Here is a 69389-nt window from a genome sequence, read left to right as displayed (position 1 = left end):
TAATATTTCTGTATCTCTAGACGGCCACGTGCGTCGCGCACCGTATATTTGTAGTCTGGATCACGGCGTAGCTGCTCCGTAACTTCATCTGCAATCGTTGGGTAGACTGCGTGAGCCTTGGTTAGCATAACCTTAGCGAGTCGCGAGTCTGAGATGGGGTCATTATTTTCTGTTAGTTCGCGCTGCATCTTCAGTAGGTCGGCGATGTAGTCTCGCACGGGCTCGTCTGGGCGAAGCATTCGCCCGTAGATTCGTTTCCAAATCAGCACCGTGTTTACCCCTCGCCCTTGGCCGAAATCCTCAGCTAGCACCCCGCCATAGCTCGACAGGGTCAGCCAGGCTGACCACGTCCTGGTAACGGATAAGGGCTTCATCAGAGATGGCCGAGACAAGAAGGCCATTAGCTTTGCGATATCCGCTATTCCAACAGTCCTTCACGCTAGAAGACCAGTTGTCGCTGAAGGGTTCCTTGCCCAGGACAAGCTGGGCCATGTTTGAGACGTTTAGACCTATAAGCCCTCGTAGGCGACAAGCGGGGTAATCCTCCGGCTTGGAGAGATTTTTGTCCACCTGCAGGGTCACTACGGCTGCTACTCGATTCATTTTGCCCGCAGGTTCAGAGTTAGCTTTTCTGCGGCTCGCGGAGGTATTTCCAAAGGTGTCTTCTCGTCGAACTGGGGGAGAAGGCGATCGTTCTTTCAATGAGCGAGCGGTCAGTTGCCAGTTTGCTGTCTCCTTCTCTTCTGCGGGTTTGGCCAATGAGCGTTGCCCATCTTTTGATTCCGCCAATGGAAATACAGTATTTTTTACTGTCACAGGTACCCGAGAGTAATGGTCACCAATCATCGGATTAGAATTTTCAGTCAAATCTCCTTTTTCTTCAGAGTCGGTGCTATTTGACCCCGACGGCACCGCTCCTGTTGCAGTCTGGTTGTCTCCTTCGCGTCGCTGCTCCGCACCACTTTCGCACCACTGGTACGTTTGTCGTCTTGGCTTTCAGTTGTTGGGCTTATAACCTGAGACGTGCTGTGTGCCTTGTAGTTACCGTCAGCGGGACGTAGCCCCAGCAGCACGTATACTTAAAGGAAGAGCAAGATAGACGAGGTGGAAGGCAGGGAGTTGCCTGGCAGAATGCCGCGGCGGGAACAACAAAGGTGAGAGGCTTGAGTACTCGCTAATACGATTGGAAGTGAGCGCAGAGCTGCGCCGCAGCCCGCTCCTCAACCTTGGGGCCCATGATTTATTTAGCGAGCAGTTGCTAACCACTCTTGTTGTCTTATCTAGTTGCAGGTGCTAGTGCTGAGGACTTGGGCGGTTGCAACCGCCATGAGAGGCTGCGCCTCTCACCATCGCAGGAGGAATATGGAGTACAGTCGCGTACACGACCGTGTGGCCGCTGCTACACGTCGGGGCCAGCACTGCTCGCTGGCAGTCTGGCACTGGTACACTCTGGTACCTCACAGCAGCTTCTACCGAACAAGGGCTAGAGGTGGACGGATAATGCCGCTGTGGGCCTCGACAGCTTTGTTTACAGACCTTTTTATAGTTATTAAGATCTACAAATACGATAATAGTGATAATCTAGCACAACACCTAGCCGTGTAAGAAAAATTGAAAAAAGTAAATTTTCTAAAAAAAAAACATCTCCAAGCATTTGTAAATGTAGGGCTTACTACTACATGTACTTGTAGCACTACCAGGATAAATGCCATATCCGGAGGCCCTGCCGGTACACGTATTATATTTCTAAACTTGGAAAGTGGACAAACCTTGAGTGAGGATGACCCTGGTGTTCTGTTGGTAGTGCGAAGCGTCTTGCCGCCAGCATCAGTCGATCTCATTAGGCTGTGCTCAGTGGCAGGGGCGGATTTAGCACAGCCAAAAATAAGCTGAGAATAATTGGGCTACAACTAGACATTTTAATGACGAAATTTCCCTAAAAAATTGCCGCCCCTACTCAGTGGCTCTAGCGTACCCGGTTGCATCGGCTCTGGTTTATAAGCTTCACCAAGTCCGACATTGAAATAGATGGGTATCGGGCTGCCAATCGCATATGTGACAGCGTAGGTTGGTCCCACGTGCTCAATTGCCCACTTGCATTACCGCTGCGATCGTTCACAGCTTGTCTCTGCTTCTGGTTATTATGGTGGCTGCTGCACGAACAGCATGCAGGATTTACACACGGCAATTTCCGTATCCACCAGCTTCGCACTTCGTTCACTGGGAGTTTTAAGTGTCTTCTTTACGCTGCAGCTCCAACACAATGGCACCAAGCAGAGTGCACACGTGTTGACATTGCTGAGGTGAGTACTGCGTCGTCTCGACAAGACATTTCTCTTCTTCCAACAGTTTTCGCAGGTATTGCACTCATTTTTTGCCCATACTTCCTCCCGCCGCTTGGTGCTTTTATTTTCAATACACCACTGCAACTTCTTCGTCTCCGATAATTGTGGCGAGCTCCAGAAGCCCAAGGCCGATCCCCACATCGCAGCCATAACTAGTTTGTCCATAAGACGGCCTTGAGGCTCGACGTACATCTGGTTATATACGTCCACGACCCCCTTTTCAATCTGTCGGTAAATGGCACCATACATGAGCTTCCCACGTATCATTGGCTTGGGGAGTGCAGGGCATTGTGGCAGGTCGATGGACTGAGCTACCTCGTATCCAATTCGCTCCCCATTCGGACGACTGACAACTCCTGTTGCATGAAGTCGCGTGGACGCACTACCTTGTTGAGTGGCCAACTTTGCTCCCCCACCATCCACGTGACACCCATGAACTGGAACGGATCGGCCTCTGTCAGTCCAGCGATTTGCGCCAATACGACACCGTCTAGAGGCTGTTTACCCAGCGTCTCCGACCGGACTTGGATCGAGAGGAAGTCGGGGGTCTCCAATCCGAACATGACCTCACTAAGATTGCTCTCGATGGTCCCGACAGCCAGCAAAACGCAAGGGTTATCCCAGTTGTCACCTGGAAGGTGGAGGTCTCGAGGGGTGTTCGTGTCGCTCGTACGTTCAGAGTACAGTGAAGCGTTCGTCTGCGTCCTCAGTTGCTTCCAGCGTGTGCTGTCGAGGCTCGCATGGTGTCGTGGGGAGCCCGAGACGGGGTCTCTGCTGGCGTCTCGCTCGTCGAAGCTGCGTAGCGTGCGGTCCAGCAATTGGAATGTTAAGTCTCGACAGTGCTGCTGCTGGCTAAGCGTCAGGTTCAGCGGCGCGAACGGCACCTCTCTTCGGCTATCGAGCGGCATTGACGTGCGCGTCCTAGCTGGTCGATGGGATTGTGAGGCCGCGGAGTTGCTCCATACACTTTTATCTATATCAGCTGCTTCGTCTCCCGCCGTCATCCCTTGAAAGCACTTGTAACTTTACTAAAAAAGTTCCTTCACGTAAACAGGGTCTTCCCTTTCGGATTGCGTCACTTTGTCAGGTGAAGCTGAGCTTCAGCACCCAGCGACTTCAATCTGCGGACACATTAGACCCCAGTTTGGACTCCACATTGGAGGTCTATGACTGTCAGTAGACAGTGTCTACAATGTAGACAACATGTACTACAGTAGACACAGCAGACTCGAAGTCTGCTTGCAGATCAGCAGATGTCGACAGTCGTGCGAAAACCTCGTGCGTGACTCAAAATGAGGCGACTCAATTGGGTCAGCATTGCTCCTTCGTACAAGTCTCGGAGGTGACTGAGAGTGCATAGCAGAAATGCTCTTTTCACGTGTTCAAGCACGGAGGAGATGGAGCACATGTTTGATTCGAAACGGGCATCTGTTTTGATCTATTTTATCAGATCATTTTTAATTCTTCCGCTAGCAAAAAAGGTGAAAAATAAGATATTGGAAAAAATAATTTTGACCTCAAATAATAGAGCTTGGCAATTCATCACGTCGAGATACCGGTATTGGTTGTCGTGAACAATACCGTTGGCTATGTAAGTAAATACGCCGAGAGCACAACCTTCCGCGAAGCCTGACTACAAGTTGTGTTCATTGTTTATAGCTTCAATAAAAGTAATGCTAAGAAAACTGCAATTTTATTTTACAACTTGATTTAAAAATATTTTTTTCAACGAACAAACCGACACAATCTGCAGTGACATTAAGTTGTCCTTGGGTTTTAGGTAAATTCCTTCTACCCAAGGTAGATTCTTTATTACAATCCTTATCTACCTAAGACCTGCTATCAATTACTTACAGGATTTGCGTCTCCGTGGCGTACCTTGTGCACGCTTGCTTCACATCAACTACCGGCTGCGACCTTCCTTGGTTTTTAGGACGTCCTGTTAAACACTTTTTAGATTGGGATTCTTAAAAGGTTATTAGTAAAAGATTAAACAAAAGCTTATTGTTTCACAACTGCGCAAAGTAGCATATTATCAAAATTATTTCTTACTTTCTTGGGGCATTTCTTGAAAATAAAAATCATGACAAGAAATGGTATGCTGAAAACCACAAATAGGCTGCTCTTTATACGATCCACAGATACTGTTTGCTATTGCTCCAAAGTTATCACCAATATGACCAGATGAGATCAGAGATATGTTTTCAGTGTTTTGTATAATCCGAACAATAATTTATTTCTCTACAGTGAGTAAAACAATTCGTTACGACGAGCGGCAAATGTTATTTGCTCAAGGACTTGTTAGGTCGGTGAACCAGCTTCGCTCAATCAAGCATGGTTTTTAAAGCGCTATGATCTTGACTACCTCTTCGCATTGCTATTTTTCTCCTTAAAATCGATTTGCTTTTTTAAATAAAAAGGCCTTCAATTAAACATTTGCAAAAAAGGAGCTTTATTGCACTACCCCAGATGTTTAAGTCCCTACTATTATTGTCTTCAATAAAAAGAAGCAATTTCATTTCACTCTTAATTTGCTTTGCAATCCTTTGAATCGCTCTAAAAGCTCACAGTTCGCTACTACGTGTAGCGCAGAACGTTGTCGAATTGATGGTCGGATAGCTCGAGCTCTTGGAACCCTTTCTTTAGCTCGGCCTCGGTCGACAGGTTTTGAGAGCAATTAGAAGACAGAGCTCAGTCCCTCATTATTTAATAGCGAAGTTCTAACTTAGAGCTTCGCTGGAGCCTCTTAGACCATGTCAAAACAGCAAAGTTATATTATCAAAATCAAATAACGAATCCGTATTAAATTGAAGAGAATCGATATTTTCTTAACCCCTTGAACCCGAAGGGTGTTTGGACCCCCCACCTCCCTAAACCCTAGCTGATTTAACGTATATATGAGGTAAGGGTTTCGATACAAATTTATATACACTTTGCTATCGTGTATAGTGGATAGGCGCAAGCTAAACCCATTCACCAGAGGAGGCACCACTCGCTATCGTGTATGTACATTATTGAATTGGTCAACAATACACGTTTGTACTTCAATCGTGTAGGTCGTTCAATAAAGTTGAGCCTGGTATGTGGTAGAGTCATGGCGTCAAAGTGTAAAGTCGAGTGAGAGAAGTGCATAACACTAACACTAACAACAGCTGCAACAAAGTCGTATTGCGCGGCATTATCAATAGTGAAACTAGATCAAAATAGACGGACGCTATCAGTTACTCAGGCAGTCATCACAGGGCCGGCAGGAAGACGGGGCCGCTTTGACCGGCTGGGACTCGTATTAGACTCATCATTTGGTTCGTCGCTGCCCTCGGCTCCTTCTTCATCATCCCCCTGAACTCCTTCTCCAGCACTCTCCTCACTGGAGTGCTTCTTCGCCGGCGCACGCGCGCAAATCGTTCGCTTTTTTGCCCCAGTAGGTGCAGGTGCCAACGTCTCATTTCGCCACGCACTGTGCCAAATGTCAAAGCAGCTCATCGCCTTCCCATTCAATACATGTCGTGCTTTCTCACAGAGAAAAACACGCCAGACCAGAGGTTTCTTCGACGAGTTTGGAAGCTTGCACTTACTGCAGTACACGGATGAGTCGCCACCGCGAGATCCGTCAGTGCCTTTGAGTATCGAGCAAACTTTGCACGCACGAGTTCGTCGCTTCCTCCCCTTATTGTTGTTGCCAACACGCCACTCGTCATTTAGCTGCGGTCGATGGGCGGGTTGTCGTCGGCCAGTAGCATCGCCACTTCTAGAAGGTGTCGCTGGGAAGCATTCGTTGCTGCGTAGACTATCCCAGTCCTCCTCACGCAGCTGGCACAACTCCAAGTGCAACTTCTTCAGAAATGTGACGTGGCTCACCTTTGGAAGGTTTGCAGCAGCACGAGCAGCGTTGTACACGATGTATGCGTTGATAATTACGAGGTCAATAAGACCAAGAAAGAGAGACTTGTAGTACCTTTTGAATTCGATGAAAAGCTGCAGCGAGTATCTGTAAGATGAACATACATGATTAGATGCTAAGGTAGGTTGTATAGACACGATAAGAACACTTTACATTTGTCGTCTTAGTTGGTCATGCACGTCGACGCCCCCCCCCATGAACGTTTGATAATCTTTGACAACACGAGGGCACACAACTTCTTGTTGCTCTCCAGTTAGCTTGTCGCGACGTACGATGCGGTCCATTGTCACGCTACCACCCGTGCTTAGCATATGCACCGCCCGAGTATCCCACCACCGCAAACATCTCATGTTCGGAACGTGGAGCGCATCTGATGTGATGAACGTCCCTCGTTCAATGTTTGCAGGTCGATTCTTGGGTATTTTAGTAGACTTAGTCCCACGCCTTTTCTTCTTCGGGAAGAGCTCTGCACTGAGCCCCAGTCGGTCGGAGCGCACCGTTCCAAAAGAATAGAAGCCCATCATCAGTAACTCCATTGACAGCGCCACAGACGAGTAATAGTTGTCCATGACAACGAGTCGCATAGTTCCATCTGAAGGTGGTTTCGGTCCAAAAACTTTGCGGAGGTTCCGACCCACAGCAGCTGGCCCTGTCATCTCGTCAGTTGAGCTGGTGTCTCCTGCTCTATCCTTCTTACCACAGTAGACTTCAAAACTGTTGCATACAACATAGAGCTAATGTCAGCTAGGACCATACATGATAAGAGAACTTAGGAGCCAAAAACAATATGGACGTGTCTTTAGACACGCCAAATACTTACCGGATGCAATATGCCGACTTCGCACAGCAGAGCATAAATTTTTTAGTGCCCCACTTATGCGGCTTGTCCTTCATGAAGACACGCATACGGTTGAAAGTAGATCTCGAGGGTAGCATCGCTTCGTCAAAGACCATGACGGCAGGTGCAATGTAGCCAGCAGCAAAACGCGCTTGTAGTGCTATTATCACCGGTCGTAACTTCCAAGCACGATCAGTGAAGGCACGCTCATCGCTGTTACTGCTGAAGTGAAGGTTACGCGACACATGCATGAAGCGATCGTGTTTGCAACCGAAGAATTACATCACTTACCAAAACGAGAGCGACATTGACTGCCCCGCTACCGTCGATTCTCGTGCGCTTTCTTGCGCTTTCACGAGTCACGAATTGCCCGAAGCAACCGTGGGGAATAGCCCCTTCATCAGTCGTTTTTTAGTGGTTTGCCAATTTTTCCTTGTTTGGGGTTATTAATCGAGCGATCAAGAGGCCGATAAATACACACAGATCTCTAGCGGTGATGGGCGCCGCTTTCAGCACGTCTTCTCTGATACGCTCTTGCGACTTGCTCTTGAACTCGGGATGTTTCCGCTCACGCGCCATTTGTTTTGCATGCTGTCCCTTCACCCGTTCGTCAAGTTTCTCTTCTAAGTAGTCATTCGACTCAGCAGCAATTGATTCCCATAGCTCCGGCTGTGCGAAATAAAGGAAAGCTCCAGAAGATGTGGCGCTTCCACGCCTTGGCGTTACTGGACTCTCCTGTAGCTCTTCAGTGTCATGTGCTGGAGGGATACAAGCTAACGCAAAAAGACATGATTAATGTCAAGATAACGTGTATATACAAGCTGCCTCACGTACCTTTAGCTGGAGCTGGATTTTGTGGCGACTCACTTTGCTGGCAGGCTGCGGACGCTGCTGTAAGCTCCGCTACGACATTAAAACGTGTCAATGCAAAGCGAACAAGTAGAAGGGCACAGGTAGTCCTACCCCGATCGATCGCGTATAAGTAGAGCATCAACTCGTTTTCTCCAACAAAAAAGTCGACACCGCGCTTGTCCTTCTTGCTCTTCCCCGGATTCAGGTACGTGAAGTCGACCGAGATACCGGTTGGTCTCTTCGAGGTCCATCCTGCTTTCTTCAGCGAGCGCGGAATGTCATGACTGTGGCTTGAGTCTTGTCCGGCAAATCTTCAAATGAAACCGTTTGAGTGGTGTCGGTCATTTCCCTTCCATTACCTATATGAGATTTGGCACCCGTGTCTATCTCCTCTAACTTCTTATACGGGCGTCCTTTCTGCGCGACTCATCGATGCACTTCCAGCGGGAAGCCTGGATACTTCACCTACCCCGCGTTGACTTGACCTTTGTAAGAGCATATACAAAACACAAGTATAAAATTCCTTAACGTGTATGGTCCACGTTAAGAAAAGGAACGTAACGTGTAAGGTCCAGGCTCTCGGGTTCAAGGGGTTAATCGAAAAAGTTGCATTTTAACCCCTTGGGACCCGTGGCCTGGACCGTACATGTTACGTGAAAAAACTTAACGTGGACCGTACAAGTTAGATAATATTGTACTTAGTTTTTGTATCCGCAAATACAAACTTCATGTCAACAAGGGGTAGGTAATTATCCACACTTCCTGCAGAATCGACATAAATATGCGCTTTAGAAAGGCCAAATTTTCTAAAGAAAGTACACAACAGATCAAACTTGCAACTTGCATATGTATTACGAAAGGAAAAGACTGATCGCCACTCAATTTTCTCTCATTTGAAGATTCGCCGCGAAGCACGCAGAACTCACGCCGTCGCCGGTAATGGCGTTCCAGGCGAGGTGGCGGGAGCTCAAGAAAGCTGGCTGGCACTCGAAGAAACCGGCAGGCCTGTCGGTGGACTTCACTTATCTGAAGCCGAGCAAGACGAAGAAGGATATCCGGGGCGAGGACTATTTCGTCGGAGAGGAGGAGTTAATGACGTACCTGGACAGAATGGACATTGGTAGGCAAATGCAAGTGGTGTACATTTTTGATTTATTCTAACGCTGATGTGAGATTAGCTGCACTAGAGGCAAAGAAGACAGCGAGGCGAGAAGGGTCTGCGAATGCACAGAGAGCTGCAGAGAAGCGCGCAGCAAAAGCCATGACGACCACAAACGACGGTAACTATCATGTATTCGACAAGTTTTGAGATTAACTAATCGTGTATGTTGGTATTATCATGTACAACAGCAGTACTGCGAACACCGCCACCAGAGGTGCAGGAACCACAAGAAGCGTCTGCAGTAGTTCTGGCATCGCCACACATGACCATTTCTGATGCCACAGCTGGTTCGTGCACATCATGTTGCTGCTTGCCTTTGGTTCTGCTGGCCTAACTGTGAATATACTGTTGTAGATCAGTCACCTGAAAGGCAACGTAACCTTGCATCGGAGTTTGACGATATAGACAGCGGTAGTGAGCCATCGCATGACGCAGCAGAAGATGCCCAGGACTCAGAAGGTGATGATTTCACACCTGCAGTAAGCGCGGATGAGGAGTCAAACGGAGGCTCAGGAATTTGTGATGTTTCTACTGGAGGTTGGTCAAAGCTGTACATACACGTTTAAAAATTTATATAACTTGTATATTCAATGCTAGGTGTTCTTGCAGACGCTAATCTCGTCGAAGCTTCCGACGACCCCCGGGTGTTTGTAACCTTCGATTCTGATGCTGAAAAGACGATGGAGATGATGAGAGTGAGGATCATCTTGAGGATATTTCCGGAACTGATATTCAATTACCCGGTCCTCCCCAGCTACGTTTTGACGATGATTTGGTATCTGCTGTCGGTGGTATGGCGAATATCGCATCGGGTTCCATGTCAGACACATTTCTGAAGATGGTGGCGGACACAGGATGGTCCGACGTAGCGACCACAACACCATACGAATACTTGCAGCACCCGTATGAGCCTCGCCCTGCTACCGCTATGTATGATGACTATCCCAACCTGTACAAAGGAGCTTCAGGGCCCACAGACAAGGCAATTCGAGCTGCAGCTACCCCATCGGGTGCCTTCTTCTATTTCATGCAACCAGATCTCTGGGAACCTATCGCTGAGGAGACAAACACGTACTTCAGAGAGCATATTGAAGAAAGAGTGGATGGTCTACATGCGAAACAAGTTGTTCGTGAGCGGAAGAATACTGGCTACAAATCAAAGAGCAAAGAAAAGCTACGGAACGAGTTGGAGAGTTCCGCGGACATTACGCCCCGAGAACTTTGTGTATTTTTGGGTTTATTGATTGCAAGATCAATTGTACCCAACAAAGCGAAATTGGCGCATCACTGGAGGACTACGGACGAGGGGGCAATTCCACGAGGGTGTTTTGGTTTTTTCATGGCTCGAAATCGCTTCATGCATCTCTCGAGGAACCTTCATTTTAGCCGAAACGGGGACGAACGCGCTGCAACAGATAGGGCGTGGAAACTACGGCCGGTTATTGACGCTCTGCAGAACCGCTTCGCAGCAGGATACACGCCTCCATCAATCATGGCCTTCGATGAGGCTATGTTGCCTTTGAGATCAACGTTCAACCGAATGAGAGTGTATATGAAGGATAAGCCACACAAATGGGGAACGAAACTAATCATGCTGTGTTGTTCAGCGACTGCATATTGCATCCGGTATGTAGGACGTGCTCTTTGGCACGTCACTTTTTTTTGGTGGCTAAGTTGGCTTATCATGTACGGTACAAACTAAAATATTTACTTTGATGTACGATACAGGTTTGAAGTTTATTGTGGCAAAAAGGAGAGGGCTGGAGGAACAAGTTCTACGGACTACAAGTCCTGCCCTGCAGCCGTCGTGCGCAACCTCCGCGCGGTATTTGGCCCCACGGCTCCTGCAGACGGTTCCATGCGCCTCGTTGTGACAGACCGGTTCTACACTGCAGTGCCGCTCTCGGTTCAGCTGCTTACCATGGGTTTCTACTCTATCGGCACTGTGCGTACCGACCGCTGGGGGCTCAGCACTAAGTTGATACCAAAGAAGCAGAAGGGTGACAAAAAGAAGCCGCCTCAGATACCGAAGAACCGACCATCAAATATTGAGAGAGGCACGTACTCAGTCGCCAAAGCACTCCAAGTTCCTGACATGAAAGTTGTGCGTTGGTGGGATACACGATCGGTGCACATGCTAAGCACAGGTGGAAGTGTTGCGATTGACCGGATAATACGCCGTGAGAAGCTGACGGGCGAACAGCAAGAAGTGGCCTGCCCCCGTATTGTGAAGGATTACCAGACGTACATGGGAGGTGTCGACGTGCACGACCAGCTGCGTCTGCAAAGGTAAAGTGCATCAATATTGTACATCCAAGTTATGGATATATCTAATCGTGTATGATACATGTTGTAGATACTCGCTGCAGCTATGTATCAAGTACAAGAAATACTATAAGTCTCTATTTCTCGGACTCGTTGATCTTACCATTATCAATGTCTTCATTGTCTACAACGCCAGACAGACTAAGGCAAACAACCCGAAGTTGATTCACGTAAAGTTTTTGAAGCAACTACATCTAGAGTTGTGTCAGCTACGCGAGGAGGACTGGGCGACTTTGCACGACAACGCGTGCTTACAAGTGACATTAACCAAACCGATGCAGCGCACAAATTCTCGCCAAGCCGCACACCAACCTGTGCAAAATGACGAGTGGCGCAGTGGCAACAACCAGCAAGGGCGGAAGCGCCGTACGAGAGCGTGCAAGGTCTGCTCGCTCTTGAAGGGCACCGACAACGCGAGAGGTGGAGATTCGTCGGTATACTGTAGCGAGTGTAAGCTGCCCAACACGTCGAAGAGACCCATGGCTTGGCTAGTTTGTCTCTGTGAGAAGGTTCGTCACACGTACAACGGAGCTGCAATGTCTTGCTTCGACATCGGGCACAAGGCCTGGAGAAACGGAGCGCTGCTCCTAAAGAAGGCAGTGAAGCGCACGATCCGCGCACGTACACCGGGACGTCGCGAATGCTCGAACGAGGAGAAGGATGAGGCTGAGAGTGTCCAGTCGTCCGGAGATGAAACCACGACGAGCGGCTTGCATCAGGCAAAGCGGGCTCGCCGCGCTCCGGATGCTGCGATGACTGACTGATCAAAGGCGTCGATCGTAAATTGTTACTTAGGTTTTGTATGCCCTCAATATTACGATATTGAACTTGACTGCATATGTTCCATTGGTTTAGTTATGTACCAAGCTTGTTCAACCTATGCCCGCCTTACCAGTTCCTGTCACACATGCAGGTACCGGTTTTGTAGTCTACCATACACGTTAATTTGACTAAAGTGTATATCGCTCGTTTTCGGGCCTTCGACAAGATGAAGGTACAAGATAACAGGAGAGACAGTCTTCCAGGTTTAGGGTTTTAGTGCGGCTATGCACTATACATGTTAGCAAAACATAAAGGAATTTATATGAAAGCCCTTCCCCCCACATACACGTTTGAGAGACTAGGGATTCGGTTAAGTTTGCGACGAAACAGCTCGGGTCTCAAGGGGTTAAACGTTTGTAAACGGGGTTTTCAGTCTAAAACCTTTAGGTTTTCTCCAGCCTGCGTCAATGATGTCATGGATGAATATCATCACTTATCGGACCTCACTAAGGCTTATTATCAGTTTTAATGGCCAATCATATATTTATTTGCTTTGGATAACCAATCATATCCAGATAATGTGTCAGTCTTGGCCAATCAATCTGTCAAGGGTTAGGTTGGTCATCTAAACTCCACATCGGACGTATTAGGTCCGAGGGGCACGGAAAATATGTGTATCCCTTTACAAATATTATGATGTCGGCGTATCACACGCATATTTTCATTTTATCCGACCGGTGCAACCATATCGATACATGTACATGCGACTAAATTAGCGCTTTCTAAAAACGGTTAATCAGCTGCAATTTGTAGCAAGTAGTAAAGTCACCACTGGCAACACCAGCTCTACGGCGAGGGTTGACGGCAAAGTGGCGGATCGGCGTTATTTTATTAAGTAATTATTTTAATACGTACTACGTGTATTAATACATGCAACAGCCTCCGCGTATCAGTACCACCGCTAGTAGATACTACGTATTACGGAGCTGTACTTCAGTGCAGACTTCGTACAGGTACCAGTACATGAACATTTTGTTATTACCACAGTATTATCATGTACACATAAGCACCTCCTGTCGCTCCGCCTTGCCTTATACTCATCCTATATGCTGCACTTCCGGCTGGAGCAACGCCACGCTGCTCCGCACGCATCCTTCTTGCCTTTAGTAGTCGCATCCTTCTCCACGTCCCGCTCATTGACGTGCCTATGTCCCAACCGTGAGCTTCCACAACGATGCACCAGAGCTCCGTTCACACCGCATCCCTGCCAAGCAACGCGCCGACCACGTCCATCTTATCATCGTCACAGCGCCGCGTCGCTCTTCCAGCTCTTCATCGCCATCCACTCGCTTCCGCCATCGCTGCTGTCTCGGCTGCTGTTCCATCGCCACCCTTCCACTGTCGTCGCCGTCACCACACTTGGTCACCGCCACCCTTGCACCCGTCTCCACGCTCGCTCGCCGCCGCCTTTGCTGCCGCCGCACCCGCCGCCATCCGTCCACACGCAGGACTCTTTTTATTATAAGTTTTACCTTTGTGACCCACAACATATAAACATTAGATTTTATATATTTGTTTTGAGGGCTTTCATTACTATGTACCATACCTTTGGTACAGGTCCGATAAGGTCATCCGGTCCGATAAATTTTGGTATGGGGAAATAATCAACTACATTATTTTGTGAGCTGATCACGCGAGTGCGTGAGCTCGCGTTGGGTGCGGTAGTGGTGGGTCGGCTCGACGGGAAGACGGAGAATGAGCAAACTATCCTGAGCTATGTCTGCGGTGGTTAGTGGTTTCTCTTTCGAGTACGTCCGTTGGTTTCATTGCTTTGACTTCGAAAATCGCAGCTGTGGCGCGCCAATAACTCTCCATTTTCTCCAGCCTGCGTCAATGATGTCATGGGGAAATAATCAACTGCATTATTTTGTGAGCTGATCACGCGAGTGCGTGAGCTCGCGTTTCCCTATTTGGATCAGTGTGGACAAAGTTGGAGTTGGAGTTGGGTATGAGCGATGACATTCGCCGAGCAAGCTGTAGGGATGCAGCGTCGCGGTGACGAATGTAGATCTGATAAGCGTCCGACGACCACCGCTCATGCATTCGTATCGTATCTGCGTCGACACCAGCTGCATGCAGAGCCGTAGCGCCTCCTACTCGTAGAGAGTGTGTCGAGATATTGCTTGGATTCACGTCGCACGCCTTCGCGGGCCGATCGCAGGACTTTAGACATGGATTATGCTGACAGCACTCGCCCTGGACTGCTTGAGCATATGGGTTCATCGCCATAGATGTTGATTGCATTCGCATTTCGGAGTAGTAGTAGGGCCGCAAACACTAAACATACTGGTGGATGTCCGCTCTTTTCAAACGTTCTTGTAGTCGTGCGTCCATTTTGATCGGTCTCGCTACCGCGTAACGTTAGTGATACAGCACTTGCGCTTGCATATTGAGATGTGCTGTTGCCGTTTGCGTCTTTCACCGATACATCCGATACCTGAAGGCAATATCGATGACGTTTGGAGCTGACGCTCAGGTACTCTGCACCTCGGAGACAAAAGAAGAAGCCCAGCACCGCAGCCCCACAAATAATGCGGTGCTGGGCGATGGAGAGGTCGACAGCCCGGAATATGTGCTTGAGCATTTCTTGCGATACTGGGCTTCGTTCTTGTCGTGGAGGACTGAGCCTGCGCATTCCTTGAAGCACGAGTTCGTGTTGTGGGAGCAATCTGGGGATAAATCCGACTCGGAGTTGATGACACCATCCGATATGGCGGAGTTTAGCCCGAACTGTTTCAAATCGGCGAGGTGTCGAGTCCGCATTTGTTTGCCAGCTATCAACTGCGAACATAGTGAGTCGAATCGATTGGTCGTATGGGTCATGCGAGCTGAGCCAGGGTGACTTTCCTGCTCGAGCGCAGAAGGCACACCATTGGCGCCATGTCCCCAGGCATACGTTTCGTGATGTGTCTGCCAGAGATCGCCACTGGAGTTCGCCAATCCGCCTGTGTAGATTTTCCTGAACTTGCTCGGGATTTTCTGTTTAATCCAGCATAACAGTAAGTTAGTCCACTTCATGAGAGAGTTGCCATTCCAAGCCCGGGAACCAAGATCCGCTAAATAGCTGGTAGCCCCTGGAAGATGTTGGGACGATACGTGAATCTTGTACTGAGTTTCTACGCATGACAGGACACGCATCAATTCTTGACCCAAACTATTGTTGCTGTAGTGGCGGTCGATCCATGCTACGGCGGAGGAGTTATCAATTCAGCAGCGAATGTGCAGTGGTTGCTTCTGCTCCTCTGCAATGTGACTCCAATCCGGGCCCCACGTTATAGCCGCAAAAACGGCGCTCAGTGCTTTTCGTACGTTGATGCTGAATGAGGAGCCTTGGGGTTCAGGAGCTTTTGCTATCGCGGATCGTTCGGCTTTGTCGAATTGAACACGAATGTATTTTTTCGCTGCTGGGAAGAGTACGCATAGCCCCGAATCGCTGGCGTCCATGAAAAGATTAATCGATGGCTCGGAAGTGCCTGCCAGTATACTCGTCGGTATAGAATTCATCGCTCCATGCTGGAAAAGCGATAATATCCAAGTCAAATCATCACGAACAGAATCCGAAAGCAGTATCTTCGCGACTTTGATGCTTGCTTCCACGTAGTATGTAGCCGTTGGATGAAGGCACGAGATTGCTCTACAGCGTAGACCCACATGGCGAAGCGACCCAAGGAGCTTCTCTAGTTTCTTTTTCTGAATGAATTTGGCGTTTAAAGCCTCAGAAATTCTTGCGGCGGCCTTGGTGATCTTTGTAGTGGGCATGGAGACGGTCTTCCTGTCCGTGTTCCATACGAGTCCCAGTGCGCAAAGTTCGCTAGACCACGGCGAGAATTTTTTGTCGTTGATCGCGTATGGGCCGAGCGTGGCCATCATACTCAATTTGAGAGCGGTTAGCATCAGGCGGTTGGCGTCATCGATTTCCACTAGAAGATGATCATCTACCCAAACATACGAAAAGAATGGGTCTGTATCCGGGTCGGTTGGATCCATCAAATTTGGGCTCTCTCTCGATACCATGAAGGAAATTGCACCACCAAATTCCCCGTAATGTGCCGGCGACCCTGTCCAGCCGAAGGGTAGCGACAAATCTACTACGGCGGTATCGGCATTGCAGGAACCTGCGAAGTGGGCTGCCAAACTCGCAGCGACTGGGACGTTTCGGAATGCCCACTTCACATCACCTTTAATAATTTTGATGCGCTTTCCGGGGATAGCGAGTTGCAAGGTCTTCGATGCGTTGGGCAATATGACTAACTGGCGCAAAGTGAAGCGAGGGTAACTCTTCTTGTGTCGAGCGCGCGTTAACCGAGCTATCGTCGGGCCAGGAGAGGTCGTGAATTAGGCGAGCCTCGATGTGGGGATTGACCCCTGACTTTGGTACACATCCAAAGGGGCTAAATCGAAGTCTAGACCAGGCTAAGGCAACGTCCATCGTAACCATCATGTATGTCCCGGCCACTTGTCCTTCGCGAATGCTCCTGATAAACGCTGTTGGGTATTGGGAAGAACTTTTGTGGTTGCTGACTGGCATACTGTCGGCTTCCCGCGGGGATGTAAACGCGTGGGTTACCCCGTGTGTAGCCGTCTTTTAGCCGATAGCGGTAACCATGAAAAAGGATGTCAAGCCACATCGGATCGAGTACCTTGTTAGGACGCGAATCTGACTCAGATTCGTTACGCCATAGAGCTACAGCTTCTTGCAGTGACAGCTTCAGCGCTTTTACTACCTGAGAAAACCCGACAACAATATCGTGCTCCTCGGAAAGCTTTGACGCATCATCTGGACTAACAGTAGATAGCAATGCTTGAATCGAAACGCGGGCCTTTCGGAATTCTGAAGCGAGTCTGCCGATACGGGCAGATGCATGAGATCGCAGTCGGGTCTTCAGGATATTGCGGACATCGATAACGGTTAAAGATGTGATTGATGGCCCTCGGGACTGCGATACGGGAGCTGACGGCGAGACACTGGAGAGAGGATACGGGATAGCCTTTTTTGATGCGATTGTAGAGAGCGTATTCGAGTTGCGGTGACGTTCGGGTTTGACGGGCGGATGAGAGAATTTCGGGTACGACGGGCTCTGAGGTGGTACTGCGGTTCATTCGCACAACTCGGATCGAAGCCCACCCATATTTTTCGTGATATGCTCGCGTACAATCGGATCCAGCGTATCGGGAATGAAGTGTGCGTGGTTCGGGAACACGCACCGGTCATCGGATTTGGAAGCGCAGCCACTTGCCGATAAGTACTTCATGCACACGCTTTGTCGACCTTTACGTGGCAAAGCATCGATGACCTCACGGGGTGTTTTCCGCTTCGCACGAGTTGTATCGGGACGGCGGAACGAATCGCTTGGCTTTGCCGAATCGTTTGGTGGCCGCCGTAGAGCACTTGCCGCAGTCCACAAGGCAGCGAGACGCTCAGATTGGATGATATATAGCACACTTTGCAGATCTGGGTCTTGTAGAGACAGCTTTGATGTAATCGTGTAGCGGGTCGAGCTTCAAGCCGGGCGTCCTGCTCTGAAGCTGCGCGGTATTCTTCCATGATACTATCAAACCAGAATGTAAGCGTGGCAATATCTTGAGCACTCCAGTGACAAAAGGAACGTAATTCTTCAATGAACTCTCGTGCACAGCTAATCAGCCGGCACGTCCCATTGTCGAAGACTTCTTCGGCAAACACGTGAAGTACACTGAGGGCATTGGAGACATCATCCAATGATTGGGGTTTCGAGGCCGTCAGAAGCGAGACCGATGCTGCAAAGTTGTTCAAGTTGACCGACGCGTTTGCGTACCAAGCTCGGCGAGCTGCAAAATCATATCGTACAAAATGCATAACAGACAGACCGCGTCTGCCAAACTCGAAGTCGTACACCCTTGCGATAATTGCGGGATGAGGCTTGAACTTGGTTGCCCGGGAAGAAATCATGGCTTCAGCAAGGGTAGATGGAGACTTACCTGCGTGATTTGGTGATGCCAAGAGACGGTTTATTGCTTGTTGAGGCCTGGACGGGTTGAAGGCGTGCTTTGCAGGTCGTTTAGGCGTTGAGGACAGGTCAAGTAAGTCCAATGGACTTGTCAACCGACGGCGTTGTGAGTCGCGGTCTTCAGCTGGAGGCGCAGGTCGTTTCCCCGTTGTAGACTTGCACATAGTCAGACAAAAACGAACGAGTTCCGGATCATCGGCGATTGCTGCTTGAACCGTGGAGTGGGAAGCTTGTTCAACTTCCTGGTTGATCGTCTCTGGCTGGGCGTTTGGAACCGAATCGTCCATAGCGATCGATCGTGGCCCAGGTGCAGCTGGACAGCTACTATTACTGGGCTGGATAGCTTGTAGGATGGCATCGAGGTCGTCGTTTTCCGCCGAATCATCAACATCATCTCGCGTCAGAGGGAGGGGCGCCTAGGTTGGGTCGCTGTCTAGGCTCGTTCCAATGTTGTTATGTTGATTGTTTGGGAGCCGGCGACCTCCGTCAATGTAGTAGACATAATCGACGGCGTGACGTACTGAAACCAGAATCGCCTTCCCCGAAGTGTTGTTAATCCATCAAGAAGCTGTCGTGGCTTCCGGTTGCTGCCGGGTTCGAACTATTCCTTGAAGAATACGCGGGATAGATCTGGTTGCTCGTTGTCCATTTCTAGCAAGTATACGGTCAAGTATGAGTTCGAGATGCTGCAGCAGAGTTGCCACATCCAGGGTATCGGTAGACGGCCGAAAGTTTGCCATCAGGAAGCATATGACGGGAGCAACTTCGACAAGGTCAGCTATCGAAGACTCCACGATGTCAGAGGAGGTGCGAATGCTGGCCATACCTTCTCCGTACGACACCACCTGGCCATACGCATAAGTTCCGTTACTGATCCACACCACCGGATAACGAAGCCATGCACCCGGAGCTCCATTTGCAAATTCTGTTGGGTCGACCCGACGAGTGGAGAGTAGGGAAGTACGAACTTGGACGGACGTATGGGGGGCTTGCATCAGGCCCACAGTCGCTTGGGGTCCGTTAACTTCAATGACCGTTTTGTACATCGGCCTTGGTCCTGGTGAACTGCCGCTGATATCTTCAGGCATGAGCAGGACGTGCGTGACGGGAGTAGGCATCTTGTGCTGGAGAGAGTGGTCGGAGAAAGACTTGGGAGACTTGTCGGCTCGACGGGAAGACGGAGAATGAGCAAACTATCCTGAGCTATGTCTGCGGTGGTTAGTGGTTTCTCTTTCGAGTACGTCCGTTGGTTTCATTGCTTTGGCTTCGAGAATCGCAGCTTTGGCTCGCCAATAACTCCCCAGAAAATGGTAAAAGTTGAATTTTGTTAATAATGGAGCTTGGGGCGGCCCTTGAACCACTAGAATTCCCATACTGCTTCTCGCTGTCGAGGCATCATTGTTCAGTTCCAAAATGAAGTTTTCTGGTCAAGGCCCAAAAGAAATCGAAGCTGTTAGTCCAAGTTTTTTAACCAACTATATCGTCGTGTTACAACAAATTCTGATAATAACGCTTTTAGAAGCGTTTTTCCACAATCCTTGGGGGTCAAACGAACAAATACATTAATGAGAGCTTATGCAATGACCATCAGCTCGATCCGAAAAGGGACGAGGAGAGGCGGGTATTTCTTGACTGCTTGCTGCTTGTTCTCCAAATACGAAGTGAGAGAGCTCGCCACGAGCAGTGTATACCGATACCGTTTCGGTATACCGGTCCAAAAAAACTGGTGTGGAAAACACAATTCCCTTGCTTCGCTCTGCTTCGCTATGGAATACACCTTTTATTGTGCATTACGCACAAACTTGAATTTAACTGAGCTGTAAAGCAAACCTTTCAAAGCCTCCTCGTACTAAAATCAAGCAGTCATACAAGTGCTTTGCGTGATTGGCGGAGATTTGGCTCGCCAGAGATTGAACGCGACGCTATTTGAAGTAGAACGCAACATATCAGATATTTATAAAGAACGTTTTACTTCGGTAGTATTTATTATACGAGCTCTCTTGAGCTCTCTTGAGATCTCATACCGTAAAAAAAGTTCTAGAGTGATACAGACAAACATTTCTCTACAGAAAACAGGATAACGTTTTAGTGTCCAGCAAAAATTCAAAAACAGGCAACACAACAACTTCAGCAATTTGATGTCTGAAGTAGGAGATCTCGTATACAGTCTGATTAATTTCTCTATGGATATTATATCTAAACAGTGATCACAAGCGGGTGTTAAATCGATCTTTTCGCCATGAACGCACGGTTTACAGAATTATCACCATACGCCGGCGCTCGGTAATCATTAACTCGCATTTAGCAAACACCAGAGCGGTGTTTCCAGACAAACATGGAGTTCCGTGGTGTGTGGGGGATGGGGGGTCGTACAACGTACTAGCGGTACCCGTATTTCGTGTCTGTCGGCAGTGCCAGGTAGTGCCGACTCGGCACTACCTGGCCGATTCGGTTGTGAAACGTCAAAAGCGGGTGGCTCGATGATAGAGAGCCCTTCGCAATTCATGTGCAGCGTGGGCAGTAAACATTTTGTAAACACGGCGACGAGCCAAGTACTCAGACAAAAGCCTTCAACTTGCCGCATGCGCCATTGAGCAACAAAGACAACAAGGCAGTGCGCAGGCCTCTACTGTGATTGTATGTTGCCGTAGTTGCTGTTTGAAGCCTTTTGCGATAGGCTCTGCCAGGCATCCCACCACTGATGCGCTTCCTGACCTCGGGTCATCATCGCCAAATCCCGCGGTATCAAGTAATATTCTAATATTGTATATTCATTTGCTTATGTATTATCACAGCTCACTGTTTGCTCTCTAGAGCGGTCACTTCAACCTCTCTAATATCACCCTTTTTAACTATTGTCGTCAGGTCCACGTCTCGTTCGACGTAGCACATGCGCCATCGCCACCTCCCCCGCCATGCTGCACTCGATGCATTGCCATGTGCCCTCATTGCCAGACCTGAATTCGCTCTTCCAGACCAACAAGACTAACCTCAGCCATGGTGGCGATGCCCGTGCAGCCGCCGCGCCAGGCCGCGGAGCTGTCCGAAGAGGACCAGCTCAAGTTCCAAGAGATGGCCATGCAGCTGCTGGACCGCACACTGCGCGACCTGGACGAACACGACGTAGAACCGCGCTCACACGATAAGCAGGACCCGCGTCTCTGGAAGAAGATCCACCACAAGGATCACTTCACCACCTACACCCGCTGCGACGACGCGCCCGAAGCCGCGTACGTGGCGGCGGACGGTGGACGCAGCACCACGTCGCGCCCGTCCAAAGACGTAGTGCTGGGCATGGGCTACGTACAGTGTCCACTAAGTGAGCTCATGTACGGTGTCTTTATGGGCAACAGCCAAGCTATGGCACTGAAATCCGCCGTCGTGGACAAGAACATCGGCAACGGGGCCGTTCTTAAACAGCTCATGGGTCCGACCGAGGAAGACCCGTTCCGGTTTCTTGCTCTCAAGTGGATTGAGGTGCGTCCACCTCGAGGCGTGTCCGGAAAGCTTGTGGCCCCTAGAGAAGTCATGTTCTTAGGAGGTACGGGTACCTTGAGACGCCGTGACACGGGCGAGTTCATCGGCTACGAGGTGCACCACTCGATCGACCACCCCGCCTTCCTACCCGTCGACGGCCTGCGCCGTACACGCATCGTCATCGGCTCCATCTACCGCGAACGACCCAATGGAACGGTCGACTTGTTCATCAAGAGCTATAGTATGGAAGCCGACATGGGCAGCATCCTGGGGCCCCTAGCTATGGCCCACGCTGCTAAGTGCATCGAGCAGGTCTGGACTGTACCAGACTTCGCGTATGCTAAGAAACTGCGCTGGTGCATCGACCACCGCGTACACAGCAACAGCGTCAAGGCCTTTCACGCCAAACTGGCCAAGCGCTGCGCCTCGTGCGACAAGAGCGTGGCTAATAAGATCTGGCAATACCGAGCCGCGCACCGAGTGTGCAACTTGTGCAAGGCGCCGCTGTGTTCCAACTGCCGCGTCAAGAAAGATCTGTACGAGATCGACCCGTACTTTAGAGCACGCAAGTTCCCGATACGGATCTGCCCTCCGTGTCGCGAGTTCGTCAAGCAACTCGACGCCAAGGAGGTGCAACGACAGGAAATGCTGCGTCCACAACGCCCCGAGGTGCTCAACCCGCTCACACCCAGCACGTTGGACGCGCTGGCACGCAACTTCTCGCTGGACAACAGCTTCTGCACGGCGTCGGTAGAGAGCTTGTGCATGCTGGACTCACCGCGTGCACGCTCCGACAGTGTCATGACCGACTTGTTGAATTGAGAGACAAGAAAGTGAAACGTGCTTGTAAGGTTTTCGTTCCGAATTGTAATGCATTTATCGTTATCTGTGCTTCTTCCTATGCTCATCTGTGGGTCCGTTGTGGGGTATTGAGCGACTCGGAGGTCTCTAAAGTGAGTTGGTAGATGGACTCGGCCACCATGCGCAGCTCCACTATCTGCGACCAGATTTGTTCTCGACGCTCGCGGTCTGACAGCGGTACATTCTCCTTCTCTTCTTGGTGCTCGTCACTTTGTTCATCAATTTCAGGTTGAAGTTCCAAGCCGCGGAACGAGTCGATGGGTTGATCTGTAGTCGGTGACAGCACAGAGAGTGAGTATTCTTCTTCTGTTGGCAGCGTCGTATTGCTCGCACCTGTGTCGGTTGTCACACCTGTGCTGGCGAAGCTCTTGAAGCCGCCTTGGGAGCTTGCACAGCTACCATCCATCGAGAGCCACTTCGCCTCCACTTCCGCTCGCGCGACGTCCACAGCCGCGAGATTGTCGACTTGAAGGACACAGCGTTTGCAGATGAGCACGTCTTCTTGACGCAGCCACAGCTCCCCGTTCACCTCTTTAAGTGTCCGAGACACTCGACAGCGAGAGCAAGTGCTTTGATGACACAGCGCGCAGGAGATCGCACCGCTTAGCTTGGTCAGACGTTTGATACATGTGCCACACGTAGATACGTGTGCGTCCTCAGACTCCTGTCGGCGAGGTGGCCGACGTGTAGTGCTCATACTGTTAGTGTTGTTGCCGATTTGACTTAAGTTTGAGTAGCTAAGACTGTTGCTGGCGTGGGAGTGTTGACTGGGTCGATGCTTGTTGCGACGTCGGCCACATCCCCAGTCAGGCTGCTGGCGGAAGCACCACATGAGTTTCTTGAGGTTCGCACACTCTACAGAGTTCCAGGAGCTCATCAGACCTGTTGAAGCGGCGGTAAGAGCCACTGAGTCCAGCAGCTTCCCGTGCGCCTCTACATATCCCTTGACGTACACGTCGACTTTGGAATGTCTGCTTCCAAGTCCTGCGGGTACTTCCCTGAATATTGAGCAGCTTGAGATTCGACCGCGCGTCACTTCGACCCCAGAACGCGGCTCCATGTCACGATACTGAGGCAGATCCACCGAGTGGAGAAGCTGGTAGCCAATGCGCTCACCATTAGGTCGGGTTGTGATCCCTGTAGCTTCAATAAACACCAAGTCTCGAGGCTTCACGATGCCCTGGAGACCTGTCGGAGGGCCTTTCACGAACCATTTAATGCCAAGAAATCGGAACGGGTCAGCGTCGCAAGGCGCGTCGATGCAGGCTAGTACCGCGCCATTGATTAGTGCGTTCTTGACTACTGTTGCTTTCATTAACATGCTCTGTGCATCGGGCGAGGAGACGCCGTACATGACGTCGTCGAGCGTGCCTTCTACCCAACCTGCGGCCACGAGTAGCTTGGGCTCTGTCCACTCGTTGCTACGGAAGGCCATGGACACGCGGTCTGCTAGACTGGCCCGACTAGTTCGTGACGGCGGACCAGAAAGGTGGTCTGTAGATGCCAGAGAGCTCGGCGTCGGATAGCGCTCCTTATACACGGTGATGTGATCTCTGGTCTTCACGGGTTTCCATCGCCGTCGACTCATGGGCCGTTGTCTCGGATCGGCAGAGTAAATGTCATAATCCCGGAGTGTGTTTGAGAGCAATTGAGTTGCAAGCAGTCGGTATTTCTCCCGTTGATCAGTCGACAGCTCAACGGGAGGTAACGCGTCTGTCGTCCACGTCGTAGGACTGAAGCCCGCAGAAGCAACGTCGCTGGTCCGTCGTGTCATGTGGAATTTCGATGTGTGCTGGGCAGCAAAATGCAGAGTGATGGAGTGCAGCGAGTTTTCATAGCCAGACTAAGGTAGCTGATAGACTAAGGTAGTTGATGGAATAGTCACCTACCTACATGCCAGCATAAGTCCAGTCGTGGAGTGACCGTGAGTTGGCCTGCACAATAAGAGAGACCTGGACGTGCCACTTCCCGACACTCGCTTGTCTGCAATCTGGGATTTTCGTTCGAGAAGGAGTGCCTCACAGTTGTTTCTCCGACTCACTCACGTCAGTGTTGTCAAGTTTGGTAATAAGGTTTCTACATTAATAAGTAAAAAGCTATTAATAACTCGACTTTTTACGTTTCTACAAAATATTTACGTAAGCATTGTAAAAATGGACCTGCTTGAAGTTAGCGAGCTACTTCAAGCTTCGGATCTTTCGAATCCTAGCTCAACATTTAAGCCAGTTCTTCGTTCTCTTCCAACTCCACAAGACTTTCGCCGAAATTCATGATTGTTGTTCGCCCTCCAGCTAAATCCGGTCGCCCCCCAGGCGAACTTAGCGCGCTTTTCACACGTACTGGCGGGAAGGCAAACTCCGCCCTCTACTGGACGGTATGCAACCGGTGCCAGCAGCACCACATCGACCACCGTGGACCTGATCCGGAGCGGATCCGGGGACGGAGAGATTACTGGGAAAAACATCTTAGTCGATGCGTGCACTACGAAGGCGAGTTCGTTGGATTTAAGCGCCCTGGTGACGAGTCATCGACGCCTTCAAATAAGAAGCCAAAACAGGCGTCGAGTTTTACTGTAGCAGAGCGAGATACATTCTGGAGGCTCCTACTGGAGTTCCAGGCCGAAGCGCTTCTGCCTGACTCATTCGTGGGGCTCCGGTCAGCTCGCAACCTGCTTATGTGGCTGAATGCTAAGTGTGAAGGAGCATTTCCCGGTCGACATGTTTTCGGTAAAGATGTACTCGACAAGTACGCAGAAGCTTACGCTGGCGAACAACGTAAAGCGTTAGCATTAATTCAGCGAGTCTCGGGTGGTCGTGTTAATTTTCTCTCGGACGTTTGGCAAAATATTGCCAAGCAACACATTTTGGGGTGTCAACTTTCACTATTTGGCGATGTGATGACTTATGCGCTACGTCCCACCGGATCGGAGCATCATGCATTGGTAATTGCAAAGCAACTTGAAGAGATTTTGGTAGAATTACTTGATGGAGGCTGGAATGTCGGAGCAGTTTTTACTGATAACGCGGGTCAGTGTGGTCGAGCTAGACGGATTCTTGCGTTACGATGGCCTGGCATTACTTTCATGCGATGTTTCGCCCACGACATCAATAATCTGGTAAAAGCAGTGCTAAAACGAGTTTTTAGAGATGTTTCAGAGCAGGCCGCAGCTGCAGTGAGGTTCCTGAATGCTTCATCTGAGAAATGGCTTGTCCGCGCTGATAGGGCAATGATTGCGCGATACGGCAAGTCTCCAGCTCCGGCGCTGTTCTCGCTGTGTCTAACAAGATGGAATTCCATGCAAAAATGTTTTGCATCACTATTACGAGTTAAATCGGCCCTTGAAGATTTCTCGTTTGCATATAGAAACGATACCGAGTTCCCTGACAAACTTCGGGTTCTGGGGAAACAACAGTTTTGGCGGGATCTACAGGATGCGGAAAAAGTTGTGCGCCCCCTCTGTATTGCGTCTTTTCGATTGCAGCGCGATGAAAACACCCTAGCAGACGTTGTGAAATCATTTGGAGACATCTTTAAGGGGTTTGCTGCTAGTGATTACTCAGACAAGCTTGTAGAATGTGTGGAAGAGCGCTGGGCTTCGTGTGAGCAGCCTCTTTTTATCTTGGGATATTTTCTTCATCCTGTTTTTGTGGAAGAAGCTCGTCGTACGCCATCTACAAGACTGACCAGGGAGCATGACGTATGTGAATCTGCGCTGTACTATCACCGTCGCTACATAGATGAGGATGTCACGGGCTTGCGAGGGGAAATGTCTGCGTGGATAATAGGTCAGTACGGCAACACAACCCCGGCGGATTTTAGTGGCTCTATCATGCAATACTGGACGTATCAGCAAAGGAATAACCCGTGTGATAAGCTACCGGTGCTAGCGCTGACTATCTTGTCAATTGCTGTGAACACCGCCACCTGCGAACGGCTCTTCAGTGAGCTTGGTCTTATTCACTCTCCACGGCGCAACCAGACGCGTGTTGAAAAAACACTCAAGCAGCAGATTGTCAGACAACATGTCCGAAGCAAAAACCGAGAGAAAAATACAAAAGGTGTTGCTACAGTCAAAGATAAAGCAACTGCACCACTTGATCCGACCGAGCTTCCCTACCACTTCCTCTCCTGAGCGATGTGATAGTGTTGGTGATCATGCCGACACACAATGTATAGCTCCCAGCCTATTTGAAAACGTCACACCAGGACGAAATTTGGCTAACGAAGCGGTCGAAGTTGATGAGACAGCCGAGATGCAGTCCTCTAACTTGTATACTACGCCACGTCATCGAACTCCATCAAGCGCTGATCGCACACGACGTGGCAGCTCCGTTCGACAGTCTGGTCGAGCAAGAAGAAGTGAAGATGCTAGGCAACGAGGAAGCCATGCAAGCTCACATGCAAGTCGCTTGCTTTACTGCGGAGCTGGAAATCTGCCCGTGCTCCAATCACCACACGAAATAGCATCTTCTCCAACACCTTCAGTAACCCGAGACCTTCACGACACCTTCGCTTTAGCAGGAGATAGCGATGGGGCCAACGACAATTCTGGTGAAGATGGCGGTGACATAGACGGCGACGAGGGTTGCATTGCTGCATGGGAGAACGCCATTCCTGACTCACCCGTCGCAAATGACGCACAAGCCCCTCCCGACTCATTAAGCACAGCAGACCTCGGCACTTTCGAAGATATTATTCCGCTCCCCGATCGCACAGAACTACCGACTGAGAATGTCCCCAACTACCCCCAAGAACGAACACTGCGTGGAATCAGGGCTCGGAAAGTAAAACTGCAGATTCTGTTTCCCATCGTCACTGAAGTTGAGAGAGTACAGCTATAGCAGAGATGCGTAAATCCACTGGTATTCGCTCCATTAACCTGAATCAAATATGGCGTCAATTGATTTTGGTCTTAGTATAAGCTCTCTACTGAGTCTTTTTCTCCAGTGAGATGGATTTCGGTATGCAATGGCGCAGAGATCGCTCACCTTCGACCTCGCGTAACTTGACGCGAGTCTGACGCAGAGATCGCTCACCTTCGACCTCGCATAACTTGACGTGAGTCAGCAACTCGTCCACCGAAGACGCGTCACAAGCGCGGTCCAGCACCTCCAGGTCCACTAGCTGTCCGAATTTCAGTCGCATGAGCTGCTCGCTGCGGTCCTGAGCTCTTGCAATGGCTTCTTGCTGCTGACGCTTCTCCATAGCAAGCACGTTCTGCTGCTTGTGGAGGTCTCGGAACTGTTGACGCAGCTTCTTATTCTCTGCTTGCAGCGACTCATACGCTCAGACAACGCAGAGAAGGCGCGAGTGGTGAACACAAGGCAGCCAGCAGCTTGAGCAGGTAGCGTACAGTTCTGCTGAGTCGGAGACGGGGCTTCAAGACAACATAGTTGCCGCGTACTGAGCGGCACCACGACGTCTAGCGCAACTGCTTTTCACTCTGGAACTGCTGCGTATCCTGCTCCGTCATAGCCAGCTCCTTGTCAATCGCACGTTGCTTGGCTGTCTGACGCTCTCCGGCCTTCCGAAGCTCTTCGATCGCCTTGTTCAGCTCCCCCATGGCGTCGTCTACATCGGCACGCTTCTCACGCAGGGCCAGCACCTTCTCGTACAGAGTCAAGTCGCATCCAGACGGACAGGCATCCTCTTCTTCTTCGGCATCGTCGTCGTCATCTTCGTCATAGTCTTCGGCTTCGTCCTCTTCTTCTTCGTCGTCGTCTTCTTGCTCCTCGCCGTCTCTCGCACTGTCAGGCTCTTTCTCTTCTTCCTTGCCACCGCAGCTGGTTTCTTCTTGGCTCGCTTGATCTTGCTCTTAAACAGCTCCTGCAGCGCCGCAAAGCTCGGGCGAGGTGTAACACTTGACCCCGTGCCGCCGCTCACAAGCGTCAGGAGCTCTGCTTGAGCAGCCTTCTCCTGTCGCGCCCATTCATCCAGATCGCGTTTCTTGATCGTCAGCAGGTCTTGGACATCGCGCAGGTCCGCCACTAGCCGATTGCCGTTGAATCACTAATAGTGATATACTATGGAAGGGGCAAAGCAACTCATTTTACTTAATAAAATGATTTTTACATTATTACCATCCCTTTTTAAGTTAATAAAGTATAAATATGTTAATTAAACAACACTGCTCACGTCAATGCTCGCGACAGGGTGGCCTTTTTCCCGAGGCACTGACCCCTTCTGAAATGCACTCGCCAATTCTTTAGCAGAATGGCTACTTCTGAACTTTGGACGATTACAATCTAGCTTTGAACTTTGCACCCGCACGACCGCGACACTAGATGCAGGGTGCAGCTCACCACCGTCATCGACTCTTGTTCGACAATCGATCAAGTTGCTGTTTTGGCTTCCCGGCTTGGGTGCTCGTCTTGACACATGCAGCTGCAGCACGTGAACACTCTGGGTATGGCAGGTGAGTCTTGAGGATGTCTTAATGCTGAATTTAAACAACGAGCCCCGATATCTGAATTATTATAGAAGTTTTTATTATTTAGCATTATTTTAAATTAATTAACCAGTCGCACATACGAATCGCCTTCAGCAATCAACACTTGCCTTTCCGAGCGGACAGAAGCTCGGGCCACAGCATGAGTCCGTGGTTTGCTTGGCAATCTGGTACGTGCTCTCCACGGCGAGCCGCAGCTCTGTCATTTGGTGCCAGAGCTGTCGGCGCTCTTGTTGGTTTTCCGTAAACTCGGGTGTTTTGGCCCAATCGTCCTCGTCGTCTTCCTCCACCCGGGCGCGGAGATCACTCTCCTTGGCAGACGACGCCCAGCTATACGCCAGCGGGTTGATCGGCGAGCTCGTGCTCAAGGAAGCTACTGTCGTCGAGCGTTGGGAAAGTGCACCCAACTGACAGTCAGTGAGTGTCGAGGACTCGCCAAACAGCACCGGCCTGAACTCAGCGTTGCTCTTTTTGTGGCGTCTAAACCAGCGAGACTTGATCCGGCGCTCGCTTCGAGCGTTCGTGGTAGTCGAGGGCGCGATGCTCTTTGCACTTAGCTCAATATTAAACTGCGAACGTGAAGTTGTAGATCCACTTAAGGGCGTTGTAGGCTTTGTACCTCGAGCTTCAACAGACTGCTTCGGCTGCCAGCGGTAGCGGCCTTCGCGGATCTCGTGCTGTGCGATATGACGCACGGGCTGGAGACGCACTCTGGCCACGCATGAGCGGCAGATGATGCTTTCTCGCCGCTCGAGCGTGAGTTCGCACGTAACAAAGGCTAGCTTCTTGGTAACGCGGCATTTGGAGCACATCGGTACTTGGCAAAGAGAGCACAACCCGACACTAGTTACTCTCTTTATCTTGCGACCGCAGGTGCCTCCGCAACGATCATTGGGGCTGGCCAGACTGAGGTTACGCAAGTGGACACCACTTGGGCCGTCGAAGCTGTGTGAGCGTACCGGTGTTCGAGCGTCAGGGCCCCGAACACGAGCAGCAGCTTCGTGTCTCCAGGTCACGAGGTGCGGGTTCTCGACGAACCACATGAGTTTCTTGACATGGCTACACTCGACAGCGTTCCAGGAACTCAGAAATCCCGTCGACGCAGCTTTGAGCGCCAGCGAGTCCAGCAGTTTGCCGTGCTGCTCCACGTAGCCTCGCACGTACACCTCTACCTGTTTCCCGTCTCGAGTCTCTTTAAAGATTGTGCAACTGGAGATTCGACCACGCGTCAATGAACGCTCCGGTAGAGCTCCGTAGCCATCCAAGTCTACTGAATGCAGTAGTTGGTATCCGATACGTTCGCCATTTGAGCGAGTAAAAGTGCCTGTAGACTCGACGAACACCACGTCTCGAGGCTGTACGAAGCCCCGTAGTGTGGCAGGTGGTCCTTTGACTTTGACGAACCACTTGACTCCTAGAAACCGGTAGGGCTCGTCAGGCGTAGGTCCGTCAATCTGTGCCAGCACGGCGCCGTCAATCAGAGAGCTCCGCACAATAGCAGCCTTAAGGAGCATAGACTCTGCGTCGGGTGTCACGACCCCGTACATGACATCGTCGAGCGAGCCGACGATGGAGCCGACACCGACAAGCAGCTTTGGCAGCTGCCATTCATCCTCGGCCAGGCGCTGGTGCTCAGGTGTGTCAAAACTCGTGCCCGTGAAGATCTTTTGCGGATCTCGCTCTTTGAAGATGGTGAGGTTGTCGCGGGTTTTGACGGTCTTCCAACGCTTGTGCTTGGCTAAGCTCCGCTCGTCCTCGGGCTGGTGGCTTAATGTGTTGAAGTGTGCCAGCGTCTCGCGCACCAAACCGCGTGCCAAGTGAAGGAACTGCGACTCTTGCTCAATTGACGGTGTCAATGGCGGAAATACGCTCTTGCTCCACTTGCTCTTCATGGTGGAAAGTCGTTGCCTTAACGTATTGACGGAATTGCGGACTACGCGCGCAAGTTGCAAAATGAACCAAAGATCCAGGAAAAGTCAAACGTGAGCATGGGCAGACTGGTCGAGACCATTGTGGCAAGTTGCTGCACCACGGTCTTTGCTAATCGCACACTTTGCGTGGGTGGCAATGCCACCCACCTATCTCGAAATGCCACCGTGGCATTGGAATTCAAGGTCTTTCGGTTCAGACAACCGTGCACGGCGATCAGTTTACGTGTTTCGAGCATTAGGCTCGTCTCGCTGAAGCCACCTACACTTCCAACTCCAGCGCGACCCAACTGTTATTTTTTTGCAACCAGAGATGGCATGGGTCGACTCGATCTGGTGCTATCCGGATACCAACTATTTCAAGGCAAACCAAGGCCAAGTACATGTAATTGCTCAGCTGCTGCTCATGTAGATACGTTAATCGGCTCCTCTCAGGCTTTAAGGCCATAGTTCGCAGTTCAGCGACAAGGGCAACTCGCTGACCAGCGGACTAAGAAGCCGATCTCAGCAGAGTTCACTTTCTTTAGTGCGGGAAATGGCGTCAGCTCCGGAAGTACTAGCTACCAATGCTACCGGGCCGGTATCACTTACCTTCACGCCCCAACAAAATTTGTCCTGAAAAAGGGGACGGACTAAAATGCAAGCCTCAAGTTCTGAGTATAACATTCTGATAGCCAAATACGAGCCTAAGTACGAATCGCGATTAAAGCCCCTTCTAAGCTACAGAATGCTTAAAACTGAAAAAGTTGTGGTCGCCCAAAAAATTATCGCCATTTATGGGACCTCGAAATGATGATACATGTACATTTAGGAGTGCTGTGAGCTCAATATGTTTTTAATTTTGAGATTCAAGTGTTATTTAAGAGCCCTTGTTGTAAAAGCAATTGAATAAGGGTAGCTTACAGTTTTATGATGGATGTTTGCACCAAGTGTCACAGCTCTGGTTATTAATAGGTGCGAAAATCAATTGGCCTCGTTTATCTCGCTCTAAATGGTTCGTAAGTATCATTTTGTTTGACGCTGTCTCATACATGTTCATGTATATATTTATGAATAGACGACTTTAAATAAATTAATTTGTTTATTTGACTATGCTATCAAATTTGACGACTTATGTCCTAAATTAAGGACAAACACTCCCCGGGAAGTCATTCCAGACACCTTACGGCACAACGGTTCATGGCTGGTGCTGGTTCTAGCCCAGAACCTCTGGGTCTGGTGGATATTGAAGTACGCCGTCTTCTGATAACACGCTTTTTGCAGAAGTAGAGTTATTGTGGATTGTGATTGGCTTAATCCATCAATTATTATGTTACTTTATAGTTGGTTATAGGCTTCCCAACGTTTGGTATCTAACGATACTTAAACGGTACTAACAGCTACGTTATCGTTAGGGTTTCCGACCGTGTTCAACAATTGTCAACCACACGCTTCTCTGACCCACCAAGACTGGTGCGCTGCTGCAAGAAATGACATCAAAACTGCACAACTATGGTCGGAGCGGCCAAACCATTTTCGCTTTGACGCACTACAGCATTCTACCATTCTGGTACAGACGTAGCCGAGCTGCTTTGAAAGCCGACGCAACAAGTCTGGTTACACGAAGAGCTAGAGCAGCGTCTTTACAAACGCCTCTGCATTCTCCTCAAGAGACTCCTCTTGACACTCCTGCCTAGACACTACGTCGTCCTCGTCCAACGCTATCCAGATCCAGCGCCTCAGCATTAACAAGTAGAGCAACACCGCTGCGGCGTCCCCCCCACCCCAGCTTCGCATCTCTCGTGTGCATGTACAAGTACTGTGACCGGCCCTCGCTTCGAGGAGCTAGGTCAAGGAGGGTCTGCGAGTCAGCAACCCCCTGCGAGTCAAAGTACCGCTTAAGACGTCCGACATAGAACGTCGGGTGCGTCGTCATTGACTTTGGAAGGTCGATGGTGTACGACGCACCATGTCTGGCCAGGACTGCAAAAGGTCCGATGAAGCGGTGCTTCAGCTTGTTGCTGCCGACAGAGCTGACAGTGTCAAGAGGTAGATTCCTCGCGTCTAGCAACACTAAGTCCCCAACCCCAAATATACTTAAGTTTCCTCTTCCACGTTTGTCTGAGTACTCCTTTTGTTTATCTTGGGCCGCTGCCATGGCATCGCGGACCCTGCTGACAATGCTCAGCTTGGTATCCATAAAGGATTCCACCTGTTTCCGCAGCGTACTGGTCTCACATTCGAGACCTGGGAGGAAAGGGCTTTCCGAGCCTCTCCCCCACTTAGAATAGAGCAGTCAGTGTCTCCTCGAAGAGTGAGAGGCACTCTGGGGTGGCGGAAGCCGTTCAAGTAGAACGGCGTGAACCCCGTGGACGGGTGCACCGCGTTGTTGAGCGCAAACTCAACAACTGGAAGCTGCGTCGACCACGTACGTGGTGCTGTCGCGCACACACTGCGCAAAGTGTCCTCGAGCACTCGATTGACACGTTCTGTTTGGCCGTATGTCTGCGGATGGTCCGCAGTGGACATCTGCAGACGAGTTCCCAGTAAAGGGAACAGCGTTTTCCAAAACGCAGCAGTGAACCGCGGGTCTCGGTCCGAGACAATCGTCTCCGGGAGACCGTGATAGCGGAACACGCCATCGACGAACAACCTTGCGGTTTGTTCGCCCGTAACAGAGACGGGAACTGGAGCAAGATGTACCATCTTGCTCAGCCGACACACGAACACCAAAATTCCGGTGTTGCCGTGTCCGTCGGCGGGAAGCCCAAAGATGAAGTCAAGACTCATCGACTTCCAACAGTCAGCCGGTACGGGCAGGCTCTGTAGTGGAGCCGAAGAGTGGCCCTGCGGGTTTGACCCGCTGACATGTTTCGCATGTCTTAACGTACCCGGGCGACGCACTGGTACATGTGGGCCCACCAGAAGGACTGGAAGACCGACAGAAAGTTCTTCTCGCGGCCCAAGTGGCCGCTGGAGGGCGCGTCATGCGCCTCCGCGAGGATATCGAACTTCAGATCCTCGTCGTTGGGTACGACCACCCGTGGAGGATCAGTGGGCTCCACCCGGTAATAGAGGACACCCTCTTTAAACTCATATCGGTGGAGCCGTGAGCGCTGTCGCGACGAGAGCCAGTCGGACTTCGCGCTCGTTCCGGCCATAAGGAACTTGACGATAGGCGCGACAGCCTCATCGTCCCGATACGCCATGCGTATCAAATCATACCGATCCGTTGTCACCCGCGTGATGTGGACCAACTCATAGTCAGGACGCCGAGAGAGGGCGTCCGCAATCACGTTGAGCTTGCCCGGCTTGTATTCGACGCGGAAGTTATGTTCCGCGAAGAAGGACGGCCACCTCGCCATCCTTTGGGAGAGGTGAGGCGAGTTAGTCGCCGTCCTCAAGGACGCGTGGTCTGTGTAGATCACAAAGAGCCTAGAGCCCAGAAGGTGAACACGAAACTTCACAAGGGTAAATTTCATTGCCAGGAGCTCCTTGTCGTGGACAGGGTAGTTCCGCTCGGCGGCTTAGAGCTGCCTGGACTGGAACGAGACGACTCGTTCGTGTCCAGCCGTGTCGGCCTGCAGTAATGCACATCCGATGGCGTAATCGGAGGCATCGCAGACGACGCTAAACGGCTTCGTCTCGTCCGGCAGGGCCAGGACAAGGACCTCTTGGAGACTGGCCTTGATGCTGTCAAAGGCACCCTGGTGCTCCTACTCCCAGCGCCAGTCGACGTCTTTCTGAAGGAGGCCCGACAAGGGCTTAGCGAATCCCGCGTATCCTGCGCTTTACTTGTGAAGGTAGTTGGCCAAGCCCAACCACTTTCGAAGATCCTTCTGGGATCGGGGCGTCGGCCATGCTGCTATGGCCTTGACCTTGTCTGGGTCAGCCCGAACGCCCACGTTGCTTACGAAGCAACCGAGACCTTTAATCTCTGGTGACGTGAAAACGCACTTGTCGATGTTGGCGTAGAGCTTGTTCGCTCGCATTACGTCCAACACTCGACGGAGGTGTCCTAGGTGCACCTCCATGGCCGTCTTGCCTCCTTCGGCACGGCTATAAACGAATTTGTCGTCGAAGTACGTCTGTACGAAGGTACGCAAAGGGCGGAACAATTGCGTCACCAGGCGATTGAGCGTCGCCGGGGCGTTAGACAAGCCCTGCGGCATGACGAGCCACTCCCAAAGCATGCCGCTTGGAGTGCTTACCGCGGTGAGCGGGATGTCGCTCTCTCGCATCAGGATTTAATAGTATCCGTCTACCAAAATCTGCGCACTGTACAGTACGCTCCCGGCCATGTTGTTCAACAACACATCCTTTTGCGGGATTGGTGTTTGGGCCGCCACCGTTGCGTTGTTCAGCTTGTTATAAGCGTGAGCCAGACGCCACTTTCCGTTCGGCTTACGAACGCAGAAAGTCGGCGTCGAGTGCGGGGAGTTCGACTCCCGCACCATGCCTGCCTTCGCTTTCGCGGCGAAGAAGGCATCAATGACCTCGCTCTGTTCGCGCGGGAGAGGCCATTGCCTCGTGACACAATACTTTGTGCCGGGCACGAGATCAATATCGTGCCGTACGCCTAGATCCGGTGGGAGTTGGGTCGGTGGGTGTTTGTTCCCCACGTCCGCATACTCCTTCACCAAAGGATACACCGGATCCTTGGGGTTCTTAAGAATCTCAGAACCCAAGCGCGTCTGACGCTGCTTGTTCAGGTCTTCCAGGACGTTCTCGTCCAAAACAGAGGAGGAGTTCAGCTCCTCCCGAGTGGTCTCAGTTCTCATGAGTACCATCTCAGCAATCTCTCCAGCCTTGAGGTTGGTCAGGAAAGCCTCAGTCGTCATTTCCTCGAGGTGCAGTATCTCGGCAACCTCTGGCAACGGTTCCAAGTGGACACCAGATGCCTTGACGGGTAAACCGGTCTCGCCATCGAAGATGTGATAACACTCTTCCACCGGCCTTGTCGGAGGAGCCCGGGCCCTGGACTCCGAGTCGCTTGAAGCAACGTCGATCGTAACGAAGTTCGGATCCGACTTGAGGCGGCGGCGGCGTCGTTGACGACGGCGACCGTGACGTCGGGCTTTGCTGCCCACGTCTAGGGATGTCGGCGCTACGACATCCGAGGCACTCGTGGCCTCGTGTGGTACTGTGGTACCCACACAGGAAGCGTGTTCGACGCCTTCCTCTTCAGTTAAGGTCTGGGCGACCGCGTGTGGCACTGTGTTACCCACACAGGAAGCGTATCCGACATCGTCCTCTTCAGTTAGGGTCTGGGCGACCGTGAGTGGAGCTCTGTTACCCCCTCTGAACACGCTGTTCTCAGTGTTCGTGACAGCTGCAGCTGTCGTGCGGAACTAATGTTCCCGCCTGTGGACCTAAGTTACCCACTTGGCCAGCGCCTCTTCTGGGCGCTGCCACCATCAAAACATCCTCGGAGTCGTCATATACGTCGACGACTCCTAAGCATCTGCCGGATGCTTTGGTACCCTGGCAGCCCTTGAGGGCGCCCCGGGTCCTGACAGAGGTGGGAACTTGACTCACCAATGCTCTGTCGGACTGCGCAGGGCGGCTACCACCGATTGCCTTGCCTCGCCAGTCGATCCAGGGCTCGTGCTTCTCAAGCCAGGGCATGCCCAGGATCATATCGTATGGATCCATATCGAGAACAGTGAGCTGTTCGAGGTTGTCAAAGTCTTCAAACTTGACGGCCAGATCCACTTGGACGTTGGCGACCTTCTTGTCGGTCAGTCGCACTGACACCGTCCCGTTGCCCTTGCGCTCTCTCAACGCATCGGACAACTTGTTACTGTTGCGAGCAACCGTCTGGCGGCGTGCGAAATTCTTCGACGCCCCAGAATCGATCAAGATTCTAAAGGGATGATCGTATCCCCGTACACATCCGTGTACTACGAGCAACCCGCCGCTGCTCTTCGCCGATTCGAGACTGTGAAGACTCTCAGGGGCTAAGTCCCCGTGGTAGGCGCCACCCGCGCACCCATCACGAAGACTTAGTTCTTCCCCAGTAGGGCGCCCCGCCCCTACTGGATCCCAGCGTTCCCCTGTCCCCGGGATCCTGGCTTCTGCTAGCGACCCTTGAGGACGGGCTTGGGGAAGGACTGTCTGCGGAGTCTTTCCGCAGGACAGTCGCGCTTGAAGTGGTCCATCATCCCGCAGCCGAAGCAGCGGATGTCACGCTGTTCGGCGGACCCGAGTTCCATGGGAACTGGTCCGTTGGGGCTTGTTCGGCCGGGAGCCGACAAAGAACTCCCAGGCCATGCTGAGGCCGGCGTACGCGCCTGGCGATGGCTGTACCCTTCTTGAAGAGCCACTTGAATCGCCTCTTCAAGAGTGCTTGACTGCACCCGGAACAGCTGAGTGCGTGCGGGGCCCACTCGAAGGCCGTCCATGAACACATTCATCTTGATGTGTTCGCTGAGTGGGTGTCCCACTAGGGACGCCGTGAGCTCCCGTATCTCTTGCACATACTCGTGCAGTTCGCGCCTTCCTTGTTTACACGAGAGGAAGCGCGAACGCTGGCGGTACTCGTAGTTCGCCGGGAGGAACGCGGCTCGGAGCTGTTCGCACAGCTGAGCCCAGGATATGAAGCATCCAGCGGATGTTGCTTCCCGTGTGTACACCCAACTCTTAGCACGGCCGCTAAGGTTGGCGAGTGCAAAAGCAACACGCAGTTGCTCGGTCGAGATCAGAGCCGCGTCCATCGCGAGCTCTACTTCTCGGTCCCAGAAGTGAAGGTTGTCGCCTTCCGTTCCCTCATACGGCTTAACCGTCAGCGGTATTGGCTTCGGGTGAGGCGGATTTGCTTCCGCCGCCGGAGCCTGCAGGTTCTCCCGCACATGCGCGATGAAGCCCTGCTCGTACGCGTCGAATGCATTGACGCGCTCGAGCTGCTCAGCCGGTGTTGACACCACCAGGCTCTGTACCTTCATCCCGAAGATGTCTGCCATCTTCCGAACCGACTCGAACTGAGAGTCGTTCATATGGGAGAAGTCGTTCCTATCCATGGCAACGAGCTTCGGAGAGGTTCAGGTAGTCTACCCGCGGTGGCGTGGATTGACTACTAGTGCTACCAAGTGTGACGGTGTCACACAGTACCTTGCGCGAGAGGAAGTTATCTTCCGAGAGTATACAAACTCTCAGTGAACGGCAGTCACAGGTCCCTTCTTTAGTTAAAGAGAGCGAAGTGACCTAAATAAGGTAGATTGTAAACTGAGTATATTTATAGGTAGGTTAAGTTTGGGTTTAATACAAACTATAGGTTACCTATAGAAATGCAATGTCGTTTGACCAATGGTTGGCTTTGAACGACCTTGGTACCTTGGACCAAATATCCCGGAGTATGACGTGTCATACACCTGAAGTGTGAAGTGTCACACTTCATGTAACCAGGGTACACTTAGGGCTACGTACACCGTTACAGGTAGCCCGGACGCGGACTGGGCCCAGACAGCGAGCTTACGGTGGCTCCACGCAGCACACTTGGCGTGTTGGCGGCAGACATGAGCTGCTGCAGCTACGTGAGGCGCATACGCTGGGGGAGCGAGACACGGCGCATTGTGTCAGCGCAAACGTAGGACGGGTTCTTCGCTGAGCACATGCAGTACATGATGCGCCGAAGAGTGGGTTCTTGGTTGTGGGCGGGAAATTTTATTTTCAAAATTAGAAGAGTGAACGTCACTTCGTTCCAACTGCCTCAGTACTTATAGTGAGGTCTTGTATAATCACATACAATTAAATGTCAGAGATATTAGTTTTTGATTCTTTCAAATTGCCGCTACCAAATAAAATAATTAGTATTATTAACACTTGGAAGCTCTACTCTTTAGAAGAGTTAGCCCTTTTTCGCTACTATCACCCTGTCATGAGTCATCGACTCTATAACAACGAAAAGGTTTAATAATTAATATGGTATAAAACCTGTAGGAACGAGAGCGAGACCCCTGTATTGCTATTCTAGCGGTTTACTTCACAAAAGAACTGCTACAAATCCGTGTCGTCAAGGGACCTTGCGTCTTTCCCGACTGGAAAGGCAACAATGTCCTAGCGAATGACACCGATCATAATCAGGCTGATTAAATCAGCAATTTTATTAATAGCCACAAAACTCAGTGGAGAAGCTTCGGCAAAGACAGAGCTCCCGCTTCCTCAATGAAATGATCGGGTACATCTTACTAAGATGATCTTAGTCGTGGGCGACTAATATAGCGGGTGGTGAAGATACGCAAGTCAATATGGCTTACTACCGGTAGTGCCGCTTTGGGAGCTCAATAAAGTCATTAAGTTACTATTAGTACTATTAGTAGTATTGAACAGAAGTGGGCACAATCTTTTTTGCACGGAACTTGAAGCTACATGTATAAAATATTGCTCCAAGGACGTGGGGTTTTACTAAAAGCTTAGCAATATTAATGCCTTTTTATCCATCCCTAAAGGAACGTGATTCTCTTTAAAAAAAATAAAGTATCACGTGACATTACTAAAGTGAATGGTTATTAATAAATATCACTTAGAAAAACTGTTTTGGAAACAATAAAGATAGAAACAATTTCCGAGAAGTAGTAATTCTTCGGCCACGCAAGCGTTGAAGTTGCGTTTGCTTATGCATTTAAAACTTCGCGTACGGCCTCGGCGACTTGTTGTGGAGTGACTTTGCTCGCGCACGACTGTCGACACCTGCGCGCATCGAACGAGATTTGTCTCCTGCGACCTGCTGCTCTTACATGTATTCTCCAAATTGAGTACAGTAGCTCGATATCGCCGGCACTTTCCTCGCGTGGCTACGAATGCAGAACAGACAGGTCATGTATGTTGTGCAGGGGCACTGCAACGTGCAGGTGCAGGCTGCAATTGTATGTATTACTGTACATGTACTGTACAGTATACATGTACTGCTGTTATGCCAGTAGCTCGGAGTACTTTTCGGTGGCCCGGTCACGTGCCAACGCGATACAGAATTGCGATAATAAACTCAGACGAGTCAACTTCGGTGCGCACGCTCGAGAAATCCGAACACGGTGGAAGGGCTGAGCTCGTGGTTAAGCTGCGCCAGGGTCTCCACACTCCTCATTTTACCCACTTGAGTGCAACTCCTAACACCACTATAATGACTTTTGGCGGTCGCAACAACAGTGTTCCGTTCGAGCAGCTCCATCTGACCGGAAAGCAACAGCAAGCATGCCAAGATCTCACCTGCCAACTATTGGATCGTACCCTTCGCAGCTACGCCGAACGAAACGAGGGTGTTGATGGCCTCTTGAACGCACCGCGACATCACGCTGATCATGACAGGAGTCGCTGGAAGCAACTTAAAACCCAAGGGAACGCCTCTCTTTATGCTGAAAGAACGGACGGTCCGTGGCGCGACTTCCACTCGCCATTTGGCAACTGCACCTTACTCGCCGTGGGAACCATTCACGACACTCTTGACGAGATCATGTTCGGGTTGGAGACGCCAGACTTTGCTGCTATTCAACTTCGGTCCGAGACACTTTTTAAGCACCCGGTGGAAGGTGCTGTCTTAGCGCAACTCGCGGGTCCTACCGAAGCGGATCCATTCCAGTTCATGGGTATAACGTGGCTGGAGGGACAACGGAGTTGGCCACTGAACCTGGTGACGCAGCGTCGCGACTTTGTTGTCGTGTCTGCGACCGGTGTCATGCTGCATACCAACGGTGATCTCATCGGGTATGAGGTCGTGCAGTCCATCGATCTACCGCAGTGTCCTCGACTTTCAAAACCGACAGTGAGGGGCAAGGTCATGTACGGCGTCATCTACACTCAGCGAGACGATGGAGACGTCGACGTGTTCGTCCAGATGCACATTGAAACGCGCAGCCATTTATACGATAAGCTTGTTATATCTCAAGTATGGGAATCTGTGCTAAGGTTCTGGAACGCACCGAGTTTGTCGGAGGCCAAGAAATTACAGTGGTGCTTAAAGCAAAAAAACGTGCTGCCATGGCAACAAGAGGCGACTTCCGACATTAAATCGGGTGAAGACAATTGTATCAAATCGAAGCACTGCGAGAACTGCCCGAGCAAGAGAAGTCCGACCACGCGGCGTCGCAGTACCCACCTTAGTGATCACAACACATGCGCACTTTGTATGGTTCAAATATGCTCAAGCTGCAGAGTGAAGCGAACAATCAAAGAACCGGACGAGAGCGGCAACTTGGATTTACACATTGCAGTTTGTCGCGTGTGCATGTTGTTCGTACAACATCAAGAACCTGCTGACATCGCCTTAGACAACCAGAAGCAACGGGAGGCGCACCGAATCAACGAAACCAAAACTGAGAAGAAGAATCATTCCGCCGTCGGAAGTGGATGGGCTTTACCAATGATTTCGCCTGGACGGTATCCGTCAATTTCAGTGTCGGATCTGCTCAATGATCAACGCATTGTCGGACCTTGGTGTCGGCCAAGTGCAAAGAGCATCGGAAACCATGCGACGTAATGCGGAAATCCAGTCATCTATCCCCGTGTTGTAAGCTGTGAGTCCAACATGACATGTTGGTGACGTTTTATCGTGATAATAACAGAAAACTCTATCCCAGAACAAAAAGCTGGTCCTGAGAAAATGTTTATCTAAAAAAAGTTAAACGAAAATGGGAACGTAATTTTCAATAATTGGATAATATCCGTAAAAGCATTACAATGCTCTTAAAGTTTTAAGTACACCAATACACGTATCATGGCTTCAGCGTCTGCCTTACAATATCCACCGGTCGCATGTGCTGTACGAACACCATGCAAGCCCGACAGACGATGACTGAGTGTTGTATCAGCCTGAGCTTTCGTTCATCAATTGCCTCTAGTGATCTCTCGACGCGGCAATTCGAACACGTCGGCGAAATGCATAGGACGCAAGCGGTCTTGTCCTCAATGTCGCTACCACGCATCTTGCGTTTCTCCAAACATTGCTTGCACACGTTTTTCGCGGACGGAGACGCCTGCCGTTGGAGTTGTCGACGTTGCGCCTTGCAGTTGGCGAGACACCACTGCATTTTCTTCATCTCGGCCAGTCGGGGCGCACTCCACAAATCCATTGTAGATTTCCACGTCGCTGACACGACCACTTTGTTCAGTAGGGCGCTCATGGTCTCGATATAGGTTTGTACAAAGACATCGACCAGTCCAGGCTCCTGTTGCTTAAAGATGGCCGCATACATGAGCTTGGTACGCATCGATCCCGGTAGTGGAGGACATTGAGGGAGTTTAGCTGGCTGTACGACTTGGTAGCCGATACGGTCGCCGTTCGCACGTGTCATGGTACCTTTGGATGCTAATGCTACAAAGTCCCGAGGTGACGACACCGCTTTGAGTGGCCAACCGTGTCGGAACGCCATCCACTGGATGCCAAGGTATTGAAATGGATCTGATTCTGTGGGGGCCGCTAGTTCGGCTAAGACGGCGCAATCTACTGGCTGCATGGCGAGTACTTCCTTTCGGTCTCGTAGACTGGCTACGATAGGAGTCTCCACGCCGAGCATCACTTCGTCCAGCTCTCCACGTATGGTCCCTGCCATTAAGAACACCATCGGGTTGATCCAGTCACCGCCGAGGATATTGTCGTCTCGGTGCACACTGTTGCTGCGTTCGATGTAGAGCGACGCGTTCTCTTGAGTCTTGAGCTGTTTCCAACGCGTGCTGTCAAGGTTGGAGTGATGCAACGGGGCAGACGGTCGGCCACTGTCTTCCTGACCGTCCCGCTCGTCATAGCTGCGAAGTGTTCTGTCCAGCAGCTGGAATGACCGATCACGGCAGTTCTGCTCCTCGTCCACCGTGAGCTTGAGCTCCTGGAACGAGATTCCTTTCGAGCCCATTGACGATTCTTCTGTTGAGCTGTCGGATTCTATTGTGGAGACCAACAGAAGCAGGTCATGCAATAGAGCGCCAGCTCGGCAGCTGGAAGTGTATCAACGCCAGCGATGCTTGGACCCATGTGTATAGATTTAGACAGGCCAAACGGACGTACGAACCTGACACAAGTGCTCACTTGATTGGTCCGGGCGCTCGATTGAGAGAATATGGCACGATGGGGTGCTCTGTGTCAACCATCCTAAAACGTAAACATGGAAAACTGACTCGTGGATGCTTGAAGCCGTGAATCAATTAAGCGCGCGCGCATGATCTGGCAGATCTGGTTCGGCAACGAGCACGTTCACGGCGAAAAACATCAAAGGATAAAGTACATGTAGCCGCTTTTGACATTGAGTTATTGCATGTACGCTGTTGATTATAAGACGTGTCTTCAAGTCGAGTCTGTTGCTGTAGAGCGCCCGTCACGTCATCTTGTTTAACGGCACGCCGGACAACGCACCGACATTAGCGGCGCGTCCGGCGCTGCTTGTCTTCATGTAGCACGTAGGTCCTGCCGGATCCAGGTTGACAAATGTGTAAGCGTTGCAACCTTGAGTTTCTTGGCAAAGTGAGCAGCACAGCCATGGGTACAGCGTCAAGGCGCTGCTCAGGTCATTGCCGTACTAGTCAATGTCCGTCTCTAGGTTGCCACAGCCGTCGGGAAGCCCGATGCACTGATAGTAATGGCTGTTCCAAGGCTGACAATAGCTGTGTGACTCGCAGCACGTCGTTCCTTGTGCATTGCCGCAGTACTGACCCTCAGCCGTGCACTCGCCCGTAGGTGTGGGCGAGGGCGTCGCTGATGCAGGCAGGAAGACCGATACTATCGTGAGGTCGTCCGAATTTGTGTAGTTCGTGGCTGTGCCCGCCGCGCTCTTCAACAGACAACGCTTCACATTTTCGCTCTTCGATACGTAAAGCGTGTAAAGCACGCAGCCTTCGCTCGCTAGTTGCGAGCAGTATCGGCAGCACTCATCAGCTGAGTCAGTGGAGAGCTCGAAGATCGTGTTGTCATTGTAAAACACGCCGTCAAGCTGCTCATAGCATGCAGACGGAGTCGCAGTCGTAGGTGACGGCGCGTTCGTTGTCGTCGGGGTTGGTGTGCCGGTAGCTGATACCATGAAGACCGACACGGCCGTCGCGCTGGAACTGTCGGCGTAGTTGGTATTTTCCCCCGCTCCGCTCTTCAGATAGCAGAGGCTCTGGCCTGTGCTGGACGATTGGAAGTACGTGTACAGTACGCACCCGTTGTATGAAGCGCAGAGATCGCAACACGCTGCCGCGTTGCTTACCGTCGACGTCTGTAGATTGAAGCCATGATAGAAGATGTTCTTTAGCTGTGTACCGCAAGTCGATCCGATGGCTGTGGCGATCTCCGTGTCACCGGCACTTTCCGTCCCTGTAGTTCCGTCGGCATTGAGCAAGAAACCGAGGGCGAGACCAGCCAACAGCGATCGCTTCATGGCAGACAGCTTGGAGATCGCTTGGCCGGTATCGAGAAAATGTAGAGCTGCCATACTCCCGGTCGACCAGGTCTCCGTCCACGGCGTCCAGCTAACTTCAACATGGTGGGGACTACTATCGAAAGGACTTCAAACACGGTCTCCGATAACGTGGCGCTAACCAACGGCGGTAGGATCATTCGAAGTTCGATGCGCGTTGCCGTCGTCGCCGTTGCTTGTAGTTTAGCCTCGCGATGTCTGCGGGGGAGAGTTTCTGCGCAAACAGCAAACAGGGCTGACACACCACGACCGGTAGGTCCGTCAGCCTCCCGGTGATCTCGTCAATCTCTTTAAGTGTTTTCTCCACGCGGCACGTGTAGCACGTCGGCGACGCACACAGAACGCACGAGTCCTTTCCATTAAGATTTTTATCGGCATGTCTCTTCCGTCTACATGTATCGAAACATTGCTTGCACAGGCTCAAAGCTGACGACGATGCTCGCTGCTGCTCCTTCTGACGCTCGGAGCGGCAATTGGCGATACACCACTGTAGCTTCTTCATTTCGGTGAGTTTGTCGGCATTCCAGTACCCCAAGTTTGCCCTCCACGTGACAGACACAATCAACTTATCAATAAGGAGGCCCTGTGTCTCGACGTACGTGTGCAGGTAGACGTCCAAGATGCCTGGCTCCTGTTGCTTGAATATCACAGCGTACATGACTTTGCCGCGGAGGACCCCACCAGGCAGTGGAGGACACTGCTGTAGTCTTGCTGGTACCACCACTTCATATCCAATACGGTCACCACTTGCTCGAGTCATCGTGCCGGTCGCGGTTAGCGTGACAAAGTCGCGTGGCTTGACCATTGTCCTGATCGGCCAACTGTACTCGTACATCGTCCACATGATGCCAAGAAATCGGAACAAGTCACCTTCGGTTGGGCCCATTAACTTATCCAGGACGACGCAGTCTACGGGCTGCTTTGTGAACAGCTCAGTTCGTACCCTGAAGCTGGTCGTGTCGGGGGTTTCGATACCGAGCATCACTTCATCGAGGTCGCCTTGAATCGTCCCTACCATTTGAAACACCACAGGATTTTTCCAGTCGCCACCGAGGAGGTTATAGTCTTGCAGTGTGCAGGAGCTGCGTTCTGTGTAGAGAGATGCATCTGCCTGGGTCTTGAGCAGCTTCCAGCGTGTGTTGTCCAGTTTGGAATGGTGACGACGAGCGGATGCCCGGCCTTCCTGTGTCTGGCCGTCTCGCTCGTCATAGCTCCGCAGCGTGCGATCGAGCAGTTGGAACGCGCGATCGTGCCGAGAAACCATCAACAGGTGGAAGTTCTTGCGTGTCCAAATCGGCTGGAGTGTTTTGTGAGACCAAGGACTAAAAGCCCACTGCCTGCAGAAAATGAATCAGTCAAGTGCCGACGGAGACGGAGACAGGACGCGCATGATGATGGCGAGCCCGTTCTATTGATACAATGTAAAGTACGGGTAGCTTACCGAAAAATATTAAACCAAAGACAATTTTAACATTCAATCCATTATTGTTCGTTAAGATTTTTGGGTCATGAAGTTTATCAAATAGGGTGAACATGTACCGGTAGTACTGTACATGTAGTCAACTACACCTTTCGAAATGAGATTTAAAAGTTATTTAATAGAGGCAATAGCGAGTAGGAGGAAATACCTGACACCAAACGCGGATACTGGTAGGATATTATTAATACGTGTTGTGGTCAGTGTTGGCTGCATTTCCTTGTTCGTAAAAATACGGGTCCAATCAATACGTGCATAGCACGAATCGAAGTGATATTGTTGGATCGGTCACCGAAATTTGATTTAGGTCTCCTGTCTTCCACAAGATCCCGACTACAGTGAAACAAGTGTGTGCTAATCCGGCATCACTAGACGAATCAATTGGTTTTTGATTCGCTAAGATCTACACAGTATTCGCTTCGATATCGATGTCGATACGCTGGGGGGGGGGGGTCACTTTGGCGTGCGCTATGCGATATAGTTAGCAACTTAGAAAGCTACACGTACAGCTCGGCTTTACTTCTGTCGGTCCACTGGGGCACGCACCCCAGTCATCTCCTCTTGGCGCTCGGCGCCATCAACGTCGCTCCGAATGCTAAAAAATAACGATGTATCCGTCCTTCAGGCTACCTAGGTAACGTCATCTGTCGGTGTGTCCATCTCGATGCGGTCTGCTTTCACATGAGCTTAATTCGACACTGGCGGCAACTCCGGTGGCCTTGTTCCATTCGAGTAGCCCGAATTGTCATCGTATCGGGCCATACGGCGAGTGAAGCAATGTGAACGTACGGTATTATTTATTTATTCACCTTTCATAGAAACCACGAGCACACCGGTAACGCACCAAAATATGGGTATGCTCAATAAGGCAATGGAAAGCGACGTGGGGAGCTCGTAAACTCAAACGTTGAAGCTCAGATAATCGTTGTTGGCCTGCGCTGCTTGCGGTTAAACAGGGCGATGTCTGTGGGGCAAAGCTGTCGTACGAACATCACGCAGGGCAGACACACACCGACACTTTGGTCTTTCAGCCTTCCGCTGTTTTCGTCTGGGACCTTGAGGGTCCGCTCCACTCTGCACTCGGAGCACATTGAAACCTCACACAAAACGCAAGAATCTTTGTCGTTGTGGCCAATACCGCCCAATCGCTTTAACATACTTGGCGGTTCTGAGCAGCGTTTGCAGGCAGACGATGTCGACTGTTGGCGTTTCTGACGCTCCATGCGGCAGTTGGCGATGCTCCACAGCAACTTCTTCATTTCGGCGAGCTGCAGGGCGTCCCAGAATGCCAGTGTCGCTTTCCACGTGACACTTGTGACTACTTTATCAAGAAGCGTACTCTGGCTTTCCACGTACGTAGGGATGTAGACGTCCACGATGCCCGGCTCCTGTTGCTTGAAGATCGCAGCATGCATCACGTCGTTGCGCACCGCTCCGGACAAAAGCGGACACTGTGGGAACCTCACGGGCTGTACCACTTCGTAGCCGATACGGTCACCGTTGGAACGGGTCATATTATAGTTCCAGTGGCTGTCAGAGTCAAGAGGTCTCGTGGCCGCATAATCGATGGTGAAAATACAGAGTCTGATTGGCGTAAGTGGCGCTCTCGTGATGGGACCAGTTCGTGGTTGTACATGTGTCAGCATTGTCCAGCGTGATATTACTAGTAATAAGACGGAGAGGGAGGTCATCACGGAGCTTTGGAGCTCGGCTATCATAGCAGTACGCGTACCGGTACCTATTTCTACAAGCTTCTCCTAAGGTGCAAGCGAGTCAACATAGAGGCTGTCTTTGATGTTTATTTCCGGGATCTCCAGCCGACGCACCCGAGTGACTCGGAATACCCCTCACTTCTCAGTCTACGCTGCGTCGGATCGCTGACATGGACTCACTCAGTCTCGTTCGACCTCTAGCCAGTGCTATCTACGGCCGCGTGCTGCTGGTTCGCCATCGTAGCTCCGGTCGGTACTACGCGCTCAAAGTCATGAGCCTGCCGCACATGCGTGCGCATCGTGCTGTGACCGGTCCGTACGTCCAAGAAGACGGAGAAACGGAGCTGCAGATCTTACGCACGCTCGGAAGCAACTTTGTGTACTCGAGTAACGAGGAGTCTACAGAGGAACGCAACGAGAGCGACGTGTCCAGCTGGAGTGTGAGTCCTGTATGGAACAACGGCGTGGATGACAAAACCGTGATGGCAGCGTCGCAATTAGGCAGTCGGCACTTGCTGACTCTTCATCACGACTTTGTGGACTGCACCACAAACACACGGTGTCTGCTGTTTGACTACTGTCCGTATGGAGATTTATTCGCTCATGTCGGCAGCCCCAATGATGTGTCGCTGGATGTGGCGCGGTCATGGTTCGGTCAGATCGCGAGTGCCGTTCGATTCCTGCACGCACGGAACGTGGCGCATCGAGATTTGTCTTTGGAAAATGTGCTTTTGGACAGCTCCCGGCGCTGTCGACTGGCAGATTTTGGACTAGCAAGTGCTACTGGGTCGTGCTGCTTTGGTACCCGCGTGGGTAAAGTTTTGTACATGGCTCCAGAAGTTTTCTCGCGTCCGCCTTGTCGACCGGATGCCAGTGCGATCCCAACGACCGAAGGCTGCTACAATGGACTACAAGCGGATATATGGTCTCTTGGAGTGATATTATTTATTCTGGTGACGAAAATCCCTCCGTTCGAGAAAGCCAGCGGCGCAGACGCTCGGTTTCGTCTATTATCGACGCCTGGTGGATCCGTTCGTGACCTCTTCCGGGTCTGGGGGCAGGAGAGTCGACTGCCTTGTGAGCTGCGAGCGCTGTTGGACTGGATGCTTCGTGTTGATCCGCTCCAAAGACCCACAGCGGACCAGGTCTGCGACCACGAATGGCTCGTTGACAAGAACCCGACCAAAGTAGCCGAAGAAATGCCGACTAAAGCTGGCGAGAAGCGACCCAGTGAGGCTGAGCCGGAAGAAGAGGAGGATGGAGAGAACTTAGAACCGCTGAAGATGTCGAATCGAAGAGACGAGTCCTGGACCTGCGGTAGCCCACGGAGCAACAAGAGAGTGAAACGGATGGAGTAGGCTATTGTCAAAGACTAATAAATGGTTGCGCGAGTTTTTTTTTCTACCATAGCGACAGTGATGAAAATGATCCAACACCGGTCAACGGATACAATTGCCGTTTCGGTAAAGGCGTTTCAGTGGGTCACGCTTCATGACTCATGCAGGGTACTACTACTTCGAAGTAGTAGTAGTAGTAGTTAACTACATGTAAAACCCTGAGGCAAGCAGATGTGGGAATGCGATCACGGCTTCAATAAAAGTGACCATCTCATAGATCCTTGGTATCTACGTCTGCACTGTTCGGCGGTCTCCATCGAACGAGATTCAAAGAGTCAAAACTCACTTAGTTTTGAGGATTTCTCAGTGATCGGCATCGCACTCCATGTCCATCTTGGTAAAGATAATCGGGGCGTGCTGTAATGCTGTAAACTAGGTATCAAAGTGATGCCGTCTGGGAGTTACTGGGAAGGCTTGACTATATCCTCATTTGTGAATTTTCCTCGACGTCTTGAGTTCGAGCGTCTTAGCTTGTCGTCTTCCATGGTGTCTAGCAACACGATCTTCTCCGCAGTCTTCGCCTTAGCTGTCGTCGTCCATAATGCGAACGCACACGGCTACATGTACATCCCTTTGGCCGAGTTCACGAACTCGGTCACCTCGGCCTGGATCATGCAGATCGAGCCGCAGTGGTCGGGCGACTGAGACAGCTGCAGCAGCGACGATAGCGATTGCCTCACTTCGCTCTACACGACGTTAAAATCGTCGAACGGCTACAGCGACATCCGAACGCTGCTCGACAGCGACACGGATCTGTACGGTGCTGACTGTGGTTATACCGACCCGGACGCGACTGCAAAGGACCCACCTACCACGGGTGACGCGACCTTCTCCCGTGGGCATTGTTCCCTTTGAGATCTGGCTGGATGACACCATGGTGCTGTCCCATGACGACTGCATACGGGGACGGCGCCCAGGACACCAAGTCAGTGTTCACACCCGTGGACTACTCGTTGTGCTCGACGAGTGGTTGCATGTTGAGGTTCTACTGGTTGGCCTTCCAGGGTGTGGACAGTGACATGGTGTGGCAAGTCTACAAGGACTGCGTTTCCCTCACGGGACCGGTGAGCGGGGACAACTCGTTCGCCTCGACTACAGCATCGACATCATCCACCACCGCTAACGAAGCGGGGACGTCCACGACTGTGTCCCCCAGTACGCCCGATGTGACCTCTGCGACATCGTCGGCTACGGCCACAACGCCTTCGGCTACAACCAAAACGTCAACTACTGGCGGTAATTTGTGGACTTCGACCGGATCCACTGCGACCACTAGCAGTGTAGACTTGTGGTCTTATGACAACTCGTCCACCATAGCGTGGACTTCCGGCTCGAAAGGCAAACACTACGGAAGCGGAAAAGGCTGGAGCGGCGGTTTCGGTGGCATGGGAGGTGGACTGCGACAATAAGCAGTACATTGGTTATGATGTTGTCGTCAAAGTGTCTTTTTGAAGACTTCTTGAATGGTGAGTTGTAATAAAAAGAATTCCAGCCGGAACGTTTTTTTTGGCGGGAAATGGAGTCCAGAATTATATTACGTTATACATGTAATCCTAAGGCAGGTGTTGCGGTCCAGGATTATAATCATGCTAATATCCAGGGGAATTGATACAGGATTAATCCTGGACTCAAAAAAATACTATGTTAGCTCAGTACCCTTATTGAAAAAAATACGGAAAGATACGAGAAGATACTGAAAGATATGATAAAAATCCCGATCCATGATTTATACCGGTACATGATTGTAATGAAGTTTTCAGGGTAAAATCCTGGCTTTAGCTGCAGACTGGACAAATCAAAAGTCCTTTCGAGATCAAGATACTGATTGTCAAACACGAGAATGAAATCCAGCACTGGATGACGTGTATATATCAAAGTTAAGCTATTGTGTGTGCCACTTGAGTTGGTGGAACATTGTCGTCACCTGTTTGATCTTCAGTAGTGCTTGGTACAGCCATCTTGTCCTCCAACTCCTCACCTTGTGCAGTTTCGTGACATTGTCTTCTTTACAGGTAAGACTTGCATTGTCCTATCGCAGTACTACGTGAAGTACGCCCGCCACGCCGCCCAATCCGAATGCCAAACCAGCGGCACCTCCACGTGCACCGTTTCGTCGTCGCTCGCCCTATCATACGCTTCTGTGTCGTCCGCAGAGGCATCACTACCGGCGGCCACGGCTTCTTCAGCTCCCTCCACGTCTTCACTGCAGGTTTAGCCCCCACAATCGCTCGAAATCTCAGATTCTTCCCCTCCAATTATCTCCGTCTCCATTGGTGACAGTCCCGGGTCACGACGCGGGAGCGAAGACACTCGCGTACCACCCGATACACGCGTTAATCCTCCTGTGCTCGTCCTACCGCTGCTGCTGCTGCCGGCGCGGTCGTTTCCGGCGCTGTCGCCTCCGCACGTTTCATCCTCGACCTCGAAACCAAAACGAGAACACTTTAACATGCTCAAATGCTGCTTCTTGCGCCTCCGTTCACTCCCGTTCAGCATATTTTCATGCTGTTGGCGCGGTCGCTTCCGGCACTATCGCCTCCGCACGTTTCATCCTCGACCTCGAAACCAAAATGAGAACACATTTCTCCCTCAATCGGAAATAAGAAAAGTCGGAATTAGAAGGGTTGGAAAGTAATTTAAAATTACAGAATCCTGGGTTTCAATCCTGTATATTATTATGATTATAATCCTGGCCGGCAAATGTTCCGATTATCGAATAAGAATTATTAAACCTGTCTATTGTGATATTATCTTTGCAAGATACGTTTTGAAGCAACGTGCGGCTGTGGTTTGCTCACAAGATTATTCCAGGACTGACTCATCGGCAAATCTGCAAGCTCCACGGCGTCCGTTGCATGTACGCTGCAAGTAATGGTACTGCTGGCACTTTCACAACGATATCTGTTCAAGGTTCATGTAGAGCGCAAGACCACAAGATAAGCTGAAGAGTAAGTAAAAGTGATGTATTTATCAAGGTTATCATTGCTCCAAGCTTAACTGTGCTTCTTGTAAGTCTGTCTGCTCATACACTTGCTGTAACTTGGGTGGGAGGGCTGTCTTCGTTTTCGGGGTCTATATTCACGTGAGCAGGAGCTTTTTCTTTGTCGTCTGGATTAGTGGTCGGGGTTGAGTAGATGTGGACGCGTGTCTAGTTGGCACAACTAGACGTCCAGAGAAGATATAGTAGAATAGTTCGAAACGACGCTTGATGAGAGCGGTGTCGCGCATGTCATGAGTTAGCCCAGGAACAACCTGGCGCAGGAACATCCAGCAGACGAAAACCCCACAGCTAAACTGGACAAACTGAATGAGATTGTTATGCGGCACCACAGCAAAGTCATTAAGTCCATTGTACTTTAGATACGTCGCCACTCCTTTTGCTGCACGCATGTAGGACTTCTGGTTCAAAGGGTCGTAGTAGAAGTTCCTCTTAGCCCCAACTTTCACCACAACGCAACATCAGTGAGCGTTGCCAAAATTCAGCGGCAGCAACATCGTATCCACATCTAACTCGTTAATTTGCGCAGTAATACGATCCATGACTTTCTTCGTAATCACTTCTTCGTTATCTTTGGCCCGAACCGACTTGGTAGTTGCTTCTTGTACGCCAGAAAACCTACAGGTCGGGAAATCGGGAGTGAGGCTTGCCCATAACCCTCTAATGGATGCGTCGGTCTGCTAGGAGGGTGGTACAGCATCGAGCATCGAGTACACAAATTCTTGCGCTTTATCAAGCTCTGCAATAGGCGACATTGGATGCGTGCTCTAAATTTGGTTTGTAACCTGTCTCGCCTCATCATGATACTCCGCGTTAAGTGCAGGGAGAGCTTCCTCGGTTAACCCCTTGTGTGTGTGTCGATACTAAGCTGCACCATTTGCTTCAAAATATCAACTCGTTTCATCACCTGGGTCTGTTCTCTCGAAAAAGACCCCACATGTTGATCTGGACCACCTCTACGACGGGACTGGACGATGCCACGGAGTCGTCCACAATGGGTTACACACCCACGGGATTCAGACTCGTATTGGAAACTAGAAGAACTCGCATGCAGTGGTTCAGGAGCTTGGACGGGATGATATAGAATGGATCCAGGATTAATACAGGATTTCGCATCCTCCGAAACAGAGGTCGCTGGTCGGCGGCGTGTGCATATTTCGCTAGCACACCCGACAGCCGGCGCTGCGTTTCCACTAGACGGGGTTGCTCAGCTTTCAGAGAATTAGTTAGGTCTTCTAGTGCTTCCACTCCAGCTGTAGCTCGCCCTTTTTTTCAGCTACCTTGAACCACTATCGATCAGATCTCTCGCTGGCTGCTGTAATCTTACGATGGCTCTGCGGACGTCCCACTTTGCGCGCCTTTGCGTTCATGCGCACCTTAACTTGAATAGAAGAGGTTTGCGTTTCGGAGCTTGCATTGTTTGTATCGGGACACTCAATTGAGCTTCGGTCGCTTGTTTCAAGACTCTCGTTACCACTATCCTTCGCCTCTGTGGCCTTTTCTTGTTCTCGTTTGTGAGCTGTATCCTCAGAAGACACCTGCTAATTTTGCCTAACGTTTCTCCACTGCTGGAGAGCGAAACTATTAATTAGCATCGCTTCGAATTCCTTTTCGTCACTAAGATCTGCAAGTTCAGACGCAATCAAATATGTAGTTCAAGCTGCCTCCTTATAACGTTCTTGCGTGTGTACGAGAATTTTTACGTTTGGAAACGGATGCATCTTCATCGAACACCTTGTACTGAAGCTGACGCACTGGTTGCAGCGTCGTTATTGGGCTTGTCCATCTACAATCATATACAAATCCTGTTATAATCCTGCAACTATTCTGTAATAATCTATCACGACAAACCTTTCATCAATACAGCTCCATGTATACTTGGTGCGGCGACGCCGACGTGATTTCGATATGCGATTGCGTGACGGCACGAGAGTCGGAAGGATGAAGCGAAGTCACAGTTGCATCGCTAATCAGCCAAGCGAGCTCGATGCGATCTGTTTGCTCCAAACACCAAAACGATTTCGGTATCTTCAGATTCTACCTCGTACTTGTAGCTGTCAGCCTTAGACAATGCGGCAGCATACTCTGGCTCGATCTGCTCAGCGATGTAGTGTGTAGTGAATCGTAACGTTCGCCATCCCTACATCGTAGATTGTATTCACAAACCGCCTGATCCGAGTCAAACGGTACTTGTACTCCTTCTCCACCCGCCGGCCGCCCGAAACTAAGGCCTCCACACACTGCGCCATGCTCATACTACTGTTGATCACATCCTTCAGCTGTCCAAAAAATCTCTTAAGTCGGTTATTTGCACGATTACGAGAGTACGGCAGCTTTGCTCTCAAATGCATGACCCACCTTTTTTGATACGAATCCCAGTTACGAGTTAAGTACTCACAAAATCCACTAATTCCAATTATCTAGCAAATTTTGCGAAGCAAGGCTCGTGCTGTGTCATATTCGTCTTGACAAGACGCATACACAAGCTTGTGTACCGCTGCATCAACTTGAAAAACATCGTCAGCAGAAAATTTCCCGATTTCTGGCTTCGAACGTTTCTCCTTCAGGTATTTTATCACGTGGAAGTGACAAATCAAAACACGAGCTTCTGGAAAATGTGACTGCAATACCCGAGCTTCATTCAGATCCTTGTTAACCACAATCACTCGCAACAAATTGAGACCGTCAGGATGTGCTTTTTTTAAATGAGCAATTGCTCGGTCCATATGCCAGTCTTCATTTGCTTCTAAAAGGGAATGCTGCACGACTACACCTTCTCTAAAATCATCTACTATCATAAACGTTTAAAGCTGGTAGTTGTATCTGCACACACAGCACCATAATGCATTAATCCTGTTGAAATCATATATAAATCCTGGACAAGCACATAACTTACCTGTTAGTTTTGTGCGTACAGTCGACCAACAGCACTTCTCCAAAGTGGCTGAATATCTGACGCATGAACGCTGTACACAGCAAAATCACCCCTGATCTCCTCGTTCTCAGTTTCAGAGATGGTCGTACAATTCACTGGGTCAGCCGCGGCCAAATCTCCAACTTCAGCATCAGTAGCGTTGTTTTCGTCCAGCGACGACACTGACGACGCAAAATCTTGCACCATACTGTCCACATCTGCTTTAATCACGTTCTGATCGTGCTCCAGCAGGTAGTCGTAAATTTTGGAACGTTTCGCTCCAACTGCAAACATTTCTTCCACACCCGCTGCAACCACAACGTTCGATACGCCGCGCGCACATGGATACGAAGCATACGTCTCTCTCGATACGCTATGGTTGTGATCGAACCTGCCCAGTTTCACCCCCAGCTATCAAACTCCTTGGCAGTTCTACCACTGGGCCACAAACCGAAATGGACAATCCGTTTTCCGTCTCGCTTTTCTCTGCGATCATCCGGGCATGCAGATGTATGTACGCTGATACGGATCTAGACCCTCTGGAACCAAACCCGAGCCGGCGAGCCCTTTCTTGGTCTTCATTAAACGTCTGTTGCGCTCTGCACGCCCCATGGTCCCCAAAAAAAATATCACTTGCATCGTCTGTTCGCAGTAATTGTCAAAATACTTCCGCAATGCTGCCCAATCTGTGTGCCACGTAGTTGGAGCCACCACAACCACTTGATTCGAATCAACACAAGCTGAAATCTGGGCTGAATCCTGGGCTGAATCACTGTCCGAGGCCATGTCCTCATCATCAACAGCTTTAGCGTCGCGCCCATTACCAGCTTCATCCACGTCCTCCTCATTTTACTCTACTTCACCAACCGCCTCCTCCACTTCACTGGCCCCTCCCCCACTTCCTCGACACCCCTCTCACCGGCAGCATTGTCGTCACTATTATTTGCGTCGTCGCCGCCCTCTTGGTCGCTGCCACTTTGGTTTTCTGGGTCTTCTTCGTCACCGTTTGCCGCATCATTTCTTTCATCTGCGTTGACTGGTGCAGCATGGCCCTCGCGGGATGCCTGTCGGCTCTTGCGCGTGCGTCGCGCGATGCTGTCAGCGCCGAGCTTGTCGTAGCGTTCGTGCGCCCCCTCGCGAATGCTTCCAGGCGTCCTCGACGTCGACTCTCAATCACGCGTCGCTTTTAAAAATGGGACTTCCACTCCGTGAAAGATATTTTTGAGTAAATTACCGATCCTGGACATAATCCTTTTTATAAATCTAAACAAATTTTATTGTTGGAATCCTAGACTTTAGTGCTTCCGTTTCTTTTACCAGCTTAAGTGTTTTTGTTTAAACAAGTATTTTAAGTTTACTTACATCGAAGTAAAAAAACTTTTTTAAGGCCTGAAAAATCACACAAAATCTCTCAGTGAAACCTCTAAAAAAATCTGATCAAGATCATAAAAGGTCGTGCATTCATGAGGTGGTGTGCCCTCCTGCTATGTGCAGCATATCCTCTCTTTACGTCCATCGACGCATGCATGTTAGACGGCGCAGACACGGGTGAGTGCATGGAGCCGACTGACTTTGATCTGCTGCTACCATTTTGCAAGGCTGTCATTCCGTACACGGCATGTCTTCCACGTTATCAGAGTCTTTGGTACAACCATTCCGCTCTGTCCAAAGATCGCTTCGTAGAGCAAATGTTCACCAAACTCGTCAGTCAGCGCAAGATCTACGAGACAAGCAGCGCCATGGCAGATGACGATACAGACGAGTGGGGTGGAACGAAAGCTATCACACCGCGCTTCACAGACAACCCGGACTGCGAGAATGCCTTCCGTAACTACTTTTGCTGGCTCAACTTCCCTCGTTGTGACACCGAAGGTCGAAGCTTGCTGCTATGCCGCAGTGTGTGTGAGAACTTCATGACGGCCTGTCAGTACTCGAGCGACCTGTGGCGCTGTGGGGACCCCAAGTACGTCAACGCTCGCGAGGCCGAGATCAGCTCCACTTGGGTCGTACGTTCTACCTTATACAATTGACAATCTCATGAAGACTTGCACTAAACAATTGTTGTGACTCAGAATCAAAAACTAGTATACTACCGAGCACCATTCCCGGGCTCACCGTTCAAAGACAATGCTGCCGATCCAGATACAGACAAACCGTTGGTAGTGTGTACGCCAAGCCTTGAAAACATCGCGTCGACTTCATGTAGTTTCTCTCGAGTTGGACTGGCATCTCTTGCTGTTGTCCTGTGGTTTGTTTGATAATCGTATTATGGCAATTACAGAGCTTTGATAACATTTTATTTACTGCATTTTGCATGAGTCGTCGGCCTCTTCATCTGTCTTTGCACTGCTGTTGGCATCAGCGTTTTCGTCGCGTGTAGAGCCCTCAACTGCTGGGTTAATAGCTCCGAAGCGTGGTTGGCCGTTCGGTGTATCCATGTCTTCATTCTTGGAAGGATCGGGATCTCGGCGTACTGGATTGGGCACTACCGTTCTTGTCTTGGCACCACCGCCACTACCACCAGACTGGCAACTGCAGCGGAAGCTGTTGGCCACGCCGGCAAAGTAGCAATGGTTGCACAAGTCGCAGTGCTGGTTACGATGGTCACCACATCGACGGCACTTAGCGCAATGACGACGCGGCTTCTTGGCGTCGGGGCACAGTCGGTTGTTGCACCACGAATACGTAAAGTGCGCGTGGCAATGAGGACAGGCGAAGCCGTTCTCCACTGTGTGTTTAACTTGCACAACGCCGCCGCCTCCTTCGCAGCACTCGTAGCTTACCGTCGAGTCCAGCAGCTCTTGCATGTCCTTGATCTTGGACAGATATTGCATCAAGCAGACGTCACGCACCATCAGCTGGATGTCGATACCTTCGCGGGCCATCGGTACGAATGGGTTTGCACAGCTCACGCACTTGCATTGAGCACCACACACCAGTCCAGCCTTCACACACGCACAGCGAGCATTCCGGCATTTTCCCGTGCATTTGCAGCGTACATCCTCGTCTTTTCCGTTTAATTTAGACGATGAGGAAGATGTAGAGTCACTATGTTGCTGCTGGTTTGCTTGGACACCAGGAGCTGTTGTGTGGTGCAGCGACTTTTTAAATGGGCGACGTCCAGTTGGTTCCGGGACTTTTGTCGCGTATTGGACCGACCCACGCTCCGTCTTAATGCTAGTTGAGGGATCTCGTGGGACTGCTGGAACGCCCGCTGAGACGGGGTTGGCGTACTGGACATATTCGGGTGACACGAGTGCCTTCCGCTTGTTCTTCTCCTCCGTCATCTTCCGAGCAGCTAGGTACATTTGCTGTTGTGCGCTCAGCTCTGTGCCAGTAGTCACTGCACCGGCACCTCCAGGCGGGAGTCTAGAATTTACGCCGTTACTAGAGCTGGACGATGGTGCTGGGTCGGCATGCGGTCCGTGCTGAGGGATAACACGCCACTTGGACGGTCCTTTCTGGGTTTTATCCGTTGACTCATTGTAAGCCTTCCAGTCGATGATCTCGCATGACGGCGTCCTAAACACAATAAAATCTTTATAAGTAAATGCAGTTTGGCGTAGTTGCAATAAAACCAATACAGTACCGTGGGAGTTCGTCGCTTTTCGTGGGGTTTGCTCCTTCTGCTTGGATATTTGATCCAGCGCTAGTGATAATCCCTCCCGTTACGTTAATTCCAGAGGCAGAGCCACCACCGGCACCGTAAAGCGTAGCAGGCGAGATGAGGCCTGTTAGGCTCTCGGTACTTGTCGACGGCACGAGTGTCTGCAACCAGTTGATCGTGGCGGGCGACATGGACGGACCACTGAGCAGACCGACAGGTGAGATACTGTCCACGCCGCTGTGACTGCTACTCACAGAGGTCGAGCGAGGCAATTGCACTGTTTGGGCGGCAATATTATCGCTAGGTGGTGTCGATCGTGGCATTCCAGTGCCGGCATTGCCGTTATAGAGCGAGGGGTCCTGTTGCTGCTGTTGTCGCTGCTGTAGCAGACTCGGGTCCGTGTCATTAGCGTCTAGTGAGCCCAACAGATCTATCACTTCACCAAGCGTACTGTACGCTGCCGTTCCTTCGTTCTCGTTCAATTCCGCCAGTTCTCGCAAATGCTCTGGCGTAGGCTGCTCTGATCGCTGAGATGACGTCTGCTGCGTCACGAGGTCGCCGCCGGACGGCGGCGTGATCATTGACGTATCCAGGAATTGCAGCACGCGCTGCATCTCCTCTTCCATGTCTCGCCCTGCGCTCAGCGGCTGACGCGCATATTGCTGCCCCGCTTCCATTTTCGATTGTCCCGCGGGAATTTGATTAGGATTGGTGAGAAGAAATAAAAACGGTGATTGATCAGCAATCCTATCGAATTGACTTAATTATAGAACTTTTATGCGAGTCAAAAAAATAAATCGTGAGGACGAGACGGATGCTGCGTCTTCGCGGGAGTGCGGGCGTCCGGCGGAGCTCCGCGGTCCGCAACATGCACTCACTTCCGTCCACAGAGCTGCGCAGCCGCTTCCTACAGTTCTTCGAGAGTCAAGGCCACCGCGTCGTGCCCAGCGCGTCACTAGTGCCGCCCGGAGGTGACCAGTCTCTGCTGTTCGTGAACGCCGGCATGGTGCCATTCAAACAGGCGTTCCTGGGTATTGATGGTGGAGCAAAGGCACGCGGATACTCCAGAGCTACTTCAGCACAACGCTGTGTACGTGCTGGTGGTAAGCACAACGATTTGGACCAGGTGGGACTTACACGTCGCCACCATACCATGTTCGAAATGCTGGGCAATTTTAGCTTCGGCGACTACTTCAAGGAACAGGCAATTACAATGTGCTGGCGATTCCTCACCCAGGAATTAGAGCTTCCTATTGACAGACTACACGTTACGGTACTTAAGAGCGATCAAGAGGCTCGTCGTCTGTGGAAGCAGATCGCTGGACTACCCGACCACAAAATTCAGGAGCTGGACGAACACGATAATTTCTGGGCCATGGGCGACTCAGGTCCTTGTGGCCCGTGCTCGGAAGTGTTCTGGGACTTAGGAGACCACATCGCTGACCCCGACGAGCGCTTCTTGGAGCTGTGGAACCTCGTCTTCATGCAATTCTTCCGTAACGAAGGAGACAGCGAACTACACGCACTTCCCAACTGCTCAGTCGACACCGGTATGGGTCTTGAGCGCGTGGCTTCTGTTCTGCAAGGAGTCCCTTCTAACTACCACACAGACGTCTTCGTACCTCTTTTAACTGAGGTAGCTACTGTACTGGACGCCAACCGGTCGTCAACCTTACGTCAATCTTTCACTAGCGCTCTACAAGAAGAACTTGATCCCCGTAAGAATCTTTTCGGGACTGGTAAAGAGATCCAAACTCTCCGCATCGTCAGTGACCACCTTCGTGCGACCTACGCATTGTTACAGGACGGTGTTTTCCCGTCCAACATAGGCCGCGGCTACGTTCTTCGTCGTATCATCCGGCGAGCCATCCGCCATGCTCAGCAACTTGGCGTTCGAAGTGGTTCAGACGGCATTCTAGCTTCGATTGCAGTGCCAGGATGGTCTGAGGCTGCAGGGCTCCAGCAAATGCGAGCGATAGTTGCCAACGAGGAACGAGCGTTTGAAGAGATGCTTCGTAATGGCCGTGGGGCTATTGAAAAGGCTTTCTCCAAGACCCAAGTCATGCTGTCAGGCGCTGATGCCTTCCGTCTGTATGACACATTTGGTATCCCTCTTGACATCACTCAAGTGCTGGCGGAAGAAAAGGGTCTCAGTGTCGATACCGAAGGGTATGACGCCTGTAGGAAGAGCCACAAGCAGCAAACCAGTGACCGTAGTGTCTTCCATACTCAAGCTTCCTCGGAACAGTCTTCGTCTACTCCAGCAGCGACCGTGGTCAGCGAGTTTGTGGGCTATGAACAGCTCAGTGTGTCTAAAGCTCGCGTCCTGGACTGCTGGTCTGGCTCAGGCTCTGCTGGATTCAGTGTGATACTTGATCGCTGTCCATTCTACCCGGAAGGAGGAGGTCAAGTTGGAGATCGTGGGCATTTAGTTCTACCCTCCCAGGACAGTTTAAAACACCTAACAATTCCTGTTGAGAACACGATAAAGATCAACGAGGACGCCATTGCAATCAAGTGCACGCTACCGAAAGATACGACGTTCGAAGACATCTCAGCGCTATTCCTTAATGAAGCTACAGTGGAGGCGCATGTGGACCGCAGATTCCGTTCCGGTTGTGCTGTACACCACACTGCAACGCATTTGTTGCAGCGAGCGCTCAAGGCTGAGTTGGGCGAGCATGTGACGCAAGCAGGTTCTCAGGTTACTAGCGACCGTCTTCGCTTCGATTTTGCCCACTTTGGAGCCTTGTCCGCTGACGAGATGGCAAGTGTGGAAGCCAGAGTGAATGCGTTCGCAGCTGCGGAACTGGATGTGTCGACTGTAGAGCTGCCTCGAGAAGATGCCGAACGCAGCGGCGCCATTTGCAACTTCGGTGACAAGTACGGAGATGTTGTACGCGTCGTTCGAGTCGGTGGGGAAGCTGAGACCCCTGTTTCGAGTGAGTTTTGTGGAGGGACTCACGTGAATAATGTACGGGAAATTTTCCCGTTCGCAATGGTGAGTGAAGGATCTGTGGCTGCCGGCACGAGACGAGTTGAAGCGGTGGCAGGACACGCCGGTGCTCGGTATTTACAAGCGAAGGCTCAGACACTAAGCGATGTGGCCGATCAACTGTCGACTACACCGGCCAAGGTGGTGGAGCGTGTTGCAAAGATGCACAAGCAGATGAAACAGCTCGAGAGTCGAGTCCAAGCTCTCGGCGACGTGCTATCCACGCTTCCCTCTACTCCACTAGCATCGGGAGCTATTGACGGGGCTATTACTGCGCCTCACGTTGAGCTGCATGCCTTGAATGTCCCAGGAGGCGGAGAGTTCTCCAAGGTGCTCAAGCGACGCGCTGAGTTCCTGGCCGAGCAAGCGTCGCCTAGCAGCGTGCTTGTGGTCCTGCTGGGTTGTCAGATAGCGTGTATAGCTAACGCTGAAGCGAAGGTGCACGCTGGAAAGCTCATGCAACAAGTGGTCAAGTCGCTGGGCGGACGTGGAGGTGGCAACGCCAGCTTCGCGCAAGGCTCAGTTCCGGCAGACCTCACGCCGCAAGAGATCGCTCGTCGTGTGCTTAGATAGAGATATTCATGCAACATGTTTAGTGTGCGCATCTACAGATACATGTAGATTAGAGTACGCGTAGGAATACGTAAAGTATGTGTGTACTAAAATTCGGAAACGTGTATCTTGCACACAAAGCTCCTTCAACCAGAAAGGATTTCAGCTATGGATAAGATGTTGAAGGTGTCGACATGCTTCATCTATAAGTAGGTTATCTGAAGCGCGCTTGAGTATTGCGGGATAGCACATTTAAAGACGACTTTGTTCACTTATAGCGAGCTTCACCAAGATGTCTATATAATGGTGTTTACTCTCCGAAGCGCCATTTTTTGATCTGCTCTGCCCAACACCCTACAGTACAAGTCTACCCTTCTTCCAGCGCCATCTTACGACAACGTGTTCATCAATGGTATCTCCGCCGTCCAGTTTCATTAACGCGATCGACACGATGTTATCCGCCAGAAGAACACCCGACCCTCTGCAGTTCGACATCAACTCATACTTGTCAAAATCAGGCGTCAAGAAAGGCAAGTGTCGCGTTTGTCGACGCGATGTTCCGTGGGTGCGAGAGCGCGTCATTTCACACAAGGTCTCAAACAACTGTGAAGGGATAAGTGAAAACGAAAAAGGCCTGTTCATGGACCTGAAACATCTTCGTGCCGGCAGAGTTGTTGTGTCGGTTGGCACCAAGCGTGCTGAAGCTCACGTTCGTCCTGCGAGTCCGCATAAGAAACGCCTCTTCCTCCAGACGACGGCTAATTTTCTGGACGCCATCTCAAAAGCTGATGCCGCTCATATCGACGCTGCAATTGCAGATCTGGTATTCCGTACTGGGATATCATTTCGAGTCATAGATTCAGAAGCCATGAAGAAAGTCATTCGACTTCTACGGCCATCCTACGTTGAAATCATGCCATCGGCGCGTTCGATTGCTGGAAAACATCTCAATTCGACCTACAACAAAGTTTTGTCGCGTGTAAGAGAAGCCATTCGGTCAGCAAAGTGGTTCTCAATTGTCAGCGATGGGTGGTCAAACGACTCAAACGAGCATATCGTTAACTACGTCGTCATTGTTCCAGGCTTCAAGCCATTTTTCCTGAAATCAGTAAGCACAGGTGGAGTTGTGCAAACCTCGAAGAACATAGCTGCCGGTATTTTGCAAAATTGGTACACAGCGAGGGCACCAGTATCAAAGAATGTATGGCCAATTAAACACCGCCCAATAGATTATTGGTGCTACAACGGGAGCGAAAATAAATAATTGATCTTCCTCTCCAGAAAGTCTCCAATAGATAATTGGTGCTTTCTTATTGCAATAGTTGCAGCACCAATTTATTTTTCGGCATCCCTGGCTGCAGAACGAGTGTGGAGTGTGTACTCCTTTCTGTGGTCGATCCGACGGAACCGAATGAATGCTGTCACAATGGAAAAGCTGGCGTTCAACTACATCAACAGCAGCCTACTCGACTCAGTGGACACGTACGACTACTTTGGTGAAGAACTGGATGATATCGACTTGTTCGACGATACTAACGACCTGGATTCCATTCCAGATCAGTTAGATGTTCAGGATGCCGATAGCGAAGATGATGATTTTTGATAATATGTCAGAGGTTGTTGCATGTTGTATGCCTACTGTTGAAAAGTGTGTATCTACTGTATGTATCTGTGTACCAAACTTTATCTACACGTATCTTGCACACACTGAACATGTTGAAGTGAAAGGTGTCACTATGTTCCCTCATTATAAAGACACCTGTGATTGAATACCCTCGGGAATGATGGTCGAGATGGAAGCTGCAGTGGTGGCGGCTCAATTGCGCGCTGCTGTGCGTGACCTGCGCGTCCGTGGGCTGAAACAGGCCACGCAGTTTGCAGCAGAGCTTCTACTCGGTATGGGCGAGGCAGCATACGCTCAGTCTTCGTACATAGCGAGGAAAAGCGAGGAGGAAGGCAGCGATGTCGAGGATTGGGCGGAGATTGACCGCTTCGAGGCTGCCAAAGCCTGTTTCGACGTGGGCGAGTACCTCCGTGCTCACCACATGCTGTCGCACAGCGATAGAAGCGACGTTGATGCTCTTCACTGCCCCACGCAGAAGACACGCTTCCTTAAAAACTACGCGCTGTATCTTGCCGGAGAGAAGGCAAAGGAGGAGATGGATCTCGAGATGAACGTAACAGGCAGCAGCAAAGGTCCGTCGTGCATGTAACCTGTCGCAGTGTCCTAACTACCGGCAACTAACAGACTTCAATACTGATATTACCAGAGATGGATCGCAATTTACACCGCCAAGGCTCCAATCCTCATCTCAAGGAGCTGTACTTGGCACTCAGCGCAGCATACCAACAGAACTCACTGGACGGATTCGGTCTTTACTTATATGCTGTCGTTCTTAAGCGTCTAGGCTACAGCACCAGTACGGGCAGTACACAAGCGCAATCCTCGACTCCGGTCAGTATGAAGACCCGTCATCGTGCAGATTTCGCAGAAGAACAGAAGCGTCAGCAAGTCGACGACTCTAATGCTGGCAAACTGGCAAGCAAAAACGGGCCTGCCACGTTGACATTCGACGTTACCACACGCTTCATCCTGATCGAGTCCATCCGACGCTATCCATGGAACTGGTCGGCCTGGATGGAGCTTGCCGCGCACTCTCCTTTCCTGTCCAGCGTACGTGCTGTAGCTGTCCGCCTTAATCTGTGCTATTAGTCTTTAATGCGTTGCAATGACGACAGGAAGAAGAGGTTATCCTCGCGACGAGCTGTTCTTGGATGTTCCAGCTCTTCCAAGCTCATATCCTACTCGACCAGCAACAGAATGACGCTGCACGCGAGTTGCTGACGAGCTTAGAAGACCAGTTCCCACAAAGCACGTATCTTTTGGCGCAGCAAGCCTTAACCAGCTACCACATTCGAGACTTTGACCAATCACAAGAACAATTCGAGCGCCTAGCAGCACAAGACCCGCATCGCATGGAAAGCATGGACGTGTACTCGAACGTGTTGTACGTGAAAGAAGACAAGACAGAGCTCAGTCGACTGGCACATCGAGCTCTTAAAGTGGAGAAATACCGACCGGAGACGTGCTGTATCATCGGGAACTACTACTCCATCAAGAACAAACATGACCGCGCCATTATTTACTTCCATCGAGCGTTGAAACTGGACCCGAACTTCCTCTCCGCATGGACGCTCATTGGCCACGAGTATATCGAGATGAAGAACACCAGTGCAGCTGTTGAAGCCTATCGTCACGCAGTTGATCTCAACGCACGGGATTATCGAGCGTGGTATGGACTTGGCCAGGCTTACGAGATCCTCAACATGTTCCTGTACAGCATCTACTATTACCGTAAAGCAGTGGCGATCCGTCCGTATGACGCGCGCATGTGGTGCGCTTTGGGTGGCTGCTACGAGAAGCTCAATAAGGAGGACGAAGCACTTGCGTGCTTCCATCGTGCTGTCAATAACCAAGATCGTGAAGGGATCGCTTCATATCATCTGGGTCGACTGTATGCTGCACGTGGACGACAGCACGAGGCTGCCAAGTATTACCTCCTGCATCTCGGTCTTCGTAGCGCTCCAGAGTCCGTTTTACACGATCAAGACGAGAGTTCGATGTCAGCTGAAGGTCAGACAGACGTCCTCGTGCTCCCCGGTGGCAGTGGCGGGAGCATCCGTGTTGATACTCCTCAGGCCCTGGCTGCGATTCTCTTTCTTGCCAGCTACTATAAGCAGCTGGGGCGGTTCGCTGAAGCGACCATCTTCTGCAACCGACTGCTGGACATGCAGGGGCCAGAGAAAGAAGAAGCCAAAGCACTTTTGCGTGAGATGCACAGTCTCGAGGCCTCGGGCATGCAGTTTTCTTGATATCATGCGATCAGCTTGTCACTGCGCTAAAGCGGCATCGGTAAATCCTCTTTGTTGCTTTCTGCTGCTCCGATAAGAGAAACGAGCGCTTCACTTTACTATCGGATGCATTCAGGTCACTCAGCCAAGATGTTTCCAGTTCTCGAGCAAAGGCTCCGACGCCTTCAACTGCGTGGCTTTGGTCGTGAAATTCTAGCGTGAGTGTCTGAATCTTGCGCATTTGAAGAAAACACGACTCAAGTTTTGATTGCGTTTGACCGCCTAGAGAAATCCCAACCGCCAGCGTCATTTTCTTCATCTTGGGAACGACAGCACTCGACAATAACTCGCAGATCGAGCGTGGTTCGAGATCCAATTGTGGCACGCGCAACGTCAAAAACTCACATTCTTGTAGACCATCTTCCAGAAGGCGTGCAATAGACGCCTGCACGCCGTGCGTGAAGGCTGTGCGAGTGGAACAGCAGAGTCGACACGACCTCAGCACTGCGTAGTCGGCGATGTGCATGATTGTATCAGCGACTTTCTTGCTTCGCTCGGAGGTTTTGAGTTCTACATCGAGATGTTTCAACTGTGCAAAGCCACTTTGCAACTCGGCAGAGAGAGCACCAAGTAGTTTGTCCGAGTGCACACCACTATTGGAGGACCATTTCAACGTTTCTATCTGTTGAAGGTCCCACGTTTCACCCGCTTGCCAGTCCACTTCCATCGGCTCCGTTGAATCACTGACGTCACTCGAGGAGCTGCTTATTCCGCACAGCTCTAGCTTCTGTAAAGTGCTTCCTGGCGCGAAGAGAGCGTCGAGCCAATGCGAATCCATGGCAACATAATTTGATCCGAAATTCAGACACTCCAGTCGAGTACTCACGTCCGTGAGAGCTCCATGTACACTCTCTTCTAACGCTTGGCGATCTCTTGACAGTTCAGGTTCGGGGAAGCAGGATTCCAACGACAAGTTTTCGAGACAGCGGAGGCTACTGAGCAGCGATTGGAGCTGCGTCGCACCATCAAACCACAACGTGTTGAACGAGATATCCAGCGTCTTCAAGTTGCCAAGCGCAGGTACAGAAGAGCTGGAATCGCTCGTTAAATTCTGCAAAAGGGTTGCAAAGTCACCACGCAGAGGGACAGCGATGCCACGGAGACTGAGTCGTTCGAGGCTTTGACGAAGCTGCGGCACTCGCAACAATTGACAGAGCATCTGGAACGCTGCAGCATTGAAAAATCCATTGGAGATATCCAGCTCCTTCACAAGAGGTAACCCATGAGTAGAGAAAATGTCCACCAACATTTGAAGATCTTCCGCTGCGTGGAAACCTATACCAGACATGTGGAGATGATGCGAGCCATCCTTCACAGTCAAGAGCTCCTTGATGTGCTTTTGGGGTTTAGAACCAATCTCTTCACACTGAATAAAAGACACCAGTTAGTCCATCATGGCTTGGATCATCTCGCAAGTATACGACGTACCTTTTTCTGGTAAATACTTCGAGCTGATAGCAAGACACTCTGTCCAGCCACAACAGCCATAGTTCGAGGTATCCGACGTCGAGCTAACTCTGCAGCATCTCGTGCAAGTGCCGCCGTGTCCTCGTGTTTCTCTTCTCGTGACAGCTCTTCAAACCCCATTTGGCGCTTGATATCCTTCATACCCACATCATTCCCTGCAGCTGTATCTACAGTCGACGATGGAATTTGAGCATGAGGGTCAGCTGACTCGAGGCAGAATTCTCTCCAAGGTTCGGCGTCTTCCAGGCATGAACAGTCCTTCAAATGGAAACACGCTCGAGTGACTTTCGCTAGGATCGAGCCATCAGCCCCAGGTGCCCCAAAGACTACCATGGCCTCGTAAGGGTCCTCTCCTGTCTTTTCTAACCGATCGTAAAAAACACTTTTTTGTCTTTGAAAGTCTTCGAGACACGCGATGACCTTCTCGTCTAGTGATCCAATGGTATCTCTATCCAATGTATCCATCTTCATAAACCAATTCGTCAGACGACTCTGCTTAACCCATTCTCCATCCTCCATCCGCTGTAAAATTACGTTGGCATCGTCAATACCCAGACCTGCATAATATCCAAGCTAGCATCAAATGATCATCTAAAAATCAGCAGTTGTTGTCCACTTTCGTACCCGAATGCACTGCCCCCTCGGTACCAGTCTTTTGCATGCACGGGTATTTAAATTGTTGCTTTGTACGGTGGCGGATCTCTCCGCGACGGATCTGCACCCCTAAGTCTACAACACGAAGATACTGCAGGGACAAGGCAGGATTAGCATTGAGCAGTTGACTGGCAGCTAATTTTTCTAGCGTACCATCTCGAACCACTGCGCGGCTGATTGCGGTGACAAGTTTGTCAGCACGTAGGCTGCTAGTTGCTCGATTGCTTGGCTATATATGACCCTCAGCCGCTCGATCTCAGCGAATGCAGCCTTGAGGTGCGTCGACAAGCGTTGGCTCTCGCCGCGCATTTTGTATTTGACTCTTGTCGATTTATTGTCTGTCAAAATGATGCTCTTTAAAAAAAGCAATTCACAAAAGAAAATGGTTTGCAATTTAACGTTAAGTTAGAAAATTACGCGTTCATTAACCCCTTCAATATTATATATATGTTTAGTAAAATTTGATGACCTTTAATAATACATCGCAAATATCGAGATCTAAACTCTGTACAATCAATAATCCATAACAGTCGGGTGGGTTGGTATTTCCAACGTTACCGTAACCCCGTGCCACAAAAAACCCACTGGGGTCCCTGCTCAAGGAGATGGAGTTCGTGGCGCAGGCGGAGAGGATGACGATGAACCAAGCTGCAGCGACCGCGGCTAGCGTATGGTCCAGTGTACTCTGCTCTCACGCTAGCGCTGTTTGCAGATAGTGGGTTGTACGAAATGAGCTTCTCTCAAGCCCAGCCGTTTCAATTTACGTCGCGTATCTGCAGTAAAGCAACAGAAGCCTACACTCAAGCAGTACCTAGTTATTTCTACTTGTCGTAGCTCGTGTGAAGTGTAAAGAAAGCCTTCCTACATGCAATTGAGACGCTCAACAAGACGCCGACGCCGGTGTTGAAGGACCAGCAGTCCCCGTACGAGGCCCTGTACGGAGAGCGGCCAGACCTCAGCGTGCTGCGCACGTGGGGGTGCTTGGTGCACGCGCACATCCCTGATGATTCTCGGCAGAGAAAGGAGAAGCTCACTCCAAGGACGCAGATGTGCTTACTACTTGGCTACAGCGAGAAGACCAAGGGCTATAAGCTGATGAACCTGCGCACAGGATCAGTGACGACGTGCAGAGATGGAAACATGAAGGCACATGAGAAGTACACGGTGAACACTGTGTATATTGAGCAACTTCTTGCAAACACCTACGCTTATGGAGACTACGACTTACCTGCGGAGATCCCGATCGTGCCGATCCGGACGACAATGTCTACGTACCTGCAGCTTCCTGCAGAGCTTGCAGAAAAGCGAGCAGCGGAAATGGCGAAGCTGGCTACTGCTGGTAAGAGCCAGGACCAAGGTGTTGAAGTTGAAGCCGAGTCTGCGACTCGAAGTGATGACCC

General features: G+C 50.8%; 14 protein-coding genes across 14 annotated transcripts; 6 read left to right on the top strand and 8 right to left on the bottom strand.

Annotated features, from left to right (window-relative positions):
* Positions 1-2727: 2727 nt before the first annotated feature.
* Positions 2728-3253, bottom strand: PITG_04930 (uncharacterized protein; the record flags this gene model as incomplete). Its single annotated transcript, XM_002905585.1, has 2 exons — positions 2728-2782; positions 2865-3253. 2 exons carry the CDS (start codon positions 3251-3253, stop codon positions 2728-2730), a joined length of 444 nt encoding a protein of 147 aa, XP_002905631.1.
* Positions 3254-21196: 17943 nt separating this feature from the next.
* On the top strand, positions 21197-22600 carry PITG_04928 (uncharacterized protein; the record flags this gene model as incomplete). The annotated part of the gene is made up of 1 exon (XM_002905584.1): positions 21197-22600. One exon carries the CDS (start codon positions 21230-21232, stop codon positions 22529-22531), a length of 1302 nt encoding a protein of 433 aa, XP_002905630.1.
* A 13-nt stretch (positions 22601-22613) lies between these two features.
* PITG_04927 (uncharacterized protein) lies at positions 22614-24344 on the bottom strand (the record flags this gene model as incomplete). The annotated part of the gene is made up of 4 exons (XM_002905583.1): positions 22614-22937; positions 22998-23177; positions 23255-23262; positions 23360-24344. The coding sequence occupies 4 exons, from the start codon at positions 24342-24344 to the stop codon at positions 22614-22616; spliced, it is 1497 nt and encodes a 498-aa protein (XP_002905629.1).
* A 4766-nt stretch (positions 24345-29110) lies between these two features.
* On the bottom strand, positions 29111-30910 carry PITG_04926 (uncharacterized protein; the record flags this gene model as incomplete). The annotated part of the gene is made up of 2 exons (XM_002905582.1): positions 29111-29512; positions 29651-30910. 2 exons carry the CDS (start codon positions 30908-30910, stop codon positions 29111-29113), a joined length of 1662 nt encoding a protein of 553 aa, XP_002905628.1.
* Positions 30911-40043: 9133 nt separating this feature from the next.
* On the top strand, positions 40044-41076 carry PITG_04925 (uncharacterized protein; the record flags this gene model as incomplete). Its single annotated transcript, XM_002905581.1, has 2 exons — positions 40044-40867; positions 40983-41076. 2 exons carry the CDS (start codon positions 40044-40046, stop codon positions 41074-41076), a joined length of 918 nt encoding a protein of 305 aa, XP_002905627.1.
* A 555-nt stretch (positions 41077-41631) lies between these two features.
* PITG_04924 (uncharacterized protein) lies at positions 41632-42765 on the bottom strand (the record flags this gene model as incomplete). The annotated part of the gene is made up of 1 exon (XM_002905580.1): positions 41632-42765. The coding sequence occupies one exon, from the start codon at positions 42763-42765 to the stop codon at positions 41632-41634; it is 1134 nt and encodes a 377-aa protein (XP_002905626.1).
* Positions 42766-43224: 459 nt separating this feature from the next.
* PITG_04923 (uncharacterized protein) lies at positions 43225-45568 on the bottom strand (the record flags this gene model as incomplete). Its single annotated transcript, XM_002905579.1, has 4 exons — positions 43225-43408; positions 43478-44175; positions 44379-44421; positions 44529-45568. 4 exons carry the CDS (start codon positions 45566-45568, stop codon positions 43225-43227), a joined length of 1965 nt encoding a protein of 654 aa, XP_002905625.1.
* Positions 45569-47663: 2095 nt separating this feature from the next.
* Positions 47664-48851, top strand: PITG_04922 (protein kinase; the record flags this gene model as incomplete). Its single annotated transcript, XM_002905578.1, has 1 exon — positions 47664-48851. One exon carries the CDS (start codon positions 47664-47666, stop codon positions 48849-48851), a length of 1188 nt encoding a protein of 395 aa, XP_002905624.1.
* Positions 48852-50930: 2079 nt separating this feature from the next.
* On the bottom strand, positions 50931-51386 carry PITG_04921 (uncharacterized protein; the record flags this gene model as incomplete). Its single annotated transcript, XM_002905577.1, has 2 exons — positions 50931-51088; positions 51209-51386. 2 exons carry the CDS (start codon positions 51384-51386, stop codon positions 50931-50933), a joined length of 336 nt encoding a protein of 111 aa, XP_002905623.1.
* Positions 51387-56328: 4942 nt separating this feature from the next.
* PITG_04920 (uncharacterized protein) lies at positions 56329-57060 on the top strand (the record flags this gene model as incomplete). The annotated part of the gene is made up of 2 exons (XM_002905576.1): positions 56329-56808; positions 56875-57060. The coding sequence occupies 2 exons, from the start codon at positions 56329-56331 to the stop codon at positions 57058-57060; spliced, it is 666 nt and encodes a 221-aa protein (XP_002905622.1).
* Positions 57061-57102: 42 nt separating this feature from the next.
* PITG_04919 (uncharacterized protein) lies at positions 57103-59086 on the bottom strand (the record flags this gene model as incomplete). The annotated part of the gene is made up of 3 exons (XM_002905575.1): positions 57103-58324; positions 58392-58431; positions 58498-59086. The coding sequence occupies 3 exons, from the start codon at positions 59084-59086 to the stop codon at positions 57103-57105; spliced, it is 1851 nt and encodes a 616-aa protein (XP_002905621.1).
* Positions 59087-59223: 137 nt separating this feature from the next.
* Positions 59224-61977, top strand: PITG_04918 (alanyl-tRNA synthetase, putative; the record flags this gene model as incomplete). Its single annotated transcript, XM_002905574.1, has 2 exons — positions 59224-60840; positions 60901-61977. The coding sequence occupies 2 exons, from the start codon at positions 59224-59226 to the stop codon at positions 61975-61977; spliced, it is 2694 nt and encodes an 897-aa protein (XP_002905620.1).
* A 1741-nt stretch (positions 61978-63718) lies between these two features.
* Positions 63719-65853, top strand: PITG_04917 (anaphase-promoting complex subunit, putative; the record flags this gene model as incomplete). Its single annotated transcript, XM_002905573.1, has 4 exons — positions 63719-64152; positions 64227-64630; positions 64696-65550; positions 65596-65853. 4 exons carry the CDS (start codon positions 63750-63752, stop codon positions 65827-65829), a joined length of 1896 nt encoding a protein of 631 aa, XP_002905619.1.
* Positions 65854-66123: 270 nt separating this feature from the next.
* On the bottom strand, positions 66124-68298 carry PITG_04916 (uncharacterized protein; the record flags this gene model as incomplete). The annotated part of the gene is made up of 5 exons (XM_002905572.1): positions 66124-66143; positions 66214-67234; positions 67297-67892; positions 67960-68080; positions 68143-68298. 5 exons carry the CDS (start codon positions 68296-68298, stop codon positions 66124-66126), a joined length of 1914 nt encoding a protein of 637 aa, XP_002905618.1.
* Positions 68299-69389: the final 1091 nt, after the last annotated feature.

This window comes from Phytophthora infestans, genomic scaffold, assembly GCF_000142945.1.
Source record: "Phytophthora infestans T30-4 supercont1.6 genomic scaffold, whole genome shotgun sequence".
In the NCBI taxonomy this organism is placed as follows: Eukaryota; Oomycota; class Peronosporomycetes; order Peronosporales; family Peronosporaceae; genus Phytophthora; species Phytophthora infestans.
Note: the sequence above shows the minus strand (reverse complement) of the source record. Positions and strands in the feature narration are given on the sequence as shown.